The sequence below is a fragment of the Camellia sinensis genome, chromosome 5 (assembly GCF_055761805.1).
Source record: "Camellia sinensis isolate YWXY chromosome 5, ASM5576180v1, whole genome shotgun sequence".
In the NCBI taxonomy this organism is placed as follows: Eukaryota; Viridiplantae; Streptophyta; class Magnoliopsida; order Ericales; family Theaceae; genus Camellia; species Camellia sinensis.
This window is the reverse complement of record NC_138965.1, coordinates 132,640,792-132,712,880: the sequence shown is the minus strand read 5'-3', so window position 1 is coordinate 132,712,880 and position 72,089 is coordinate 132,640,792. Positions and strand designations below refer to the sequence as shown.

Below are 72,089 nucleotides of genomic sequence, written 5' to 3'. Positions count from 1 at the left end.
CAACTTTGTTGAAGAGCTCTTTGCCATTCGGGGCCAGCTGCTATCCCTTCGTGTTTAATTTCTCTTTTAGGTCCATTTTTGCATGATAGATTAGCCCTATTTGTGTTCATTTTTGAGACTTGTTATAAACTGAAAATATGCATGTTTTGGGACTGTCTTGCATCTGTCTTCATACTTCATGATTAAATAATGCATGCTTTGTATAGTTGTAAGTCATTCCATGTGCCTAGTTTCGAATTTTGGGGTTCATTCCATGCATCGGGTGCCATGTTTCCATATTTCGGGGCTGTTTTGTATCATATTTCAGCACTGAAATTCGCTTGTTTGCATACCATATTCCATGCCTTGCCATGCTTTGGTAGAGTGGCACTTGTTGCCTTAGGTTCGATCCTCGGTTTGCGTGCATGCGTGCACGTATTTCGAGAGTCTCATTTTTCATCTCATGGCTACTGATATGAGTGTGGTTGAGGTCCACTCACGTTGGTGTAAGTCCATTGCACATTGTGTATACCATTTCATTTCATAGCATTGCGTATGCTAGGTTGTATGTTAGAGCATTGTGTATGCCTTGTTACATTGTGCATTGTGTATGCCATCTTGTAGCATTGTGCATGCTAGGTTGTATATTAGTTGCATTCATGCATGTCATGCATATTGCATTGTGCTTGGGATAGGAGTTAGCCCAAGTACGGGAAACGAAGGACGTTTCGTACTCCGAGTGACGGAACGTGTCTCAATTCCTGGTCACCGACACTCCGGATTATCCATGATGGAGTTTAGGTCTTGTTGTGTTTATATATGCATTCATTTCATATTGAGTCGTGCAATTCGACTCCTCGGCCATCATGCATCGATATGCGTGATTGGTGGCACGAGGATCGAGGACTACACTCCCTGAAGAGTAGTCATGCATACATATGTGAAAATACTTTGCCATGCCCCTTTGTTGCTCTCTGTTGCAGCAAATCAGAAATCGGCAGCCTTTCAGAGCTTGGCACACATTCCAAGAACAATTGCAAACAGAGGCAAACCGGGGCATCACAAGGGATTTTCCGACAAAGGCAACCAGAGCATGCATCATTCATCATTCGGAACAGAGCCGAGGCAGTCCATGGCTTGCATGCCAATTTATTGCTTTCCTAATTTAATTTGTTAATTAATTAGGGTTTTGTCCATATTTGGACTGTAATTATTCATTTGGGACTGTATATTATTTATTTGGACCCTCTGCGCGAGGGCAGTGTTGTAATAAGTGTGCGTGTGTGTGATGTATGTCTTCCAACCCCACGTCTTTCTCCATTTTATTTACCCGCTTCTGATGGTTAGATTATGGCATGTTTCAATTAGCATACAGTATAATAGCATGTTTGCATTCATTCATCTGTTTTGCATGCACCAGGCTCGGCGCATCATACTAACTACATTGTATCTTCAATTTCAAGTTGAATACATGTTAGCTGTAGCATTTCATATGCCATGTCTAGAATAGCCGAGCCTGCTATAGTTGCACTTTTGCATGTGTTGCATTAGGCATTTCTGTATAATTAGGATCATGCATGGATTTCTAATTAGCTTCTATTTTGGCTTGGAGTACTCGGTAAGTTTTATGCTTTAGCATCCTTGCATGCGTGTGAGTGACTGCCATGATAGCATGCTTACCATGAGGCTAACTGCTTATGTGATATATCTGCCTGAATGCTTGTGGGTGAAGGTTGGGTTATTTGGATTGGAACAATTCATCAAATGTGTGTTTTAAGCCCACTAGATAGTGGCAAAATCATGTTTTCTAAGCCCACCCGAGGGTGGCAAATCCACGTCTTAGCCTATTTGCGGGTAGCACCATCAAACCATTTTCAAACAAACAAACATGAAATGTTTTGTTCCAATTCAGGCGATCCAGTCTATACTTGTATGATGTGCGCATCACATAGTAAATCTAGGCTAATAACCGGAATAAGAACGCATAATGTTTTCAAAAATAGATATCATGGTTAGTAGAGGCCGATCTTTGATCGGACGAGCGGGGGTGCTCACGAAGTGACCTTCCCTAATCGTACCTAAGTTCCCGAGCCGAGGCAACTTTGGTGATGACGGACACGTGGCCTTAGGCAAACGAGTCAGGATTTTCTAAATTTCCCCAAAATAAAACATTTAGGTGGCGACTCTGTATCTGGCAAAGCAGTCCATGTTTGGCACTTCTTTCAAAATCTGTTTTCTCAAAACGATTTGCTGGATTTGGACTCGTTGGTTCAGATTTAGAGCTGTGACAATTTGAGAGTCCTGAACTGTAGTGAGCCCAATACGAACAGAACGGGGGACGGGACCTATCCTCCCGGGGCATTCGGGGACGTCTACAACGTCCTATATGGAGACAGTGACTGCAGTCATAAAATTGGCTCACCGATTGCAGAACAGAACGAGTGAGCTCCACCAGGTCAACGCTCAATTCTCGCTGCTCCAGCGCATGTACAAGGATGCGCGAGCAAAGATTTGCGCACTGAAGGCCGAAAATAAAAAGCTTAAACGGAAGACCACCTCCATGGCTCGATTTGGAGCAACGTCGTTCTTGGTCTTTGATAGTCAGTGGGAAGTCATCGCTCTCGACGAAAGCACGGGGCAGGGCCTTCAAGGGTCTCCCAATGTGATAAAAAGAAGAAGAAAACGATGAAAGATGCGAATAAGTAAGATCGGCGTATGGTCATAAAAAAAATGAAGGGTTTTTTTTTATGTAAATATATTTATTTTGATCAGCGTATGGCCGTAAAAAAAATGAAGGGTGTTTTTTTTTAATGTAAATATTTATATTTTGATTTGTTTTTGTTTTTATGTTTAAGTGCTGAAAAATGAAATTAAAAAGTAGAAAAAAAAAATTAAGCCCAAACAAAAAATAATAATTAAAAAAAATAAAAATAAAAGAAATTAAGCCTAATAGCAAAATAAAAAAAATAAATTAATATAAAATAATACCAGCAAAAATTAAACTTAATGGGACGTTAGTGTTGCTGGAATGGTAATGCAAAAAAAATACTATGAGGATTTTAAAAAAAAATCAATCTATGCAAAGTTAATTTTACCTCAAGATGCAGAACCAAAAAAAAATTACACAGTTGAGAATAACAAATTGTTAAGGAAAATAAATATATGAAGGACTTGAGAACATTCAACTGATATAAATGTTTCCATATCAATGTAGCAATACACATATATTATTTTAACAAATATTCAAGTTTCACAGTCATAGCAGAACTTTTTAAGTAGAAATCGACATTCTGAGCTCGTCACGAATAAAATTGAAGCGATCCTCGCTTAGGGATTTTGTGAAAATATCCGCCAATTACATGTCGGTGTTTACAAATTCAAGTACAATATCCCCTTTTTGAATATGATCTCTTAAAAAATGATGTCGAATTTCAATATGTTTTGTTCGTGAGTGTTGAACTGGATTTTTGCTTAAATTGATGGCACTAGTATTATCACATTTAATAGGGATATGATCATAATACAAATCAAAGTCTTCCAATTGTTGTTTCATCCAAAGTATTTGGGCACAACAACTTTCGGAAGCTATATATTCAGCATCAGCCGTTGATAAAGCAACAAAAATTTAGTTTTTGCTAAACCAAGATACTAATGAGTTACCAAGAAAGTAACAAGTGCCACTGGTGCTTTTTCTATCAAGTTTGCATCCGGCAAAGTCGGCATCCGAGTAACTAATTAAATCAAATGCAACACCTCTAGGATAAAACAGTCCCAAATTTTGAGTGCCAACATGATATCTAAAAATTCTTTTAACAGCACTAAGATGTGATTCCTTAGGATTTGATTGATATCTAGCACACATACAAACACTAAACATAATATTGAGTCTACTTGCGGTTAAATAAAGAAGTGAGCCGATCATACCTCGATATTTTGTTTGATCAATGGACTTACCTTTTTCATTCTTGTCTAGCTTAATGGATGTGCTCATAGAAGTTTCAGCTATTTTTGAGTCAAACATACCAAATTTTTTGAGTAGTTCTTTTGTGTACTTAGCTTGGTTGATAAAAATTCCTTCCTTACATTGTTTGATTTGAAGCCCAAGGAAATAATTTAGCTCCCCCATCATGCTCATCTCAAACTTACCTTGCATACACTTAGCAAATTCCTTACACAAGGTTTCATTAGTAGCACCAAATATAATGCCATCCATATATATTTGCACAATAAGTAAATCATCATTTTTAGTTTTAACAAAAAGTGTTGTGTTAATCATTCCTCTAGAAAAATTATTTTCAATTAAAAATTTACTTAATCATTCATACCATGCATGAAGTGCTTGTTTCAAATCATATAAAGCTTTTGATAGTTTAAAAACATGATTTGGAAAAGCATGATCTTCAAAACTTGGGAGTTGTTTAACATAAACTTTCTCATTTATAAAACCATTAAGAAATGCACTTTTTACATCAATTTGATAAAGTTTGAAATCTCTAAAACATGCAAATACAAGTAACATGCGAATGGCTTCTAATCTAGCAACCGGAGCAAAGGTTTCATCGAAATCAATACCTTCTTCTTGATTGTATCCTTGTGCAACAAGTCTAGCCTTGTTTCTTATAATTGTGCCGAATTCATCAAGCTTGATTCGAAAGATCCATTTAGTACCGATAATGGTATGATCTTTAGGTATTGGCACAAGTTCACACACTTTGTTTTTTTCAAATTGGTTAAGCTCTTCATGCATAGCTATCATCCAATGTTTATCGAATTCGGCTTCTTGAAAGTTTTTAGGCTCAATCTGTGAGAGAAAAGCCAAGTTACTACAAATGTTTATAAGTGAAGAGCGAGTTTCAATACCTTTTGTAGGGTCACCTAGGATTAAATCCTTAGGGTGATTATGAACAAGCTTCCATTCTCTTGGCAAATCATCATTGTTTCCTTATTCTTCTTGACGTGGGAGAATAGGTTGTTCAATCTCTTTGTTCTACTTACATGGTTGGTTCTCTTCTTTGTAGATACTTAATTTTTCACATTTGGTTCCAAATCTATATCATCACTAATAATTTGCTTTTGAGCAGAGATGTTAGTTTCATCAAATGCCACATGTATAGATTCTTTCACAATAAGAGTTCTTTTATAAAAAAACACGATAAGCTTTGCTAGTTAAGGAATAGCCAAGAAAAATTGTTTCATCAGATTTTGAATCAAATTTACCTAAGTTATCCTTACCATTATTATGCACAAAACATTTATAACCAAAAACATGCAAGTAACTAATGTTGGGCTTTCTATCATGTCAAAGTTCATAAGGAGTCTTTTTGAGATTAAGTCTAATTAATGCATGATTTAAAATATAGCATGCGGTGTGAACGGCTTCTGCTCAAAAATATTTAGGAAGATTATTTTCGCAAAGCATTGTTCTACTCATCTCTTCTAAAGTTCTATTCTTCCTTTCTACTACACCATTTTGTTGAGGGGTTCTAGGTGCTGAAAAATTATGTCCAATACCATGCTCATCACAAAACAATTCAAATTTCTCATTTTCAAGTTCTCTACCATGGTCGGTTCAAATATTAGTAATAAAAAAGCCTTTTTCATTTTGAATTCTACGACAGAATTTTGTAAAAGAAGAAAAGGTTTCATCTTTGTGTGCTAAAAACATAACCCACGTAAATCATGAATAATCATCAACAATAACAAGACAATAATGTTTACTACCTAGACTAGATATCCTTGAGGGACCAAATAAATCCATATGCAATAGTTGTAAAGGTCTAGTTGTGGAAATGTGAGATTTTGATTTAAACGATATTTTAGTTTGTTTTCTTTGTTGACAAGCACTACAAAAATTATCTTTTTCAATTTTAATTTTTGGAAGTCCAATGACCAAATCCTTTCTCAAAAGTTTAGTAATTAAATCCATATGAGCATGACCAAGTCTTCTATGCCATAACCAACTATTTTCATTATTAACATATAGACATTTAACATCACTAGCATAGAAATTATTGAGATGAAAAACATAAACATTATTGTGACAATTACCAATGAATAAAGCTTTATGATCATTTGTGCTTTTAATTGTGCAATGTGATTTATAAAAAATAACTCGATTACCTTTATCACATAATTGACTAATATTAAGTAGATTATGCTTAAATCCATCAACAAGTAAAACATTTTCAATAGAAGGGTTAGGAGAAATACCGATACTACCAATACTGATGATTTTTCCTTTCTTGTTGTCTCCAAAAGTAACAAAGCCTCCATCTTTGGATGACAGTGTAGTAAAGAAGGATTTATCTCCGGTCATGTGTCTGGAACATCCACTATCAAGGTATCACTTCCTTTGGACTTAAAGCAAACCTACAAGATGACAATCAAGTGTTGGTTTTTGGTACCCATAGTTTCTTGGGTCTTTCTTGGTTAGTTTTGTTAGATCCCTTAATAATCCAAATCTTTTTAATTCTCATGTTCATATTCTTTTTGAATGGACAATAAGATATATAATGGCCTTTCTTTCTACAATAATGACAAGTAATATGAGGTGTGTCATGGGAGGTGTCTTTTCAAAAATTGTATTGAGATTCTTTTGTTTCTTAATAGGGTCATATCCAATACCCACTTTATCAAAAACACATCTTTGATTTCCAATAAACACGTTGAGATTATCTCTACCTTTTACAAAATTTTCAAGTGTTTTTGTTAAATCATCAACATTATTTTTTTAAGTAGTTTTCTCATTAGAGATAGTATCAAAATCATTTTTTAAAATAATTTTTTCTTTCTTTAATTCTTATACATTAATAGATAAAGATGCAACAGATTTCTTCAACACATTATTTTTGGCACAAACTTTTCTAAATTCATCTTGTAGTTCGTGGAATGTACTTTCAAGTTCTTTATAAAGAGTAGTTACCTCATCTTGAGTAGAGTCTTCATTTTCAAGAGTCATGAGACATAAGTTGGCTACTTCATTTTCAAGTTCATCACTTGAGCTTTCATCTTCATTTTTTCCCCAAGCTGCTACTATGGCCTTTTTATTTCTTTTGTAGTCTTTTCCATGATTCTTCAATTTTGGGCAATCCATCTTCATATGTCCAGGATTTTTGCACTCATAGCAAATAATAGGCTTTTTCTTGTTATCTTTGTTATACTCTTTTTTGAAAGGTCTTCTTCCTCCATAATTGTTTTTCTTGAAGTGCTTTTTGAGATTTCTACTAAACATGGCATAGCTTTTATCCTCACTGGAGTTTTCATATTCTTCTTCATTTGATGAGATTTTGAATGCAATTCTACTTTTCCTTTTGTTTTCAACATCCTCATCTCCTTTCATGGTGATCTCATGAGTCATAAGGGAACCCATAAGCTTATCCAATCCAAGTGTGGAAAGATTTTTGGCTTCTATAATGGCCCTGACCTTTGCTTCCCAATTCTTTGGTAAACACTTAAGAATTTTTCTCACCAACTCACTGCTAGTATAAGTTTTTCCGATAGATTTCAAAGAGTTTACAATTTCAGTAAATCTAGTAAACATCCTTGAAATAGATTCATCAGAGTTCATTTTAAACAATTCATAACTATGAACAAGCATATCAATACGAGATTCTTTCACTTGGTTTGTACCTTCATACGTTACCTCAAATTTGTCCCAAATTTCTTTTGCCGAATCACAACTTGAAATTCTATTATACTCCTTAGAGTCTAATCCACAAACAATGATGAGTTTGGCTTTAGCATTGGCTTGCAATAATTTATGATCCCTCTCATCACATTCATCTTCTGTTTTAGGTACACTAATATTGTCTACTAATTTGGTAGGAATTTTTGGACCTTTGGTGACAATAATCCACATGGCATAATCAGTGGCTTGTAGGTATAGGGTCATCTTATCCTTCCAATGACTATAGTTGTTTCCGTCAAACAATGGTGGCCTATTTGTGGCTTGTCCTTCAGCTAAGGTTGCCATGGATTGAAACTCCTAGATGGTTAAATCTAAAACAAGAGTCTAAGCTCTGATACCAATTGTTACCCAAACGACAACATAAGAGGAGGGGTGAATTAGGTTTTTACAAATAAAAATAATAATACCCTAATAAAAATTATGACTAGCATAATAGATAAATATAGTTAATGAAATAAAAATAATTAAAACAAGCATTCTAACAACTATCTCAGTTAATGATTTTAGCATAGTAAAAATGTGAAATATAGCTATGGCAATTTAAATAAAATAAAGAGATAAGGGATAGAGAGATAAACAAATTTATAGTGATTCGGTTTCAACTTTGCCCACGTCTACTCCTCAAGTTTCACTTGAGATTTCCACTATACTCTAACTTCATAGGGTGCTAGCAACCTTTTCACAGATGGAGCAATCCTCCACAGATTTTATACAAACTTTCTAAGTCAAGAACATTGAGTGTACTACACTCTTACAAGGTTGAAAAGAAATTGTTTTTGCTTTCACAGAAAACTACAAGAATTATCTCTCAAAGATAGATATAAAAATGAAACTCTGATTTTTTTTGTAAACCTCACACGGGAAAGATGGGCTCAAAGCTATACGTCTCAGTGTATAATTTCTGAAAGAGGATGTAAACAAAAATTGAAGAACACTTCTCAGAGAATTTTTCAGAGAATAGATGTGAGTGATTATAGATCAAAGAATATTTTCTAATTTTTTTTTTTGAAACTTGTTTAGAAGCTTTGGTATATATAATGAAACTTATAGCCGTTTATAGTCGTTGTATTCATTTGAATATCTTCCACTCCATTATTACTAATTTGAATATCTTCCACTTAAACCTTTTGGCCTGCTGCTGTACTGAGTTGTTTGAACCTTTGTTTTGGGCTGTTTGAACCTTTGTTTTGGGCTGTTTGAACCTCTGGTTTGGACATTATTTTTGGGTTGAAATGAACTCCTGATTTAAGCGAATATTAAATACATTCAAACAATATTTAGGATAAAAGTTTATGTGAGACATAATGGGACAAAATAAATTTTGATTCTATTTTTCTCTTTCAAATAAATTAAAACATAATTAAATGAATCATCAAAATAAATTTTGGATTCTATTTTTCTCTTTTAAATAAATTAAAATATAATTAAATAAATCATCAAAATAAATAAGTCTAACAATCATTTTTTTTCATCCATATGAATAACGAATTACTGATGAAAACGGAATTATGTGAATTAGAGGTCCAAGAAAGCTCTATATAATTATGTCAAATTTATGATATTTATTATAATTTTTTTCCAGACATTAAATAATATTTAAACAATCGATAATTTTTGGTAGCTTTTCCTAACCTCAAGTTAAATGATTAGTATCCAACCAAGACCCAATCTAATATATAAATGTTTCGCAATATGTTAAGTTAATTACAGGTTTAATTTGGGGAATTTTTTTTAAGATTCCTAATATTATGATCTTAGAGGATAAAGGACACTCAAAATAATTGTAGTAGTTCAGGTCCCAAAAAAAAAAAGGCATATATTGTTTGTAGTTTTTGGACCAAAATACATACGTGTTTATCTTTTCTCTCCACAATCAACAGAGAAAAATGGTTTCCATTTTCTCTAGCAACTGATCTTTTGTACAATTGAGTTCATCTTCTTCGCAATCGAGTTCATCATCTTCACGATTGACAGAGAAAATATCTGTCATTCTCCACGGTCGACAGCGAAAATCTTTATCATTCTTCATCTAGCTTCTTAATTTCTCTAACACATTTTCATTCTTGATTTCAGTTCATCTTCATCTTTATCTTCATCTCAATTTAGAGTTAGAGTTTCATTTTCACCACCTCACTCTGTTAAGTTTTTCAATTCCTAAACTAGTTTTTCTCTGGATTTACAATTGATTGTGTCTTGTATTCAGCCTTGGTGAAATTAGGGTTTTGATTTCATAATAATGGTTGTTTATTACAATGTGATAATTGCGATTGATTATCTCAAAGCCTGGGCCACATTTCTGTGTGATAGTCAGAGAAATTTGTAAAAATGAAATTTCTCTGTCATTTTAGTAAAAATTTGTAAAAGCATCAAAACCTTATTTTAGTTGATTTTCCCTAGCAAAAGCCCTAGGCCAAATTTCTCTGTCTTTACAGACAAATTTGTAGAAGTATCACATCTTGATCAGTTGATTTTGTTTGCCTAAAAACCATGGTCAAATTTCTGTGTGATGGCCAGAGAAATTTGTAAAAGTGAAATTTCTCTGTCATTTTAGAGAAATTTGTGAAAGTATCAAAACCTTATTTTAGTTGATTTTCCCTGGCTAAAATCCTAGGCTAAATTTCTCTATTTTTATAGACAAATTTTTGATAGTATCACCTCTTGATCAGTTGATTTTGTTTGCCTAAAATCCTTTGTCAAATTTCTGTGTGATGGCCAAAGAAATTTGTAAAAATGAAATTTTTTTGCCATTTTAAAGAAATTTTTGAAAACACCCAAATCTTATTTTATTTGATTTTCTCTATCTAAAAGCCTAGGCCAAATATCAATGTCTTTATAGAGAAATTTATAAAAGTATCAACCCTTGATCAGTTGATTTTCTCAGGCTAAAAGCCTTAATTAAATTTTTTTGTGTAATAGCCAAAGAAATTTGTGTATGTGTGATTTTTCGAGTAATGTTGAGATACAAAATTTCTCTGGTTATTACACACTTGCCCCTTGAGATATGAAATTTCTCTGGTTATCACACACTTAGTACATTCTGGTGCATTTAAATTTATTTGAGTGTGTGTTTGTGCATGTGTGTTTGGAATTTCATTGCCCAAAAAGACCGCACGTGCGGAGGGCTTGGTCGCACGCGCGAGACCATTGCCGCACGTGCCCCCCACACCTGCTTTTATTTCAGTGTGTACCACCAATCTACCCTGTTTTTCGCACAAGTGAGGCTCCAAGCTGCACGTGCAGCAATGCTACACAACCAGTCCGAAAACTGCTCTGCTTAGGCAATGCATTCTTTGCAAATTCAAGCTCATTTTCATGCAATTCACCTTCAAAAACTTAACACCTTGGATGAAACATATTTGGTTTGAAACAAAATTCATGACTTCAATTTAAAACTCAAATCCATGTAATAAAGATTAAAATTCTTAAACTTTAATACAAAGTCATTTGTTATGCGAATTGAGCTCCAAGTTGTGAATTCATGGAGCTTCCTTCTTAGTTTTCAAAACTCATGCAAGAAACCAAATGAAACAAGAAGATTGTTATAGAATTATGCCATGCATGGTGATATTAAGAGTGAATTCCTTCTTTTTTTCTATATACCTACTTGCATGTCTTAATTCTTAGTAAGATGAGTAAAACCTTAATTTGGTCATCAATTCTCATCGTTTAACCTTGAATCTTAAATGATAATGCATGTGCAAGTCTCTATATCATGAAAGTATAAAGAAAAGCTTACATTGCTTTGATATTTAGAGAGAATTCAAGACAATTCTCTACCTTCTTCCTAAGTTCTTCACCTCTTCTATCTTTCTTCTCTTCTTACTCTATGTTGAACTCTCAAAACTCTCTCTCTCTCTCTCTCTCTCTCTCTCTCTACGTGTAAGTCTATCGAAAGGCAAGAAAGCCATTACACTACTCCTATATTCAATTGATGAGTATAATGTATTAGACTAAAATTAATTAAACTAAATAAATTAAAATCAATTTGATTCAAATTAAATTAATCTCATCATCTTATAATCTTAATTACACTAAATTAAATTGTACTATGATGAATTAGGCTCTAATTCCTACCCAATTTCTTAATTCTAACTTGTTAATAATTAATGAATCAGATAGGTTTAATATTCACTTTAACCTATCTGTCCACAATAATACAATTCAAATAATATCATGGTATCACAATAACACTTCATGACATATAATTACACAATTAGCAATAAGCACATAATCAATTAACTTGATTTGTTTAATTAAGGAGCCGGTTGTCACAGTGCCAAACACATACCTCATACTTCATTAATTTACCTAGCAAAAGGTCCTGTGATCGACACTTGAGGGGTGCATCAGCAAATGTATTGTACTCTTGTCGCATAATAGCCTCTGATGCCTGTTGCGGCTGGTAGTCGGCACCACCAGTACCCTGATAGGGGTCTCTTCCTTTGGTTTTGGTTAAATTTGATCGGCAACCCATTACCTCGGGGCCAAGACCTGCGAAAGAAATGATGCCTACAAGGAGCTCCTTTTTTTCTTGTTCAAAATAATAATAATAATAATACTCCATTAATTTACAATTAATTTTCATATTCCTTATTTAATTAAAACTTTCCCATTTGTTACAGGTGGTCTGAGGCATTAATATTTGGATAATATTTTATTACATGACATGAGATAAGGAGATCATTATTGGCATGACAACCTTGGCTTTTGCTAGGATAATTCTTTGTAAAATATTAAAATTATTCTTAAATCAAGATTGATTGAACAATCTTAGAGAACAACATTTTTGTCCATTCACCATATTTTATTGCCTACAGTTACTAAAAGGACAAGTCAACAATAAGGGGATATTGGTTGTTGAGAGGGTAATTTTTGGTAAAAATTGGGCCGAGCTATGAGATAGACTTTATGGCCCAAAGTATGAAGGACTGGGTAAAAAGGCCCAAGAGAGATAAAGTTACTCCGGCCCAAGAGAGACAAAGTTACTCCGGCCCAAGAGAGATAAAGTTACTCCGGCCCAGAAAAGATGTTAAGTTACTTCGGTCTGGACAACTTGGAGTTAGTCCGGTCTCAGAATTAGTCCGGTCATGACGTATACTGGATAGATCGGTTAGGACCTTGCTACTCAGAAGCTCGGTCCAAACACACCATGGTTCATACAAGGGAGAACCGAGATAAGGTATAACAAGAGACAGAACCGAACCAATGATAGTACGGCTTATTTTGTGGCTCGGTATAGCCGTGGGTACTTCGGTCAAATGGTAGTTCGGCCATGGCAAAAACCATCCCACTTGGTTTAAGCAGTGGGGGGGGTGTAAAAGGATAAGCATTATCCTTTGGGAGTATGAATCCTAGGGGGACTCTGCATGGAGCAATAAAATTCCTACTAGGATTGTGCCACTCGAAACCTATAAGAAGCTCACAAACATCACCTTGAAGGAGGTAACACAACACACAATTTTGCTTTCTGAACACATTGAGCTTTGCTATTTGTCAAGTTTGCTAACTTAGGCATCGGAGAGGTTTCCGGCACACACCTGCCGGCTAGCTCACGTTTGTGTTTTCAGGTGACAAAGCGGCGTCGTACGGAGGAGCACGGACTTAGTCAACAGGATTATATGAGGAGAATTATTTCTTTCCCGTACAATTGGCGCCGTCTGTGGGAAAAACAGATAGAACAAAACCTCTTGATTAAAGCTTCTCCCCTTTACAATCAATGGCACACATTGAAGAATTGTCGTAGTCCGCCGTCGACGGGCTAACTCTAGATGGGGGCGCAAGGCGTGAAGGATTACCTTCTGTCCCTCCCATGGCGGACTTGGAGCCCCAACGACATAACTCCAGGAGGGATGCTAGGGGAAGGCGAAATAACAGCCCCCATCGCTCTCGTTCACAAAGTCCTGACAGGCAAAGACGAAGGATTGGCCCTCAAGCTCTGGAAAACCGCGTGAAAGAGCAAGATGAATTGATAAGAAAGATGGCGGCGGACATGGAGGCCTTAAAACGCCAGATGAAGAAAAAAGAAGTGGCGACAGGAGAGGGGCGCAAAAACAAAACGCCCCCTCGCCACTCAGAAAATCGTAGTAGGAATACTACACCCTCACAAGGAGAGAGTAGAAGCCTCAGGACAGGCGATACTCAATCATGGTCTTCCAGAACTCGTCACTCCAGGTCTGAGAGGACGAGGTCTGAAAGATCATACACTGAAGGTAGCACATACTGGCCCTCTCATTCGCATCAAACCAGATCTAGACAGACGGAATTACCCAGATCATCCGACTTACGAACTGTGCTCGAAGAGAAAGCACGATGCAAGGAGGATGCCAGGGCACGGGATCCGCACAGAGTTTCTGCCTTACAACGGCTGGCTCCTCAGACGCATGGAAGCGTCGAGGTTGGAATGCCAATACCGCGCCCTGCCTACGAACCAACAAACAAGGCATTAGCAAGGCTGCAGACTTCACCGTTTGTTCCGGCGATTGAAAACGCGCCCCTACCATCAAACTTCCTTCAGCCAAAATTCACTACATATGAAGGGAAGACGGATCCCTACTCACACTTGAGCCACTTTCGCCAAGTCATGGCTGTATACAGGCGAAACGAGGCCTTAATGTGCATACTCTTCCCATCAAGTCTTGGCGACCTAGGCTTGACTTGGTTCGAGAAACTTCCAGAAGGCAGCATAGCCTCTTGGGCACAATTAGCAGAAGCCTTCGTGACAAGGTTCCGAACAAACACTAAAACCCCGGTGGAGATCGATCAGCTACTCTCCATCGACATGGGTGATAAAGAGACCCTAAGATCCTACAACAGTCGCTACTGGGAGACATTCAATCAGATTGGGGATTGCCCCACCAATCTCGCCATTGCACAGTATAAAAGAGGCCTTCCAGTTGGGAACAGATTAAGGGACTCGATCACCATGACGCCACCCCTCACTATGGAAGCCCTGATGGAAAGAGTGCATTAGCACATCAGGGTAGAAGAGGATGGCGCACGTGCCAAAGCAAAATACGTCACGACCACAGTACCAGAAAAGAAAACCTCAGCGAAGGTCAATGCAGTAGATCGTCAGAGCAGAAACGGGCGTGGCAGACAAGATAACGGAGAAGACCCGGATAAAAGATGGTTGAGAATCTGCACTGCCATAACCACGGTGTTCAAGAAACCGATATATCGGATTCTGAGCGAAATAAGAGATGAGCCTTTCGTCAAGTGGCCAGCCAAGCTAGGAGAAGCTCAGAAGGACTATGACGAAAGGTCGCGGTGCACCTTCCACAAAGAAAATGGACACCGCACGGAGAATTGCACACCATTGAGACAACACCTGGAAGAGTTGGTGGCAGCAGGCCACTTGGACAAGTACATTGAAGGAGGGACACAGCCAGCCCCCCAGGACCAAAATAACCACCCTAACGGAATGCCAATTGACGCCCCGCCACAAGGCATTATCAATGTGACACATGGAGTTTTTGAACCTAAGCATGTATGCGAGCTCAGGGGATCAATCAAAAAGGCTGAGCACTTTAGAGAGGTGTTAAGTGCCCAACCTGCCATCAAGAAGGGGAAGACAGAGGCAACAAACGTCATCTCTTTTTCAGATAAGGACTTGGATCGAATATACTGTCCTCACAATGATGCCCTAGTCGTCACTCTTCGAGTCAAGGATTTTGACGTCAAGCGGATTCTGATTGACCAGGGTAGTTCATGTGAAATCATGTACTACGAAACATTCAAACAATTAAAACTACAAGACAAAGACTTGGCACCTGCCGTATCTCCCCTAATTTGATTCAACTCCATGCCAGAATGGCCCGTCGGCAAGATAATTCTTCCTGTCAGAGCAGGAAGCGTAACAAAACAAGTGGAGTTCTGGGTATTAAAGGTCCCTTCCACTTATAACGTCATCTTAGGCAGGACATGGCTGCATGCCATGCGATCGGTGGCGTCATCCTACCACCAAGTAATGCGGTTTCCCAACGACACCGGAGTAATCGAAGAAGTTTATGGAGATCAGATCATGTCAAAACAATGCTTCGCCACAGTAAATGGCAGCCGCGCTGCCAAAGGATACGTTCATTCGGTGGAAGAACTTGAAAGCAATGAACTATTCGCGGACGTCGGCAAAGAGGCTGATCAAAAAGCAGTGGAGGACTTGGTGGAGGTACAAATCGATGAAAAGAACCCGGATAAGTTCTTCTTGATCGGCTCGTCGTTGTCCAGCACTGAGAGATTAGAGGCCTTGGAATTCTTGACCTCTAACATCGAAGTGTTCGCCTGGACACCCTACGACATGCCAGGCATTAATCCAAACTTCATCAGTCACCAACTCAATGTCCACCCATCCGCCAGGCCGGTCATTCAACGCACTCGCCGATCGGCACTTCACCATGCCGAAATAGTGGCAGAAGAAGTAGGTAACCTGCTGGAGGCAAGAGCAATTAGAGAAGTGCACTACCTGTCACGACCCAAACCCGGCCCTATGGGTTTAGCACCGTAACCGGCCAGTAATCCGAGATTACCGAAGGCCTGCAAAACAGTAGTACAGTAAAACAGAGTAGAGGGCCTGGCGGAAGCCAATACAGTAAATGAATAATGTCCATTGAGCTGTGACAGTCTGCATGCCAAAAAGATTTTTCATGCATTCATACATACAATAGTACAGTCTATACAATAATTTACAATCACACAGTACAGGGACCTAATCCCTTGATAACAGTACGGTTAGCAGTTAACAGTCTATACAGTAATCCAAACAGTATGGAGACAGACGGGGAAAACAAGACACCCCAAAGCCATAACATGGCAACTCGAAACTTCTCAGTGAGGCACAAAGGCTGGTTTGACAAAACTGGAGTCTAACCCACGCTCCTAGCTCCGATCTGGTGGCTGAGCACCTACATATATATATAAACAGTGAGCTAAAGCCCAGTGAATAACATAATGCGTAAAGGGGTTACGAATGAAATGTCCTTACAGTAATGAAATCAGTTCATTAAACAATACTTCAGTCTTTCAGTCAGAACAGTTATTCAGTCATATGTGGTACATCCATTAGCATAACAGTAAACAGTAGGTCTTAAAGACCGAACAGTAATGATGGCCATCAATCAGTAAACAGTAGTGGTTCCACGAGGGAACTGACAGAGATCTCTGTAACAGTAACAGTCAGTAACAGTAGTTGCTAAGGATGCCACAATACAGTTCAGAATAGAGGACATACATTCATTCAATTAACAGTAATAGTTCAGAAAGCAGTACAGTTCAATTGTTCAGAAAATAATCATTTTGAACATATCTTTACATAGTTGTTACTCACAGAGTTTGGGCTACAGTATGCTAGAGCGTGTCTCCCCAGTTGCCAGCCCTACACAGTTCACAGGTTGAACACACACTAAGCTACACAGTTGGGAGATAACATAATTTAACCCCTAAGGCCTCGGTGTGTTCTACATCTATCCTCAACAAGATGTCTTAAACTAGGCCTAAGAATGCCTAGAATGGAATGAGGATGCAAGGATGTGATCAGAAGACTGTTTCAAGATTTTCAGAAAAACAGAGTCCCGCTCGAGCGCAGGTTTCCCCGCTCGAGCGGTCATGCGACAAAGCTACACGCTCGAGCGTCAACTTTCCTGCTCGAGCGTACTGTAAAAGTACTGGATGGGTGAAATCTCCGCTCGACGCCCGCTCGAGCTTGAGACATGACTCCGCTCGAGCGCCCAATCCTACGCTCGAGCGGACTGTAAAACAGTGCAGAGATACTGGATGCTCGGATTCCACGCTCGAGCGGCACTTCCCCCGCTCGAGCGGAAGTGCAGAATCTGGGAATTCCAGATTGCACCTCCAAGCTCAAACTCACATTCAAATGCATCAAAACCGATCTTCTTGGGCCCATTTTCTGGAAAACATTTATAAACACATAGAATAACATGTTTCAAAGCTCAATTTTAAGAAATCAAAGCCCAAGGGTGTTTAATTCAAACTCAATTTAAACCATTTTTCAAGCACAAGATGAACATGCAAACATGCATGAATTCAAACCATTTTGAAGCTCCAATTTGATGCTCTAAGGAGCCAATTGATCCAAAAATGAGTTGAAAACATGGACCATTACAGAATTATGAACATGCATGCACCATTTTACCATGAATTCAACTCTAATTTCAACCAAGAACACATGCAAGCATGAATTATGCTCTATATCAACATGTATGAACTAAAACATGACTTAACTCTACAATTTAACATGGACCATGCAAGAATTAGTTCAAACACAAGAATGAGAAGGTAAAATTCATACCTAAGTTCCTTGAATGCAAGTCTAGAGGTTCAATTTAGCAATCCACACATCACTTCCAAACAATTCAACAAAATGAACTCAATTCTCTCCTATCTCCTCTCTTGGTCGGCAAGAACAAGGGAATGGGCTGAGGAAATGGTTGAATCAAGCATATACAAGTTTCTAAGTGTGTGATGTAGTGGCCCACTAAGTGTGGCAAAATGGTAATTACGGCAAACTTCAGCAATTAACTCGTTTTAATCTAATTTAATCATACCTAATCATACCTAATTAAAAATACTATAAAATCACATTAATTATGAGGATCATGAAACACTAATCAGTTTCTAATTCGGCCGCCGATAAGGCCTTCAATGAGCAGTTTAAACACAAGTCATGAACAGATCAAGCATACAGTCAACAGATAAAATGCAATTCAAACAGATGTATTCATCCAATTCAGTTTCAATTTTGGTCAGTCAGTTCAGTACTTTTAATCAGTCCAATCATCAGTCATTAATCGGTAAACAGTATGGGGGTTGTTACACTACCTAAGATGGATCTCCAACATGGTTGTAGTGCCAAAGAAGAATGGCAAATGGCGTGTTTGCGTCGACTACAAAACAATCAACAAAGCATGCCCAAAAGATAGCTTTCCTCTACCACGGATAGATCAACTAGTGGACCTAACGGCGGGGCACAACCGACTTAGCTTTCTGGATGCATACAGAGGCTATCACCAAATCGCCATGCATGAACCAGACCAGGAGGTCACATCTTTTACAACTCCAAGAGGACTATACTGTTACAAGGTCATGCCCTTTGGCCTGAAGAACGCAGGGGCAACATTCCAACGGATGGTCACCAAGATGTTTGAACCATTGTTAGGCAGAACAATGGAAGCTTACATCGACGACATGGTGGTCAAGAGCAAGGATGAGAACGACCATCTCAAGGACCTAGGCGAGATGTTTGAGATCCTGAAGAAGCACAAATTGCGCCTCAATACGTCCAAGTGTGCATTCGGAGTAGGATCTGGCAAATTCCTGGGCTTCCTTGTGACCAACCGGGGTATAGAGGCAGACCCCTCTCAGATCAAGGCAATCCAAGATCTGGAGAGACCAAACTCAGTAAAGGAAGTGCAGCATCTCACCGACATGGCAGCTGCGCTGAACCGATTTATCAGCCGGTCGTCAGATAGACTACGACCATTTTTTCACGCCTTAAAGGCCAAGTTTGAGTGGGATGAAGAATACGACCAAGCTCTGGAAAGCCTAAAGCAGTATATGTCTTCCCCACCACTGCTTGTTACCCCAGTACCTGGTGAAGAACTCTTCTTGTACCTGGCAGTCTCTCAGCACGCAGTTAGCGCAGTGTTGGTTCGTGCAGAAGGAATTCAACACCTGCCCATCTATTATGTCAGCAAGACATTGCTGGGAGCCGAAACAAGATATTTGCCACTGGAAAAACTGGCATTAGCATTGATGATGGCCTCCAGGAAATTAGCACACTACTTTCACGCCCACACCATAATCGTTCTCACAGCTTTTCCACTAAAAGCTTTGTTTGAGAGGGGGAACTTTTCTGGGCAAATTTTGAAGTGGGCAGTAGAGTTGGGACAATTCGACATCAAGTTCTAACCCAGGACCACAATAAAAGCCCAATCTTTGGCAGACTTCGTCGCAGAATTTACTCCTGGAAGTCATCATATCTGCCCAGTCGACCTAACTGACACCACCGAATTAGGGATGGAAGTTGACGCCGGAATAGCACAACCCCTAGTAGAAGGAACTCAGTCAGACTCCAAGGCAGACCAGACTAAAGACAACAAGGAAGAAACAAACCAAGGCTCACTAACAATACAATCAGATGGCGAGGGGCAGACAGCAAGCATGGACCTTGAAGAAAACACCATTCTTGATCCCACGACATCATCTGACCCCTCCACTTGCTGGAAGTTGTTCGTTGGTGAGATGTGGAAGCTCTTTGTGGATGGAGCATCCAACCGGCATGGTGCAGGACTCGGCATAGTCCTCATCTCACCAGACGGCCTGGTTATAGAGCAAGCAATCAACCTTGGCTTCCCAGCATCAAACAACGAAGCGGAGTATGAAGCGCTTCTCGCAGGACTCAAATCAGCATACTACATGCAGGCCACCGAATTAATGGTCTACAGCGACTCACAGCTGGTAGTAAACCAAATTTCTGGCGACTATAAAGCAAAGGATGATAGGATGGCCAAGTACCAAGAGTTGGTCAGAACAGAGATCAAGAAATTTGAAGTAGTAAGGATAGAACAAATCGGCAGGGAGGAAAACAGCAGAGCTGACGAACTAGCAGGCTTCGCCTCAATAGCAGACTCCTCCATACCTCATCCACTACTAATCGACTACCTACCTAGACCAAGCATAGAAGACCCCGAAGCAGAAGAAGTATGTTGCACAGAACTAGGCCCCTCTTAGATGGATCCCATCATCCTGTTCTTAAAAGACGGCATCCTACCAGAAGAGAAAAAGGAAACCAACAGAATAAGAGCGAAATCACAGCGACTTTGGCTCTCCCCATCCTTGGTATTATACAAGAAGTCATTCTCAGGACCCTACCTAAAGCGTGTACATCCCAGCAAAGTAGAAGCATTCTTGTACGAGAAACACGAAAGGGTGTGCGGAAACCATCAAAGAGGAAGATCGCTAGCTTACAGGGCCATTTCACAAGGATACTGGTGGCCATACATGCAGGCAGACTCAGAAAAATATGTGAAGAAGTGTGAGAAATGCCAAAAATTCGCACACCAAATACATCAACCGGCAAGAGAACTCCTACCATTAACTAGCCCATGGCCTTTCGCAATGTGGGGCTTGGACATAGTAGGACCACTTCCAACAGCACCCAGCAACGGGAAGTTCTTTCTCGCGGCAACTGACTACTTCACAAAGTAGGTGGAAGCAGAAGCAGTGGCATCAATCAAAGAAAAAGATGTGAAGAAGTTCGTTTGGCAGAATATCATCACTCAGTTTGGCATACCAAAAGCCCTAATCTCAGACAATGGCACTCAGTTTGACGGCAGAATCTTTAGAGGCTTTTGTGAAGAATACAAGATAGAGTTCTGCAATTCTACACCGGCATATCCTCAAGCAAATGGCCAAGCAGAAGCATCAAATAAAGTTGTCTTGGATGGACTGAAGAAGAGGTTAGAAAAGGTAAAAGGTAAATGGGCAGACGAACTTCCTCATGTTCTATGGGCTTACTGCACCACACCTCGACGATCAACAGGAGAGACACCATTCTCCTTAGCCTACGGAATGGAAGCAGTAATCCCATTGGAAGTTGGCCTCCCCACAATTCGAAGCGAAAATTTTGATCCAGACTTAAATGGAGAAGCCATAACATTGGAACTTGACCTTGCAGAAGAAAGAAGAGAAAGAGCACTGGTTCACATTGCTTCATACCAACGAGAGTTAATTAGAAAATACAACAAAAAGGTACATCCAAGACAATTCAAGATCGGCGATTGGGTACTGCGCAAAGTAATGGGAAACACCTTGGTACCAGGAGATGGCAAGTTAGGGCCAAACTGGGAAGGTCCTTACAAAGTGGTTGGGTTAGCAAGCAAAGGGGCATACCACCTAGAAGACAAGGACGGAAAAGCAATCCCTAGGCTATGGAACACGGCCAATCTCAAGTTGTTTTATTTTTAGCTTTTTCTCTTTCAAACATATGTAATTTTTTTTTTTCCCTCAATAAGACAATCAATTCTTTTTCAGCATGCGTTGTTCTCTGTAAAATTTAGCTTTAGTAAAGATAGGAATATTGCAAACCTTTTATTCTAAGTTAGCTGAAAAAACTAACTTAGAGGTTGGCCGGAATAAACCAACACCCTTCCTAAGCCCAGGATAAGGATCCAGGCCGCAGGACGTTTGGTCGGAATAACCAAACATTATTCTAAGTTAGCTGGAAAAAACTAACTTAGAGGTTGGCTGGAATAAACCAACACCCTTCCTAAGCCTAGGATAAGGATCCAGGCTGCAGGACGTTTGGTTGGAATAACCAAACATTATTCTAAGTTAGCTGGAAAAAACTAACTTAGAGGTTGGCTGGAATAAACCAACACCCTTCCTAAGCCCACGATAAGGATCCAGGCTGCAGGACGTTTGGTCGGAATAACCAAACATTATTCTAAGTTAGCTGGAAAAAACTAACTTAGAGGTTGGCTGGAATAAACCAACACCCTTCCTAAGCCCAGGATAAGGATCCATGCTGCAGGACGTTTGGTCGGAATAACCAAACATTGTTCTAAGTTAGTTGGAAAAACCTAACTTAGAGGTTGGCTGGATTAAACCAACTCTTGGTACTCTTCAGCCAAAGTATGGGTATGGCTGAAGAGTGGTTGGCTGGAATAAACCAACTCCCGTTACTCTTCAGCCGAAGTAAGGGTATGGCTGAAGAGTGGTTGGCTGGATTAAACCAACTCTGTGTATTCCTCAGTCGAAGTAATTATGTCGGCTAAGGAGTGGTTGGCTGGTAAGCATAAGTTAGTTCGAACAAGCAAAAACCGAGATAAATGTTGGACATGAAAATATCAAGTGCAAGCATACAAATCAAAACCGGAATAAAAGTTCAAGCAAAATTTTGATTCATTGAAAAGCAGTTATAGAGGGGCTTAGCCCGGTTACAAAGACAAAAGGTAGCAAAAAAGAGAAAAAGTACAAAATCAAGAGAAAAGGTCTTCAATTTCGGCATCAAAAGCTACATCGGCATCCACACGAAGACCGGTTTCAGATGGGAGCTCGCTCACGGTCGCAAGGGTGGTTTCGGTCGGAACCACGGTTTCACCTAGAAGTTCAATAGTTAGGTCTTCCACCATGGGCTCCAACTGAACTGACTAGTCCGCATTGACAACCGGAGTATCCTCTGAGGCAGAGTCTTCATCAGTGTCTGAGCCTTCAAGAAACTGTTGTTGCATGGCATTAGCATACTCCACAAGGGAGTTTGGTATGAAGTAGGCTGGAGGGTTGAAAACCTCGGTCTGTGGATCGTGACCGAGCTTCTCAACAGCTGCCCTCCAGCCGCACTTGAAGAATAGCTCCTTGGCAGCTTCGCACTGCTTGACATAAGCATCCTCTGCCTTCTTGTAGCCTTGCTTTTCGGCTCCTTTTGCGCTCTCCTTCAGTTGGGATATTTCGGCATCTTTCTTCCTTTCGAGCTTCACTAGCTCCCGCAGATACTTATCCTTTAAAACAATGACAGCCTTTTGCTTTTCTGCTTCGGCCGAGCTAACCAGTCCGGCCAGTCGGCCGTTCTCAGCTTATAGCTCGGCCATTTGCTTTCTGGCCTCCTCTAGCTCGGCCGTCTTCGCTTCGGCCTCTGCCACGGCTTGCCTCGTAGTTTTCCTGAGCTCTAACACTTTTTTGTGAGTGACGTTTTTCTGAATGGCCAGACAAGACAAAGACTTCCCTTTGAGCCGAAGTGAAAGTTAGAGAAAACTAAAAAGAAAAACGGACGAAGCTACTTACCAGGATCATGGATTTTGTCGAAGACCGGATGGCCTTCAGTTCGGTGTTTAGTTGTTTTTGGTGGTGCTCCATGTCTTTGGGAAGGCACACACTCTTGGCCAGGTTGAAGACCAACTGGTGGTCTTTCTCAGCAACAACCGAGTCTGAGTCTTGGATGTCTCGGTTGTTGAAAGTAAGTTTTGGTGCCCAGCTACCGGTAGTTCGGTCAGAAGGCTCCGGTTGGGGGCTCGGTGGCAAGCTCGGTGGAAGAGCAGGTTCTTCTTCATCAACCAAACTTCGTTCGGTTTCGGCAGTCCGAGCGCGCTTGGTTCGGCGGGAAGAGGACGGCTGTTGAGAAGGGAGGGCCACAACAGCAGGCTGCGATTGGCTTGGTGGCATTACTTCGGGCCTGGTTGTCTCGGTTAAAAGCGCCCTGACTCTGTTCTTTTTTGCCATCTCCTCTTCAACTGTTAGTGGGATCAGTCTAATCTCGGGCAAGGATGGGTCCGGTTCTGGGGCCTCTTCAAGAAGAAAGTCGGTCACTCTTGCCTTTCGGCGACCGCTGTATTTGTAGGTCGGCTCAAACTTTAACAGCTTAGCCCAACTACGGTCTGGATACCGTAGTGCGGCGCGCAAAGTAGCTAGGTTTGGGTAGCTATATAAAGAGTGTAGGTGGGCGGAATCTGCGAAAGAAGACAACTATTAGTCCGGTTGAAAGATTAAAAAACCGAAGTATAAAAAAACTGCAAGGAAGAAGACCAAAGTAAATTTACCGGGCTCTCCTTTTTTCCAATTTATAGGTCGGCCAGGGATCTGGGCTTGATAATCCTTAAAATTCCCAGAGACCCAGAAAAAATCGTCGTCGTTTAAGTCTTTGTCCGGTGTATATTTTATTATCTTCTCTCGGCGGCGACGTATTCTAAGATAATAGACCCACCCATCTTCTTTTGAACCAATGGAATATTGGTGGAAGATTTCAGCCAGGCCAAGGTTTAGTCCGGCTTGGCGGTTCAGTTCGGCTATTCCCATAATGATGCGGTAGGAGTTGGTAGATAGTTAGGTTGGGCATAGTCTGGTTTGCCTAAGAAACTCGCAAATCAATGGTTGGACTGGAAACCGTAGTCCGGTTTCTATAATGGATAAAAGGGTGAAGGGGACGAATCCTTCATTACCCCAGGGAATGACGTCTTTTTCGGCCAAAATCAGGTGGACGTCATCGGGTATTTGGTAGTCTTTTCTGAATTCGGCTAGGCCGCCCGGAGTATTTACTAGGTACCTATACTTCCCCATCTATCATATAAGTTATTAATAAATTAGACCGATGCAAACGTTGTGCGCAGTAGCTCGGTTGAGCGCACGGAGGAGTGCCTAGGCAACCTAAGTCTGCAAAGTAGAAAACAAAGGGGTTAAGCACAGATCGTTGGACCGTGCTACAAATTAAAAGCAAGGTAAAAGAGCCCTACTTCGGCTTTATGGACAAGTTCTATCTCGGTTCAGCAAAAGGCTTGGTAGCTCGGTTTGAGCAGGGTTTTTATTAGCCAAGACCTTGGTGAGCATTTCGGCATACTGGCTTTGGAAACAATTTTGCTAGACCAATTCATCGTCCAGGGGCAGCTTTCTGAGTTTGGTCTAAGAAACTTGGAAAGCTGGTTTAGCCCCAAAGGCCTAAATCGGTTGAACTATGAGTTTTGATTACTTCGGTTGAGCCTCTAGGGGCAGCTTTCTGAGTTTGGTTCAGAAACTTGGAAAGCTGGTTTTGCCCCAAAGGCTTAGCTCGGTTGAAGACCGAGGTTCCTAGTTTAATGAGTTCAAACTTCGTTCAATGAGCTTATCTCGGCCAGAGTGATTCAGGAATTGGACAAACAGTATCCTAGTTCGGTTGCTACATGATTTTGGATCCAAGACTTGTTTTCTACAGAATAGTTCATACACGCATGAGTTCTGCTAATGTTTTTCCATGGAAGTTCTGAGGCAAAAACAAAAATGAACAAGCATGTTTCGCAAAAACATAGAAAGTAGAAAGAAGAAAAACAAAACAGGTTTTTTGAAGCTTACCAGAGGAAGATGAAGCTAAAGAGGGGAGCAACAGCACCAGCGAAAGAACACGAGCTCAGGGAACTCAGATGTTGGAGAAGTAGAGGCACGAAGAGAGAAGAAGATGAATAGAAAAGGTGAATGATTCAAAGGTGAAAGGGTTATTTTGTGAAAAAGACGAAAGGCAAAAAAGCGGGAACTGTTCAAATTTTTTGCAGTACAAGGGCGGCGTGACAGCTGCCCATAACCTATCAGAGCCTGCCACGTGTCATTGGAAAGTGAAGCGTTACAGTCACTGTGATTGAAGAGACGTTTTGACCGAACGAGTAGAGCCCGGAGTGAAGTAAGCTCGGCTGGAGAGGCTAAACGGTTTTTTAGTTCGGCTGGAAATGCTTAAAAAACTTCAGCTCGGCTGGTAAACAGGTAATCCCAATCATGCTATGCAGATGGAATTAAGGGGCAATTGAGAGGGTAATTTTTGGTAAAAATTGGGCCGAGCTATGAGATAGACTTTATGGCCTAAAGTATGAAAGACTGGGTAAAAAGGCCCAAGAGAGATAAAGTTACTCCGGCCCAAGAGAGACAAAGTTACTCCGGCCCAAGAGAGATAAAGTTACTCCGGCCCAGAAAAGATGTTAAGTTACTTCGGTCTGGACAACTTGGAGTTAGTCCGGTCTCAGAATTAGTCCGGTCATGACGTATACTGGATAGATCGGTTAGGACCTTGCTACTCGGAAGCTCGGTCCAAACACACCATGGTTCATACAAGGGAGAACCGAGATAAGGTATAACAAGAGACAGAACCGAACCAATGATAGTACGGCTTATTTTGTGGCTCGGTATAGCCGTGGGTACTTCGGTCAAATGGTAGTTCGGCCATGGCAAAAACCATCCCACTTGGTTTAAGCAGTGGGGGGGTGTAAAAGGATAAGCATTATCCTTTTGGAGTATGAATCCTAGGAGGACTCTGCATGGAAGAATAAAAGTCCTACTAGGATTGTGCCACTCGAAACCTATAAGAAGCTCACAAATATCACCTTGAAGGAGGTAACACAACACACAATTTTGCTTTCTGAACACATTGAGCTTTGTCTATTTGTCAAGTTTGCTGACTTAGGCATCGGAGAGGTTTCCGGCACACACCCGTCGGCTAGCTCACGTTTGTGTTTTCAGGTGACAAAGCGGCGTCATACGGAGGAGCACGGACTTAGTCAACAGGATTTATACGAGGAGAATTATTTCTTTCCCGTACAGTTGTCTAAAGAGACAAGCTATGTTTCCATTACATTCGAAAATCACACCAAGCATAAGAAATAAATAATAACTAATTTAATTTTTTTTTTATTAATTTCAAAATGCTTTTAACTTTTTCACTTAATTTCACCAATTTTATTACCTACAGTTACCAAAAGAACAAGTCAACATTAAGGGGAAATTGGTTATCCAAAGAGACAAGCTACGTTTCCATGACATCCAAAAATTACACTAAGCATAAGAAATAAATAATAACTATTTTTTTTTTTATTAATTTAAAAATACTTTTAACTTTTTCACTTATTTCTAAACCAATGTCTACTCGAATCTTGCTAGAAATCAAAGCTTTTAGCATTTGTTAAAGGAATAGGCTTTTCTCAAATTTAAATATGAATTTGAGAAAACTCGTGAGGTTCATCACTAGTCTCGTTTCAATGATCTGAATTGTTCACTTTGTAAAATCATCTGTGTATATCATTCATAAAAAAATTAAGCCGATAAGATAATTGGAATATTTTCATTTTATTGTGTTTGTCTTCAAAAAAATGAATGATCTATTTTAAATAACATACTTGTATTTTTTTAAGAAACAAACGCAATAAAATAAAAATATTATGATTATTAGATCGACATAAATTTTTTTCTATAGATGATATACATTCAAAATGAACGATTAAGAGCGTCAAAATGGATCCCATATTGGTAAGCCCGACGGCAAGCCCCACAAGCCCCTCACGTTTCTCTTACGTTCAACAACCTTTTGCGAAAAAGATATTGTTTGGGTGTGCAACCCCTTTAGTATATTTGTAGTCATTGGATTAAAATAAATTGGTCATCAGCATTCAATTTTTAATAGTTAAGAAAAGGTAACATTTTCAATAGGTTAACTAATATTTTTTTTTTTGTGAGATTACTTATGTGAGTTTGTGAAAATTTATGTGATTTTATGTATTTCAAAACTTTTATAAAGAACTTATTCCAATTAGTGTTAGTTACACATTTTTATGAGATCACTTACGTGAATTCATGAAAACTTAAGTTATTTTGTGTTTTTCAAAAAACTTATGAGATAACTTAAGGAAATTTATGTTAACTTACCTGTTTTTGTGAAACTATTTAAGTGGGTTTGTGCAAATTTACATAATTTTGTATTCTTCAAAACTTTTATGAAAAACTTACTCACATTTGTATTAGCTATGCATTTTTATGAGATCATTTACGTGAGTCCGTAAAAACTTATGTCACTTTGTATTTTTCAAAAATTTGATGAAATAATATACGAAAAATTTGTGTTAACTTACGCGTTTTTCTGAAATCATTTACATGAGTTTGTGAAAACTTGCGTGATTTTATATTTTTCAAAACTTTTATGTGAAACTTTCTTGAATTTGTATTAGTCATGCCTTTTTATGAAGTCACTTACGTGAGTTTAAGAAAATTTATGTAATTTTGTATTTTTTAAAAAAAATTATGAGATAATTTATGGAGAATTTGTATTAACTTACGCATCTTTTGAGATCACTTACGTGAGTTTGTAAAAATTTATGTAATTTTGTATTTTTCAAAACTTTTATGAGATAATTACTCGAATTTATGTTAATTACGTATTTTTGTAAAATCACTTACGTATTGTTTTAATTATAGGGCAAATTACACAAATAGTCTCTATAGTTTGGCACTCGTGTCACTTTGGTCCCTGACTTTTCAATTGTGACATATTTAACCCTGAATTTTGAATCTTGTCTCAAATAAGGACAATTGAAGATACCATTGTTTAATTTCAAGAGCAAAATTGTCAAATTAATAAAATATAAACTAATTTGACAAAAATAAATGTCAAAAAAATATTTTTAATTTTTTAAAAATTATTTTTATCTACCAATGATAAAATTATGTAAAATTGATAAAAATTAATAAAAATTAGATGATTACTTTTTTAAAATTAATTTTACATGGTCATCATCCAAACACATAATAAAAATTAATTTGGCAAAAAAAATAAATAAATAAATGTTTAAAAGATTTATTTATTTTACATAATTTTATTTTTAGTGGGTAGAAATAATTTTTTAAAATTTAAAAATATTTGTTTGATATTTATTTTTGTCAAATTAGTTTATATTTTATTAAATTGACGATTTTATCCTTAAAAATTCTAATAATATCTTCAGTTGTCCTTATTTGGAACAAGATTTAAAATTCATTGTCAAATATATCACAATTGAAAAGTCAAGAACTAAAGTAATACAAGTTTCAAACTATGAAGACTATTAATGTAATTCACCCTTAATTATATTACTTATAAATTAACCTGTTTTACAGCTCATCAATATATAACAATCAACACAAAAATATATAACTAAAATCAAAGCAATATATAAAAAAAGTACACATGCCTTGCACACCATATGCAAGGCACATAAGAATTGTCCAAAAAGGCTACCAATTTCAAAATACTTTCCATTAATTTTAAAATACTTTTTAAGTTTTCCACATATATTCAAATACTATTCACTTTAATCTTGACACAAACCAGTGCCCTTAGCATTTGCCAAAAATGAAACAACATAATCATCTTTCAGATAATACAAGAAAAAGACAAAAAATTATAAAGAACATGACCAATGTCAAAATACTTTTTCACCTTGTCATTTACTTCAAAATATTTTTTACTTTTTCACTTATTTAGAAAACATTCACTCCTATCTTGATATAAACCAACGTCCTTAGCATTTGCCAAAAAATGAAAAAGCATAATCATTATATAATACAACAAAAAAAAGAAAAAGAAAAAGAGAAAGTAAACGACCAAATTAATTTCGGTAGTGCTACATACACTAATTAGTGTACATACTAGTGTACCAAATAGCGTTATAATATTATTATTGACCACATTTATTATACAAGTTACAAATATCCAAAAGCATACAAATAATACAACATCATCTGTTAGTACACTAGTGTGTATATTAATTAGTACATATAGTATTATTCAATTAATTTCAAAACACTTTTTAACCTCTTCACCGATTTCAAAACAGTATTAGCTCTAATCTCTCAATACAAATTAGTGCTCTTAACAGTTGCCGAAAATAAAACACCATAATCATCTTTTAGAAAATGAAAGCAAAAGAGATGTCAACCTCCAAATCAGCTAATTTGTTTGATTGATGATAAATCTCATTCTTAAACAAAATTTAATAATCACTACATACAAGAAAGCATTCGTGCTGTTAAAAAATAAAATAAAATAAAATCATATCATATCATCTTTAGAAGGCAATAATTCACATTTGGAAGCTACCATACACTGCTACACAGTACCACAACAATTAAAAGACAATAGTAATAAAAAAGAATAGAATAGGTGACAACACAAATGGACAATAATTGACCCTTGCAATCTCAATGAACCACCATGTATTAAGAGAAGAATTTTTTTATTTTTTTAACTCCGTCGACGTTAAACCATGTCTTTCATATTTGTAAAGCAATGGATAAGAACTAAGAGACACTGCAATCTCATATGAATAAACCATATTAGGAGAAGAAACTTGATTTTATTAAACTTTGTCTATGTTAAACCATGTCTTTCGAATTGCAATTAAAAGATGCAAAAAAATAGATTTGAATAGATAAGTCACAACACAAATGTACAGTAACTAAGAGATAACACTGCAATCTCATATGGATAGCCCAAGTTAGGAGAAGAAACTTGATTTTGTTAAAACTGCCTACCTTAAACGTGTCTTTAAAGTTGCAATTAAAAGCTGTATAAAAATATATTTTCATAGGTCATAACACAAATAGACAATGATTAAAACACTGCAATTTCATATGAATAATCATATATATATTAAGAGAAGAAATTTGATTTGTTCAACTATGTGTACTGATTGAGGCAGAATTGTATAACACTAAGGCCGATAATTAAGATCTCTTAACTTTACTTGTCAAATTATAGATTTTATACATGTTTAATGCCGATCAGGTTGGATACAGTGGGAGCATAAAATGAGCAAAAATACAGAAGTTTTAGAAAAAAATGCTTCCCGCACATGCGATCCATCCATCATAGCCAAACAGAGCCTAAAGAAATCGTACGTGCAGAGACCCATTCCTGCACATGCGAAACCCTGGCCGCACATGCGGTGGCATTTCCCGCACGTGCGGCCATACCTCGAAAAACGTGCCTGATGTTTTGAATGTGGGGAAAATTGCAAAGATATAAAAAGACAGAAAAAAGCTGGATTAGGGTTCTAAAAAATTCCAAAAGAGATGCGGGCTAGGGTTTGGAAAAGGGGAATTCTCAAGCTTGAGGATCAATTTTCATAGGGGTTTCTGCTTTTTCTATCTCTTCCCACTCCTCCATGAGTGATTAGGCTTCTATTTTTAAGATTTTGATAAAACCCTAGCCAAGTAAATAGAGTTTTCTTTCGGTTTTCTTTTATGTAATAATTTGAATAGTTGTATGGTATTCAAAAAGTTTTCAAATATGTTTTCTATTATTTCTTCAAGTATTCTACTTTTTGTGATTGTTGAATGTTTTGCATGCAATGATTTTCTATTCTTTCATATTTAAGATATGAGACAAGCCATACTACAAGGGACGAGTTGTGTATCCTAGTTTAGAGCGAACGACTCGTACTACTTAAGATAATTCTTGCCTATACATCGAACATATTAATTCTTTTAATCAATGCTTCGAGCTTGTAGTTGTAGAATATTATTTGGTTCGAACCGTAACATAATTGATTTTCAAATTGAAACCTTATTTATGTAATTAGTGGTGAATTCATTAACCTAAGTTTTTCCAACAACCAATAATTCCAATTTCATTTTTAATTAATAGTTTAATCTCTTAGTTTATTTTATTTATTATTAGATTAGTGTATGAATCAATCATCTCTTCGATCAAAATTAATTTAAAAATTTAATAATTAAATTAGTTTAATTTCACATTTGTCTCTGACCATTATTCTAAGAAATTTGATACAGTTTAATATTTATTTTTGGTATATAAAACGACCAATCAAATTCCTGCAAATGGGCAATGATTAAGGCACTGCAATCTCACATGAAAAACCATATAATAAGAGAAGCAACATGATTTCGTTCAACTATGTCTACCTTAAACATGTCTTTCAAGTTGCAATTACAAGACGCCAAAAAAATAGGTCACAATACAAATGGACAATGATTAAGACACTGCAATCTCATATGAATAACCACATATTAAGAGAAGGAAAATAGTATACTCCTAAATTTTCTACCAAACAAATGACCAAATGTCTCACTTTTGATCATTTATTTGATAAAAAATAGTATCTCTAGCATTACCCTTAAGGGAATAAAATTGATTTGGTTCAACTGCGTCTACCTTGAACATGTCTTTCAAGTTGCAACTAAAAGAGGCAAAAAAATAAATAAATAAGAGAAATCCATAGGGTCACAACACAAATGGACAATAACTAAGAGATAACACTGCAATTTCATATGATGAAATCTTGATTTCGTTCAACTACGTCTACCTTAAACATGTCTTTCAAGCTACAATTAAAAGATGCAAAGAAAAAGAAGAAGAAAAAAAATGAACAAGAAAAAGAAGGAAAAAAAAAATTTGACATAGGTCACAACACAAATGGACAATAAGATACTGCAATTTCATATGAAGAACCCATATATTAGGAGGAAAAACTTGATTTGTTCAACTCCTTTTACATAAGTCATGACCTTTGGGTTCCAGTTAAAACACAAAACAGATTTTCATAGTTCACAACACAAATGGACAATAACTAAGAGATGACACTGCAATCTCATAAGAATAACCATATTAGAAGAAGAAACTTGATTATGATCAACACCTTCTACGTTAAACTATTTCTTTCAAATTTGTAACAGGTAATTAGAAGACACAAAATATAGATTTAAATAGGTCAGTCACAACCCAAATGGACAATAAACTAAGAGATGTAATCACCATAGGAGAAGACATTTGATTTTGTTTAAGTTAAAACCATTTCATTCAGATTTGTCACAAATGAATTTGGAACTAAGTGCCGGCCAGGCCATGCTTCATAGCACGAGTTCAAAAAAGCAGTCACCACATATTGGCCAAAAAAAAACACTCATAATGACAATAATAGACCACTATAAAAATCATGCCTCTTCAGGCATGATTGGCCACAAACACAACAAAGATCATCCTTAATATCTCCTCTAGGCCTAGCTTAGAATGGCATTCAAGAAAATAATCCTCCCTTTGGTTATGCTACTATTGGTGATGGGATCTAATGCGGGTGGGATCGCTATATACTGGGGTCAAAATGGAAACGAAGGCACCTTGGCGGAGACTTGTGCCACAGGTAACTATGAATTTGTGATTCTGGCTTTTCTTGCAACGTTCGGCAATGGTCGGACTCCCATGATTAACCTTGCCGGTCACTGCGATCCCTACAGCAAGGGATGCACAGGTGTAAGCTTGGACATTAAATCATGTCAATCAAAGGGAATCAAGGTGATTCTTTCGATTGGAGGAGGGGCAGGAAGTTATTCCCTTGCTTCGTCTGAGGATGCTAGGCAAGTTGCGACTTACCTCTGGAACAACTTCTTAGGGGGACAGTCCTCGACCCGCCCGCTTGGTGCGGCCGTTCTAGACGGAATCGACTTTGATATTGAAGGAGGAACAAGCCAACACTGGGATGAGCTTGCCAGGTACCTTGCTGGATACAGCAAACAAGGTAAGAAGGTTTACTTAACCGCCGCTCCCCAGTGCCCATTCCCGGATGCTTGGGTCGGAGGTGCACTTAAGACCGGGCTTTTTGATTACGTTTGGGTTCAATTCTACAACAACCCTCCTTGCCAATACACCTCCGGGAGTATTGGCAATCTTGAAGATGCATGGAAGCAATGGACCTCGGCAATTCCCGCTACAAAGATTCTATTAGGACTGCCTGCTGCTCCGGATGCAGCTGGAAGTGGCTTCATTCCCGTCACTGATCTCACTTCTAAAGTCCTTCCGGCTATTAAGGGTTCTGCTAAGTATGGGGGTGTGATGCTGTGGTCCAAGTACTATGATGATCAGACCGGTTACAGTTCTTCCATTAAAAGCCATGTCTAAAGATGTTCTGTACCACTATGTGAATGGTCTTTATAGCTTTCATATGTATCCTCCTTATATACATTACATGTTGCAGCCAATATAAAGTGATTATTGATACTTTTGTCTTCCTCTTCTTTTTCCTTTATACCTCCTTTATATTACTAAAACACACACACACACACACACACACACACACACACACATATATATATATATAGAGAGAGAGAGAGAGCTTTTTAAATATACAAGTAAAGAGTATTTCGAAAGTTGGTGTGACAAGAAATTTTAATGAAGAAACCTCTGTGCTCTGGAAAATCAAAACTAATACATGGCAATACCCGTCAAAGGGTAATGACACTTAGGAGTTTGCTATTCTGTGATCATAACATAACATGCTAGTGGTTGTGGTTCTTATCTGAAAAACATTTCTCGAATCTAAACTGGGGTTGCTGATAGACACAATCACATTCGAATATGCACTCTATCCTATATATAGTTCCAAACTCCATATGTTGTTTAACTTCAAGTAGCAACTGATTCATACACAGATATGAGAATTCATTTACAAATACAAACAGATCCTCCTTTTTTTAGTAATCTAGGTAACCAGACAAGCTGGATCGTTGACAGATGGAAATTGATCATATTTTCATTAATTTGGTGAAAAAACAGGCTCTGCTTCGAGGCAGAACAGCTTAAGCTACTACAAGGCAGAAGGGAAAAATACTATTCCTTTCCACAAATAAACAAACAACTCCAAAATTGAACTAAGAAACAAGAATTGATACACAAAGATATATTTATGTAATAATATAAAATTTAATATATTAACTCCTAGTTAATCCCTTAATTGAAGGGCAACTGGATGTAGAATATACCCCGATCATAAAACCAATCAGAGGCAGAGTTTATGAAACCTAGCAATGAATTGAATCCAAATAGCCGCCAAACAGAAGAAAAAAAAAAAAAATTTTTAAGAATTCCCCAACCAAAGAAAACAAAATAAAATTACCCTCATAAAAACTGCAGGAGGATTATTTATAAATCTTGACAAGCGTCATCATCCTCAACCATGAGTGTTAAAAGCTTCCCAGAGCAAATCTTGAGCCTGGAGAGCCGCGGCCCTGAGCGTCTTGATTGTCTGCACATTAGCCTCAAAGAAGGACAAACTCCGATAAGGCAAGTTGTGCTTCTTGCAAAGCTCTCTCACCACAGGCGAAACCTTCCTCAAGTGGCACCGAGGCAACCGGGGAAACAAATGATGCTCGAGCTGAAATTGCAATCCACCATGGAACCAATCCATCCAAGACGAGCACGAAATGTCAATCGTCCCACTCGTTTGTTTCTCAAACCAATCATTGCCCTTAGGCGATCCCACATAAACATTAGCCGAAAAATGGTTCAAACAGAACTGAATATGTTGAATTGAGGTAACCGAAAAGCTAGCAAGCACGAATAAAACCCGTTCCGTCCAATTGGGTAAGCACGAAACCAATAAGGGAAACCAAGTCCAGAACACAAGAATTCCCAATATGTTTAGAGCTCTATCGGGTACTCTTCTCTTGGACAACAACAACAAGAATGTCTGCAAAAACAGGTTAACCCTCGCAACGCACATCACGGGATAAAATGTGAAGTGTTGATAGCAAACTAGGAACCTAGAGACGGGATCAAATGTGAGTTCTCTACCATAAAATCGCGAAGTAATGGAATGGAATAGCTTGGAAGAGACGGCGAAGAAGGGTAAATGTTGAAGATCAGGATCATAATCAAGACTATTACAAGCAATGTGGTGGGCATTATGGGTCCATTTCCACCAAGCAATGCTGATCCCAGTGAGACAATTCCCAGATAAAATTTGTGCTAATTTGTTGAACCCTTTAGTTGTCATCATATTATAATGCCCAGAATCATGACCTAGATATGAAATTTGAACCCAAGCAAATCCCAACAATGCACCAGAACCCATATGAACCCAGAAAGAATTGGAACACAAAACACCACAAATACACGAAACAAACAACATCGCAACAAAACAAAGAGAGTAAATCACAACATGCTCTTTCTTATCGAACATACCGGCTTTCGAAAACTCCGAAGCGAGTCTCCGATAATCTTTAGACACCTCAGAGACCTCGAAATCTCTGAGATAGTACCCAGTGAAGAATTTATCAAGGTATTGCCAAGCGGAGCCGGGATGGAAAGCGATGAACGCATCGGTGGCGTCTTGGCCGGAGAGATTGAGGAGAGGGATATCGCCACCAGGGTGTTGTTTAGCCCAATCCGTCACATTGTAGACCTTGCCTTGGATTGAGATCCACAAGTCAGTAGGCTTGTTGTGTTTCTTCAAATCTTCTTCAGAAATGTACTTCTTTTCATCAGCCATTTTTTTTCTTTTTTTGGTTTTTGGTGGTTGTATAGGAGAGAATTGGAAAAAATCAAATCACAGCAATGGAGGAATCAACAACAACCCCTGGAGAAGGGGGTGTTTTTGCTATGATTTGATTTTTGGTCTTTGGGTTTTTGTTGTTTTTGATTTTGGAATTCTGGGTTTGAATTTGCAGATCTAGAAAGAAAAAGAGTGTATATATATATATATATATAGAGAGAGAGAGAGAGAGAGAGAGAGAGAGAGAGAGAGAGAGAGAGAGAGAGATTTGTGTGTTGAAGCGGGTTGGGCGGAGGGGTGCCCACTACAATACAAGGCATGAGAGGTGGTTTTCTCGTGATAGCCTGGAACACGTTGGGTAATGATTATTGTCACAAGCGGCTGACAAGTTTCTTTACGATATTTGAATTTTTTTGAAAAACAATTTCGTTTTACAATCCCGCTACGAACCTCAGTAGAAGGTGACCCTAGCTCTGGTTTGTTTTCATAGGTGGGATAGAAAAAATTAATAGTGAGAGGATTAATAATAAAAGGATTAAGTAAACTTATATTTATTTTGATGATAGTTGTTAATGTAGGAATTGTTAAATTATTTTTATATAAAATAATAAAATAAATAAAAAAATATAAAAAATTAAACATTAATATTTATAAAAAAATTTCCAATATATAACAAATAAAAAAAATAAAATAATTTCTAATCCCCTCACTATTTTTCTGATACCATCTCCCCAACCTCCATCTATATCACTTCTATCATCCTAATCGCTTCCCTAACTCTACAAACAAACACAACATTAAATAACACACCCACCATCCTAATTTCCTCCCATCTACTTAACCCAAAACAAACGAGCCCCTAGACCCCTAATGACGTGGCAGATGAAGTGACAGTTGATGTAGAGTATGGATGTATATTAAGGGTAGGTAACAGTTTATTCGAACCGCTCAAACCGCCCAACCCGTATATAAATGGATGGTTTCGCAAACATAATGCGGGCGGATGCAGTTTGAAATATGACAAATTTGCGGGTTGCGGACGGGTCGCGGGTTAAACCCGAAACTCACAAAAATCGCCCGCACTTTTATTATTATTATTATTATTATTATTATTTATATACCAACTTTATAACTGTAATAGGAGCACCATTATGTTCTCTGTGATACTAGGATCCTTATTTTTAACTATTTCTCAGCTTTCTTAATACTGTAGAATTATCAAGTCCTAAACTTGGTTTCTTATATGATTTTCATTGGTAACTCATTCACTTTTTCCTAATAAAATTTTCCTTCTAGTGGTCGATGGAGCTTCTAGTTTGATTATTGATTACTGAACTAGCAATTCTAATTGAGTACAACCTTTAATGCATTGATATACATTTTTTAATACATTGATATACATTTTTTCATGGCAAAAATGCTAGTGTAGGGTCTCTTTGTTTTAGATATTTTCATTTAATGCATTGATATTCAATTTTTATTTGTAAACTCGTCAGAAAATTATTGTCAAATGATCACAAATATATGAAATGAATCTGATGTCTAAATTCGATGGGAAAAAAAAACTCAAAAATTAATTTTTAAAGAAAAAAGTGTAAATTGCAAACCATCCGCAATCGCCCGCACATCTACAAACCCTATCTGCACAAACCGCAAACCGCACTATGGGCGGTTGCGGGTTGACTTTGCCCCAAACCGCATAGATGCGGGTGGGTCAAAACCGAACCGCAAACCGCACAAAATCGATCCGCGAGCACTCCTAGTGTATACGTAGCTATGAGATAAAAAACAAAAAAACAAAACAAAAAAACAAAACAAAAGATATAGTGGGAACCTCCAAAACCTGTCTCCACCATCTTCCCTCGTCTGTTCTCACCTGTTGTCGCCATCCTCCTCCTCCACCATAGCTCTCCGCCGTTGACGACGGCTATAGCTCACCAAGAACTCTGGTTGTCCTCTGTCTGTCTTTTTGTATCTTCAGTTGTATCTCTGTCCGTCGCTCTTATCAATCTTCGGCTGCGTGTCTGTGTCTCCCTCGTCTGTCCGCAGCTCCTCTGTCGCTCTCTATCTTCAGCTATGTCTCTGTCTCGCACGTAATCTGGATCGGTGGTTTATGAGGTAAAAAATCAATTTCATTAACTTCCTATAAAAAATTAGTTCCATATTAAGTGAAAAAACAAATCTGAAATTTGAATAGGGCCTTCACATATGATTAATTTGAAATTTGAATATATGGAGTTCACATATGGCCTTCACATATGCTAATTCTATATACGGAGTTTGTATATATTCTGATATGGAGTTTAATATGAGTTTGTATATATATATGTGGGAGCCGAATATTAGGGGATGCAAAGAGGCTGAATATAATACACTTAGATAATCAGGATATATATTATATTCGACCTCGTCTTGTACGATCTAGAAGTCGAACATCCTAATCAGCTATAGAACCAGTTCAGGGAGGAGCCGAGTGGGAATTGGTTTATGACAAAAGGAGCCGAATGAACAACTACACAGTGGATTAAAAGTGGGCTCGACCTTGAGGCCCAAAAGCGAATATAAATAAAGGAACATCAGCCAAACAAAGGTATGTGAGAGATAACCCCAAGAAACTTGAGACATAAGCAAACGTGAGACGTATACTAACTTGTCCGTTAGAGTGCTAATTCCGGCAGCCCCGACCGGAGTGTTAATCCTTTTTCAGGTGACAATCAGAGGAACAGAAACGTCCTTCAGGATCCAAGAGTATTTCCAAACCACTCTTCCACAATTGGCGTCGTCTATGGGAATACTCAAATACATCCATGGCGGGTGTAATGGAAGATCCTCCATAGTCGTTGATGAAACTACACCAAGAGACGACCTCACACCAAGCAACATGCTAGGACTGGAGATTATCGCCACGCGACGTGCCTTGAACTTTGACTTAGTAGCTCAGACATCACCCTCAACTTCAATGCATGAGACAATACAGACGATTATGGATCAGGCAAAGTAAAATGAACAGCGGCTGGAGAACGTGCTAGCTGAGAATGAGCGCCTGCGCTAGGATTTGGCCTTAGAGGTGGTGAAGTCTCAACAAGCCGCATGCCAAGACCGGGGTTGACCTTCGGGAAAGAATGATGGTCGCCGACGTTGACTTCAGAAACGTAATAGTGATAGTGATTCAGACTCACCATCCCCGGAGCCCAGAAAGAAAGGGCGTGTTGATGTATCCAACTCGTCTAAGGGAAATCTATATGCACGACATAGACGAAGGAAAAGAAATGATTCGGATGAGGAAGATAAACACGACCCATTCGTGCGACGAATTACCAGGGCTGTGCTACCCAAGAAGTTCAAGGCACCGTCGTTCACCCTCTACGACGAAAAATCAAACCCCACTGATCACATTCGTCATTACAAGCAAGCAATGACGCTCCATGCTGACGACGAAGCCCTTATGTGTCGGATATTTCCAAGCAGTCTGGGACCACTAGCCGTGAGGTGGTACTATAAATTGGAGTCAGCATCAGTTAAGAGCTTCCACCAACTCCAAAAGTCATTCAGGGCAAGATTCATCATCAATGAGGTCCAGCCGAAGCAAACCGACTCTCTCTGAGCTATGTAAATTAAACCGGAAGAAACTCTTCGTGAATACTTGGCCTGCTATTAGGAATGCTTTAATCTGGTTGATGATGCTTGCAATGATTCCATGGCCATCACCGCCTTTAAGATGGGATTGCATCCTAATAGCCCCATCCGCAGTTCATTGACCAGGCGTCCCCCCAAAACCGTCTGGGCATTAATGAAGAAGGTTGAAGAATACTGTAAAGTGGAAGATGATGCCCTTCGAGTCAAGGCCGAACGTAAAGCCGTTGAGACAGCCACGACGGTAGTTGTTCAGCCGATTAGCTTCGTGCCTTTAAGAAGCCCTCAATGACGGAATCGACCTAAACGAGACAAAAGGCATGATTCACGCCGATCAATCGACCAATGTTCACAACGGGCTAATGAACAATACCAAGTGGATAATAGGCGCACAAGGCGTCTGGGCAAGAAATACACGGAGCTGACAGAGCTAATCAATAAGATTCTGTCGAAAATACAACACCTTCCGTTCTTCAAGTGGCCGCCCAAGATGACGGAACCCCCCGATGCGAGAAGACAAGATAAACGATGTGAGTATCATAAAGACCATAGTCACAACACCGATAGTTGTTTTTCTTTAAGAGATCACCTGGAAGCATTGGTGCAAGACGACCGTCTTACGCAATACGTCCGAAAGAACAATTCAACAAATACAGTAGCTCTACGGCCGGAGTCACCCTATCTTGGTGTAATCCATATGATATACAGTTTGTCGACACCACTAAAGGTGCACACAATCCAGTTGCCATCTAGCACACATAGCTCGATGACGCCAGCGAAACAGCCACACGACACTAGAATGATTAGTTTTGATGACAGTGATTTAGTTAGAGTGACCTACCCCTACACTAATCCCCTCGTCATCGAGCTACGTGTAAACAGATTCACCATCGAGCGTGTCCTCATTGGCTAGGGCAGCACTTTCAGAGATAATGTATTACAAAACTTTTGTCAAACTTGGTTTTACCGATTCGGACCTATCTCCGGCTGATTATCTGTTATTCGGCTTTAATGCTAACCCGAAGTACTCTTTGGGCAAGATCACACTACCCATATGGGCTGGAACCAGATCAGTAGACGTAGATTTTCTGGTTGTTAAGCTCCCTTCACCGTATAATATGATCATGGGCAGAACTTGGTTACATACGATGCAAGTCATGCCAAGCACCTACCACCTACTGCTCCGTTTTCCGACTGAATATGGTATTGAACAGATTCGCGGCTCTAAGCAGTCGGCGCAGGCATGTTATCTTCTAGCTACAAAAAGACCGAGGGAACTGGAAGTGCATTCAATTGAGGTACCAGATTGAGAGAGTCTCAAAGACATTGGGAGGATCCCAAGTGACAAAGTAACCGAAGCCCTGCATCGGGTCGAAATTGACGAAAATCCTGACAAGTTCTTCGTGATTGGCGTTTCCTTGGATAACGTCGAAAGGCAGGAATTGATAGCTTTCTTACTCGGCAATAGTGATGTGTTTGCATGGACTCCATACGAAATGCCAGGAGTAGATCCATCAGTGGCCCAACACCGCTTGAACGTTGATCCGAAATGTAAGCCAATTGTTCAAAGAAGCCGGCGGTCAGCCGCGGAGCATACTTCGGCCGTCGTTGAAGAAGTAGATAGGTTACTTGAAGCCGGGGCTGTCCGCGAAATAACTTATCCTACATAGCTGTCTAATACTGTGGTTGTGAAGAAGAAGAATGGCTCTTGGCGCGTCTGTGTGGATTTTACGGACTTAAACAAAGCTTGTTCCAATGACTGTTTTCCTCTGCCCAGAATAGACCAACTCGTAAATGCAACGGCACATCATTAACGCATGAGCTTCTTGGATGCCTACAGAGGCTATTATCAAATTGCCATGCATCTGGAGGATCAAGAAAAAACCGCATTCCTCACTTCAAGAGGAACCTTTTGCTACAAGGTCATGCCTTTTGGGCTGAAGAATGCAGGAGTAACTTATCAAAGACTAGTGACTTCCATGTTCAAGGAACAGCTCGGCCGTACCATGGAAGTACACATCGACAATATGGTGGTCAAAGGAAAAGCACTCCTATGCCGCCGATTTGTCAGAAACATTTGGCATTCTTGGAAAGTACAAGATGAAATTGAACGTTTCTAAGTGTGCATTCAGCATCGGCTCCGGCAAATTCCTTGGCTACATCGTTAACCACCGCGGAATCAAAGCCAATCCAAGGCATATCACGGTAATTCTAGAGCTTAGATCCCCTCGGTCAGTCAAAGAGGTTCAGAAGCTAATGGAGATGGTCGCCGCGCTCAACAGATTTATCAGTCGTTCCATAAATCGCTGCCGACAATTCTTCCACACACTTCGGCAAGGTAGAGCATTTGATTGGACTCCTGAGTGCCAGGCCGCTTTGGACGGCCTGAAATCTTACCTCCGATCAGTTCCACTCTTGGTAACACCTGCAGCTGGCGATCCACTCATTTTGTATCTGGCAGTATCCGACTGGGCCGTCAGCGCCGTATTGTTAAAGGACGAACTAGGGGAGCAGTGACCAGTTTACTATGTGAGCAAAGCTATGGCCAATGCTGAGACACGTTACCTTCTACTAGAAAAGCTTATCCTTGCTCTCGTCATGACTGCAAGAAAACTGATGTACTACTTTCAGCGGCATACCGTTGGGGTGTCAACGGAATATCCCCTCCGGTCAGTGCTCCGCAGCGCGGAGGCGTCTGGCCGCCTCTCGAAATGGGCTCTTGAACTCGGCCAGTATGATATCCAGTTCCTACCCAGAACTTTCATCAAAGGGCAAGTACTCGCCGACTTTGTTGTCGAGTTCACAGGATCCCTGGCCGACTTTAAGTCTAGTTCACAGGATCCCTGGCTGACTTTAAGTCTAATCAAGTGCAAACTATTCCCGACTGGAGAATGTATGTTGGCAACGTTTGGCAGATGCATTGTGATGGATCATCCAACTAATATAGCAGTGGGGCTGGCATAGTAATCATGACCCCTGAAGAGGCAATAATCGAACAGGCCGTCAAATTGGGATTCGACGCATCAAATAATGAGGCCGAATATGAAGCATTGTTAACCAACTTGCGAAATTCTCTTCACCTTGGTACACGACGTCTGCTTGTTTTCTGTGACTCAAAACTAGTAATCAACCAGTTGAAAGGGGAATATGCAGCCAAAAATGAACGTATGGCAGCTTATATGAAAACGGCGAATTCTTTGCTCGCAAAATTTGATCACCACGAACTGAATCAAATAACCCGGGATCAGAACACGTATACAGATGCCTTGGTTTGTCTATCCTCTGCTATTAACTCAGAAATTAAGCAGATAATTGAAGTAGGGTTTGTCCCCGAGACGAGCATTGCCTCTTCAGAACCAGTTCAGGTCAACGTTATCGAACTTAGTCCGAGTTGGATGGACCCTATCGCCGCATTCCTATCTTCAGAATGGCTCCCGATGGATAAGAAAGAAGCACACAAACTCCAAAACAAAGCCCTCCGATACTATTTGGATCCGCAGGGGAAGCTCTAAAAAAAATCTCTCTCCGGGCCGTACTTAGAGTGTGTTCACCTGGATAAAGTCGAGGAACTTTTATTTGAAATACATGAAAGCAGTTGTGGAGCCCATTCGGGGGGACGTTCTCTGGCTCACCGCGCCGTATCGCAGGGGTATTATTAGCCGACCATGCGAACTGACGCCGAGTGTTATGTCAAGAAATGTGGTCAATGCCAGAAGTTCTCCCTTTTAACTCACCTGCCGGCCGAGGAGTTAAATTCAATCACTAGCCCTTGGCTGTTTGCTCAATAGGGCCTTGATATCGTTGGACTGTTGCCCCAGGCCCCGGGCAACAAGCGATTCCTAATTGTTGCGACGAATTATTTCACAAAATGGGTCGAAGCGGAGGCACTAACACATATTCGAGATTTTGACGTTAAGCGTTTTGTATGGAAAAACATCATAACAAGATTCGGCATACCACGAGCACTTGTTTCTGACAACGGTGCCCAGCTTGATTGTGGCGTGTATCGAGAATTGTGCGACACTTATGGTATTCGGCCCTACTTTTCCTCGCCAGCTTTCCTCCAGAGTAATGGTCAAGCGGAGGCCACAAACAAGGTTATTTTGGACGACATCAAGAAAAGACTGGAGAAAGTTAAAGGCAGATGGGTAGAAGAGTTGCCCAGTGTGTTGTGGGCTCATTGCACTACTCCGAGGTGATCCATTGAGGAAACGCCGTTTACTCTGTGCTTCGAAACCCAGGCAATCATCCCCCTTGAGATCGCCCTCCCAACCTTGAAATCTAAAGTTTTTGATATGGGCTGAAATGACATGATGTTGGCCTTAGACTTGACTCTGATTGAAGAATGCCGAGACTGCGCCCTTGTATTCATGGCAGGGTACCAACAATAGCTCACTAAGTCGTATAATCAACGTGTTCAACTGCGCTATTTTACACCAGGAGAATTGGTTCTCAAGAAAGTGCTTCCCACTGTTAGGAATTCGGCTAAAGGAAAATTGGGTCCTAACTGGGACGGCCCCTATCAGATTGATTCAATTGCAGGGATAGGGGCGTATCGGCTCAAAGACATGGATGGAAAAAGCCTGCCTCGCCTGTGGAACTCCACACACTTGCGCAAATTCTATTATTAACTTGTACGGCACAACAACTTGTTTTGATTTTATGCCATGTGCATCTTCTTTTTTTTCAATATAATGTCCTCTTGTTCATTGAGTTCTGGTTGTGTGAATAAGCCTCCACATTCGGAGCGCCCTTTAGCGAATGACGTTTGGGCCAACACAAATAAGCCTCTGAATTCAGAGCGCCCTTCGTGGAAATCATGATTGGCCACAAAAAGCCTCCGAATTCGAAGCGCCCAGCGTGAATGATGTTCGGGCCGAATAAGCCTCTGAATTCGGAGCGCCCATCGTGAATGACGTTTGGGTCGAATAAGTCTCCGAATTCGGAGTGCCCTTTTGCGAATGACGTTTGGGCCAACACAAATAAGCCTCCGAATTCGGAGCGCCCAGTGTGAATGACGTTTAGGCTGAATAAGTCTCCGAATTTAGAGCGCTCTTTCACGAATGATGTTTGGGCCAACACAAATAAGCCTCCGAATTCGGAGCGTCCAGCGTGAATGACGTTTAGGCCAAATAAGTCTCCGAATTTGGAGTGTCCTTTCGCGAATGACGTTTGGGCCAACACAAATAAGCCTCCGAATTCGGAGTGCCCTTCGTGAAAATCACGATTGGCCACAAAAAGCCTCCAAATTCGGAGCGTCGATCGTAAAAAACACGGTTAGGTCGAATAAGTCTCTGAATTCAGAGTGCCCAGTGTTAATGGTGTTTGGGCCAACGCAAAAAAGCCTTCGAATTCGGAGCGCCTTTCGTGGAAATCACGATTGGCCACAAAAAGCCTCTGAATTCGAAGCGCCGATCGTGAAAAACACGGTTGGGTCGAATAAGTCTCTGAATTCGAAGTGCCCAGCGTTAATGGCGTTTGGGCCAACGCAAAAAAGCCTCCAAATTCGGAGCACCGATCGTGAAAAACACGGTTGGGCCGAATAAGTCTTCGAATTCGGAGCGCCCAGTGTTAATGGCATTTGGGCCAACATAGATAAGCCTCAGAATTCGAAGCACCCATTCGCGAATATCCTCACAAAGAAGCCTCCGAATTCGGAGCGGCCTTCGTGATTGACACGTTTGAGCCGAATAAGCCTCCGAATCCGGAGCTCCTTTTGTGGATATTGTAAAGTAGTAGACAACTTAATCTGCAAGCATTGATCGAAATGATATATTGACATCCAGAATGATAAGTTTTATTCAATAGATCATAAGTACATGCTTTACAATATAAAAAAAAATTATATATATATATATATCAAAATTATTCGGTGCCTCCCTCATTGTCAATCTTCTCGGCTTCGTAAGTCTCGAACGGAAAAGTATAGCTCTGATATAAGGGTGATACCGGATCAACGCACGTGGCTTAGAGGGCCTTGGTCCATCCATGCTTAAATCTGCGATTCTCGCATCGACAGACCTCTTCGGCTAGTTTTTTCGTAGTTTTATCTATTCTGATTTTTCGGCCGTCATGAAAGCCTTTTTCGTAGGACCTGGCCTTCGCCGATTTAATTGCGAACATGCTGGCCGTTTCTCGGTCGGCGATCGCGTGATCCAAAATTCGGAGGCGCTAGTTCTCTTCAGCTCATTTTTAGCCTTCTCCGTGTGGGCTAGCAAGCTCTGAATGCGAGCATCCTTTTGCTTTATCTCTCTTCGTGCCGCACGCAGACGCATGCCGATTTCGTAGGAGGTGTACTGAGCCTTTACCACTCCATAAATGCCCTCCCGAAAAACTTCGTAATCAGCCCGGCCGACCATGGACTGCTGAACTTCTGGTGGAAAAATCTATCGCGCAAACTCGACTGCTACATTTGGGTCGCGGATGATGGAATCCGCCTCCGTCATCGGTTTGTTCCCAACAAACACCGAAAAGCTCAACGGGCGCGATGTCGCACTGGGTTCACCTCTCGAATGAAGGGAGTTACCTCGTTGCTGCTTTTTCTTTCGGGGTGACCTACTTCAGTGATATAGGGATTGGCGTTTCTCACGCTCCTTTGACGTCCTACTCACTGTGCGCGTAGGCTCGCCACCCCGGTTCATCTCTGCGTCCAACTCTACGAGTGTCCTACTTTCCCCCTGCTGTTGAAGAATAGTTTTCTTGCCATCCACGGTCGTCCACACTTCTTTTTGGAATAGAATACTACAATGGCACCTTTACGCACGTAGCCCCTGCCCCATTTATTGATTACGGGGGCCGCGCTCCCGAGGCGATCTCATCAATGCTCGCATTCCATGAGCCATCGATATTTGGCGTTCCAATTCATTCCTCAACTGGGGCAGGGGCAGATTCGTTAATCCTAGTGGCTAAGGATTCGCCAATATAATTGGCCAAATCTTAGGGCGATTGGATCATGTGCCCTAGTTATTCCATGAGCCACCGATATTCGGCGTTCTATTCCATTCCATTAACTGGGGCAGGAGCAGATTCGGTAATCTTAGCGGCTAAGGATTCGCTAACCTAATCGACCAAATGTCAGGGCCTTGCGCCGATTGGATGATTTGCCCTAGCCATTCCATGAGCGACCGATATTCGGTGTTCCAGTTCATTCCTTAACTGAGGTAGGGGCAGATTCGTTAATCTTAGCGGCTAAGGATTCGCTAACCTAATCGGCCAAATCTCAGGGCCTTGCGCCGATTGGATCATGTGCCCCAGCCATTCCATGAGCCATCGATATTCACCGTTCCAATTCATTCCTTAACTGGGGCAGGGGCAGATTCGTTAATCTTAGCGGCTAAGGATTCGCTAACCTAATCGGCCAAATCTTAGGGCCTTACGCCAAGTGGATCATGTGCCCCAGCCAGTCCATGAGCCACCATTAACTGGGGCAACGACATGTTCATGAATTCAGTCGGCTAAATTGCTAAGTTGCCAAGTTATGCAATTAACTAATCGACAGCTATTTGGTGAGGTGTTTAATTCACTCATCTCATGATCCTACATCCTATTGGATCGATAGCTAGCATGCACAATAGACAATAGTCATTTTACCCAAAGTAATGAACAACAAAAATCTTCATTAAATAACAAAGATTGAGTACAGATAACAGTAACAAGTAAAGGAAATTTTCATTAATAAATTGAGTACAGATAGTGATCATTTTATAGATGAAAATTACCTTAAACTAATAGGAATATACTAACAAAAATTTACAAGAACCATGCATGGGAGATGCCTAACAAAAATAAAGATGTTACCCTAGTCAATCTTCGGGGTCAGACTCCAGCAGCTTAACGTCCACCTGCTTGTATGGAATCGGCTGGGCCAATGTCACATTAGCAGCAGTGAGGGCTTTGAGCCAGCCGTGTTTGAAGCCCCGATTCTCGAATTTGGGGACTTCCTCCACATAGTTCTCTAAGGCGGTGTCCTTCCCAGCTTGGAACGCTTTGGAAATCTCGAAGTCGGCTACTTCTTTCACCTTCTTCGATTCTTCCAAGTCGGCTTCCATCTTGGCAATCACCTCCTTGGCCAACTTGAACGCGTCTTTGCTCGCGTTTGCCCTCTCCTCAGTGGCCAATCTGAGCTGGTCAGAACTCTTTGCCTTTTTTGCCTTGGTGTCAGCTCTTGCGCTCTCATCCACTGCTCTTGCCGCCTCGGACTCGGCTCTTTGAGAGGCCTCCTTGGCCTTGCCCTTCTCATTTTTAATTTTGACTTTCAAAAAGCCGATCTGCTCAATAGCATCATGTTGGCAGCGGCCAATCTCGGCCATCCTGCCCACCGTCTACAAAACACGGAGTTAGAATTTAAAAGTAAAAGTAATAAATAATATACGTTTATATGCACATAGGCAGAAAGTTGAAAATAAGGTTACGTCATGTACCAATAGGGCCAATTGAGCGGCTAATGCTATTGACAGCAGATTTGGCTCCACATGAAAGGTCTCCCTGTCAACCAGCAGGGAAATTGAGGAAGCCATACTCAAGGCCACTGCCGGATCTTTTAGAGCCAACGCGTCGGACGCAATCGGCATGTTCTTAATCCTTGGTTAGACGATGAACGACATGACTAAGTCCGACTCCTCCAAACGCGACCGATTGTCGGTGAGTGATTCTTCAAGGTTAGCTTCGCTCTCGGCGGGACGCTTCTCCCCCCTCTGATCAGCCTCCTGACTCAACCCTTTAACTGTCTGCTCCGTCTCTGCCGTCTCAATTTGAGTCGTTTCTTCCACGATAACAAGAGGAGAAGACTTAGTCACCATAGCAGGTTCAGAACGGATGGTCTCGGCCCTCCTCCGGGCGGCCATCCGTTTGGCATTTTTCCTCCTTGCCAGCTGCGTAAGCGACTCCCCTGCCATGATCTTAGGATACGAGCCGGGGAGATCTCCAAAATCAGTAAAAATGTCTTCAAATGAGACGTCCCCTCGACCTGACATGGATGGAGGGTTGGATGGACTAAGGTCGGCTTCTTTAAAAGCCGAATTTAGAGCTTCGTCAACTTCTTCGGCTTCCAAAGTGGACTGACTCAACTGCTTGGCGGCTTCCTCGACTAATAGTTCTTCGGCCTGCTCTAAATCAGAAGCCTCCAAACCAATCTGTTGAAGGCTTTTGAAGTAGGGGAAGATAAGGGCTGTGAACTGCTATTCGCCCTGTGGAATCGGAATGTTTTCCGCGACCGAAAAAGTTGTGTAAGTTGGCTCGTACCGCAGAAGTATATGGGCCGCCCTCCGTTGTTTTTGGAGGTTTGGACGGCCAAAGAACTGGAGTGCGGTTTTAATTTTCGCAAGCACAGCGTCGTCATCCGAAACCAGAACTTTCGTACCGCAGAAGTATATGGGTCGCCCTCCGTTGCTTCTGGAGGTTTGGACGGCCAAAGAACTGGAGTGCAGTTTTAATTTTCGCAAGCACAGCGTCGTCATCCGAAACCAGAACTTTCTTCAAAACGTTGCCTGCACAAATAAAACGATAAGTACGTGGAAATAAAGCCGAGTAAATATAAAGTAGATAAACGTAAAGGAACTATACGGCAACTTGGTTCGCCTCTCCGTCTAGGTACAGGATCTAGGCGATCTTCGCCTTTGCCGAATTTCCAGTTACCTCGGATAACGACCATGACATCATCAACTCGCTTGCCAGAGTTGGCAAACATAATCACCAAGTGATGGTCGGTGTCCTTGGCCCTGAGAAAATAGGGCCTCTGCCGGCCAGAAGATTTGGCCAAGGCATAACAATGTCGAATAGCAGGTATGCCAAGATTGATCCTAAGTCATCAGTTCAACTCTATAATCCCCATTATGATTCAGAAAAAATTTACATTAGGTTGAGAGGGGATTAGACCCCAATGGCGAAGAACGACCTTAAGAAATAGGTGGAGGGGGAAACGGACTCCGCCCTCAGCAATTGATAGGAGAGGAAAAATGATTGTACTTTCATCCGTCCTCTCCATATCAAGGGTGTTGTCTGTCATGAGTGACAAATGGACATCATCAAGGATGGAAAAATGGCGTCGAAAATTAGAAATTCGATTCGCAGAAAGGTCTTTCAAATGTTTTGCCATCTTAGCCAGTCTAAGGAGTATGATAAACTAAAAACAAACAAGGAAATGGGATTTGAAATGAAAGAGAACAGAACTTACAAGGAGCAGAAGAGGCAATGAGAAACGAAAGGAGGTTGCAGAGGTCGCGAAATGGAAGAGATATACCGAAAGGCAAACTAGGAGCTTTGATTATTCAAAAAACATGCATTCGAAGGGACAACAAAGTTTAAAATCACAATAAATGAAGGAAGCGTACGAAGGGGCGGGAAATTGTAATGATGACCAGAAAGCTTGTGTGTTCTGACATTCACGTTGGAATGAGGTTAACCGCCAAATTTCTATTTTGACTTTTCAACTTCGAAACCAAACACGCTAACTAACTGGTATTAGTGGGGTGTTTGGGGGGCAATTGTGGGAACCGAATATTAGGGGATGCAAAGAGGCCGAATATAATATACACTTAGATAATCAGGATATATATTATATTTAGCCCCGTCTTGTACGATCCAGAAGCCAAACATCCTAATCGGCTATAGAACCAGTTCAGGGAAGAGCCGAGTGGGAATTGGTTTACGACAGAAGGAGCCAAATGAACAACCACACGGTGGATTAAAAGTGGGCCCGACCCTAAGGCCTAAAAGCGAATATAAATAGAGGAACATTAGCCAAACAAAGGTATGTGAGAGATAACCCCAAGAAACTTGAGACATAAGCAAACGTGAGACATATACTAACTTGTCTGTTGGAGTGCTAATTCTGACACCCCCGACTAGATTGTTAATCCCTTTTTAGGTAACAATCAGAGGAACAGGAACGTCCTTCAGGATCCAAGAGTATTTCCAAACCACTCTTCCACAACATATATTCTCACTTTAATTCTCAAATATTCTAAAATCACTTTAAAATGAGTTTTTATATAAATTCTGAAATCACTTTAATTCTCATATATGGAGTTCTCATAGATGCCAAAATCAATTTCAGATTATATGTATGGAACTAATTTCTCAAAATTAGTTCCATTTGTGAAGTTTATTTTTAACTCATTAACTTCCCTAATCTGAAATTTGTCATTTTGGACATTCCCTAAAAATCAGTTCTACATATATATATGAGTAATCTGAAATATGAAATTTGTCATTTTGGAGGAGGATGTTTAATCTGAAATATGAAATTTGTCATTTTAGGATAGTCACATAATCTGAAATCTGAATGAAGGTTTTTTAATTGTTATTTTATCAAATCAGTATTTTGTTTGGGCATTGTTAGGAAACTGATATTTGTTTAATTGTTATTTGATTATGCAAAGTGGAAGAATGAAGGTTGATTCAAATGTTGGTGACAATCCTTTAATAAATGAGGGTGAAGAAGTTGAAGAACCTAAGAAGGGTATGCATTTTAGCTCAAGAGAAGAGGTGTACACATTTTATGGCAAATATGCTAAGCATGTTGGATTTTCTATAGCTCATAGAGCACAACATTTTGGAGACGATGGGCAATTAAAAAACTTTGCAATTGAATGTTCTTGTGCAGGGGAGAGAAAAAAAAAATCAGAAGTCAACCCTTTGAAGCCATCTTTGTCCACAAAAATTGGTTACAAAGCAAGGGTATGAGGTAGTATACAAAAGGATGAGAGATATAAACTAACCACAATTAACCTTGAGCATGATCATGATTTGATTCCCACCGACTCACGTCATCTTGCAATGAATAAGAAAATTCTTACTCCTGTGAAGAGAAGATTAGAAATTAATGATTAGGTAGGGATTGGGGTGTCCAAGAACTTTCATTCAATGGTTGTTGAAGCGGGGGGACACGAGTCATTGACATTTGATAAGCGAGATGCAAGAAATTACATTGAGAGAGCTGGAAGATTGAGGCTTGGGAAAGGTGATACCGAATCACTTCAAAGTTATTTTATGAGGATGTAAGCAATAATGAGAGATTCTTTTATATGATTGATGTTGATGAGGAGTTTCGCATTAAAAACTTGGTTTGGGTTGATGCAAGGATTCGGGCAACTTATGAAGCATTTGGAGATGTCGTTTCATTTGACACAACTTATCTAACGAACAAATATGACATGCCATTTGCTCCATTTTTCGGAGTTAATCACCATGGACAGTCCATTTTGCTTGGTTGTGGATTGTTATCTAGTGAAGACACTAACATATTTGTTTGGCTATTCAAGTCGTGGTTAAGTTGCGTGTCAAATCATCTACCAAAAGCTATCATAACTGTTCAGTGCAGAGCTATGCAAAATGCTATAGAAATTGTCTTTCCATAAGCTCGACATCGATGGTGCTTATGGCATATCATGAAAAAAATTCTAGAGAAGTTGAAAAGATATGCTCAGTATGAAGCCATAAAGTTGGCAATGCAAAATGCAATTTATGACTGCTTGACAAGAGCTGAATTTGAGAGTAAATGGAAAGTGATGCTTGCAACATTCAATCTTTATGATAATGAGTGGTTGGAGGTACTATATGATGAGCAGCATCGATGGGTACCTGTCTATGTTAAAGACATTTTTTGGGCTGGCATGTCAACTACACAACGAAGTGAAAGTATGAATGCATTTTTTGATGGATATGTAAACCCAAAGACTACATTGAAGCAATTTGTTGAATAATATGACAATGCCTTGAGAAGTAAGGTAGCGAAAGAGAAGAAAGCAGGCTTCAAGTCTCAACACAAATTGTTTGATTGCCTAACTATATATGGTTTTGAGAAACAATTTCAACAAGCCTACACGAATGCAAAATTCAAAGAAGTTCAAGGAGAGTTGAAGAGATTAGTTTACTGTCAGCCGTTGTTTGTGAAAGATGAGGGATCAATTTCTACATATAATGTCCAAGAAACGATGGTAGTTTGTTAGAAGATGAAGCATGTGGACTTTGTTGTGTATTTTAATTCAACTGAATGTGAAGTTCAATGCATGTGTCAGTTGTTTGAGTTTAGAGACATTATGTGTGCTCACTCACTCGCTGTGCTTGTAAGAAGGTGCATAAATGAAGTGCCAAGTAAATACATTCTGCCATGGTGGAGAAAAGATTTGGATAGAGAGTATGCATGCATCAAAACCACATACACTAGCTTTAGGAATGATTTCAATACAAGTAGCTATGAGAGGATGAACAAAAAATTGATTGTCATTGTACAACTTGCTAGTAACTCTGAAGGCAAAACTAAAATCATAGACCTTAGGTTGGATGAAATCAAGAAGAGAGTCATGAAAGAAGAATCCAGTGATGGGAGTAATTTACCATGTTCCAGAAAAAGTCCAATTCACACCGGTTCTACATAAGGAGCTACTAGTAGGAAGGTGATTAGTCCTTTGGTTGCTCGGCGAAGAGGTCGTCTAGTTACAAAATGAAAGGTTGTCAAAGTAGATCAAATTGTGAATCGGTTCAAGGCAACAGCAAAAAAACAAACAAAAGCAAAGGTAAATTGTGTATTCATTTTTTTTTTTTTTTACAAACTATATTCAAGTATGTAAAAGCAATTCATAAATTTCAATCTTTAATTATTCTTCAAATAATACAGGCTGTAAAGTTGCTTCGATTTGAAGCTGAAGCTAAAGCTACTACATATACACCGTATTATCCTTATATGGTTGGCACGCAAAATAGTATGTATGTACCGGTACGTGTTCGAAAGAGAACTTCACATCAATTGCTTGTTTTCACAAATTTTGTTCTTCTAGCATGTACTTTTAATTGAATTGTCACAGGTGGCCAATGGTATTGGAGGCACATGTCTTACTTCATCGGGCTTTATAAGTGGCACACCGGGAAGTTTTATAAGTGCTCCAACTCAGATTTATGGTTTTGCATCTCTAACCCCATCGGCTTCTAATGCATGCACACTGGGAAGCTTGTATATTACGGACATGTTTGACTAGTTTTTATGTATTCGAACATTTTGTTTTTGAGATTGCAACTTATGTTGGCTATTAATCTGAGTTTGTAACTTTGTTTTTGAGATTGCAACTTATGTTATCTATTAATTTGAGTTTGAAACTTTGTTTTTGAAATTGTAACTTATGTTGCAACTTTGTTATTGAGATTCAGCATATGGATTTGTAAAACATGTTGTGCACTAATTATTAATGAAGTTATGTTATTATTATTATTTGTTATGTAATGAAAATGTTTATTTAACAGTTTCTCGGTATTGAACAATATTTGTTGAACAGTTTTCCTATATTCAACAATGTGTATTCAATAGTTTCCTTATATTCAACAATGTATATTCAATAGTTTCCCTGTATTCAACAATGTATATTCAATAGTTTCGCTGTATTGAACAATGTATATTCAATAGTTTCGCTGTATTGAACAATGTATATTCAATAGTTACCCTATATTCAACAAAAGTGTACAGGTTTGAACAAGTCATTTTCCATTCCACTCACTACAAAAGAGGTACATGTACAGTAATTAGGTTTCAATACACAACAAAACATAACTTCCTCTAAAACATCACAGCATCATACAAAAATGTTCACTCTACTTGAACTTGTACATTTACATCTAGTTCTACTTCTAACTTACATAAATGCATATCTATGTTATTACATCTTCATAAGTGTTAAGGCATAAATTACAAGCAACACAGACAATATATATATATATATATATATATATATCAACTTTTGCATCTTTGCGCTCTGAATTCGAAGTTGTTCCATCATCTCTCTTTGTTGTTCGGTCATAACTTATTCGTTGACAGTTGGCACTTCTTCTCTTGGAATTTGATGACCTCCATATTCTAAATTTGTAGGCAAACACCATTCAACAAAACAACCACAATCATTACAAGCATAGAATAACTTATTCTTGTTTCGATCGGTCTTAGAAATTCGAATAGTGGCCTTTTTATTACATCTACGACAATTTTTGTTGATATATGTCAATCGATCTGAGCAACTGCCATTGACACTTGAACTTGACATCTGCAAAAACGAAGAAATAACAAGTTATGAAGGTTAATAAACTATTGTAGTAAGTTAAGTAAACTGTTGCAAGTTATTCATTTGACTGGTTAAGTAAGTTAAGTAAACTACAAGGCAAGCTTAAGTTGTTCACAGTGCAAGCCTATGTTAACAGCAATTTCAGTGCAATTTCACAGTACAAGGCAATTTCACAGTGCAATTTCAGTGCCTAAGTCATTCACAGTGCAATTTCAGCAAGCCTTGGAGGCTTGCAAGGGGAACTGATAAAAGGAACATGTTGATTTTGGGAACTGATAAAAGGAACGATGATAAAAGGAATGATGGTAAGAACTGATAAAAGAACCTGCTATAATAATGCTACTACTATGTATCTTTGAGGGAGTGTTTTCCAAGACTGTTTGTGCTATTTACTTGAAAATAGATAAAAGTGGCTAGAGGTGTTTATTGGTACTAATGATGCTATTTCCAAGTGGAACCTTTGCTTTAGAACTGAGTGTTTTTTGTATGGTAAGTGAGAGTTCATTACCAAAATCAGATTAGTATATATCATAGTAGACCAATCATAGTATAGATCATAGTATAGACAAAAGTGGCTAGAGTTCATTACCAAAATAAAATCAGATTAAAAATTCTTTAGTTTATTTCCTGCCATATGTAGTATACATCATAGTACACTAATCATAGTATAGATCACAATAGACAATTGTGTCCATTAATAATAGGTGTGGAATATTGCATTAGTTTTGAAAACTAATCTCTTCAATTTGGATTGGATTGGTTTTCAGCTTATTGGCATGAGATAACAGTTTAGCTTCTTGGCATGAGATAACAGATTAATCTCTTCTGAATAAATGACCTCTTAAATTACAACTTAATACCAAAATGACAATGCCAAAAATGAAAAACTAATCTCTACACTAATAACAGATTTGGATCGGTTTTTCACAACCTATCAAAAAATTTAAAACTGTAATCCAAATCAAAAGGCCATTTTGTTTGAGGAATTTCATCGAGCAGGTGGTAGGCAAGGTCAAACTCCAAATCAAAGGCCAATCTGATAAGCAAATCAAAAGCCCAAACTAAATTCCCAAATCAACATCCCTAAGTCCAAACATTTAACCAAAATTCTTACTCAACATACGCAGATACATTTATACATAGAGATATATACACAGAGCCCTAAATACATAGACATAGAGATATACACGCAGATAGTTATATATAAGTAGCTATATGTCTTAATCGTACTTCGTAGAGGAAAAGAGAGAGTCTGAGTCGGGAGTCGGGAGTCAGGAGGTTTATCTTTTAATCGTACTTGGTTGGATGAGAGGGAAACAGAGATAGAGAGGGTCGGGAATTACAGAGTCTGTCGCTCGAAGTGAATGGAATGAGTTGTGTTGCCCTCTCGATCGTCGGAGTCAAGGTTACAGAGGAAGAGAGATCTGTCTGTGTTTGGGGAAGAAATTTGAATTCTCAACTGTGGGATAATTGACACACGTGCATATCACGTGACTTTTACACATTAGCTGGGGGTGCTGGGGGTCGCTCTAAATTGGGGGTCCGGGGCATTTTCCTTCGTTTTATTTAATTTTAGAGGGGTAAATTACATAGACACTCCTGATGTTTTTGTTTAATACATATATTTTCTTACGTTTGAAAAATAACATTGACCTTCTTATCAAATTAAAATGACATATTTGTCCCTTAGCATTTTTACATATAAAATAATAAAATAATAATGTTATTTTATTCATATCATTTCAAAAAAATTAACAACCATCTTTTTTGGTTTAACTCACACAAAAAATTAAATTTCAATATTTTTTTTTATTTTTACTGATTTTTTTAATATTTGAAGTATTTTTTTTAAATTTTTTAGATACATCTAATCTAAATATACTTAAGAAATATAATATTTTGTGATTTTTTTTAAATTCACCAACTACAAAAAAAATATATATATATATAAATACAAAAATTCAATAATATTGAAATAAATGTGAATGAAGGTGTTTGATAATACTGTAATATATGTGAGTGAATAAACGAGAAAGAAAAATGATAGTAGAAATAAAAATAAAAAATTCTATTAATATATAAAAATTTATACAAAAATATCATAAAAATATTGTGATAGTAATGTTGTTATAAATATAAATCATGTTTGATGGGTGTTTTTTTTTAATAAAAGGTCATCATTAAACTATATCATTGTATTTGAAAATTTTATATAAATTTTATGTTTATATATTATCACTCAATAAGAAAATGTTCATGTAGAATTTAATAATAGAAAGTTGTAGAATGTAGTCATATGATAGGGAGAAGAAATGGTAGGAAAAAGACAAAATGATCATTTAAAAAATTTAAAGGCATGACATCAGGGTGCTTCTATTTACACACCACTAATTTACTCATCCCGCGCCATTTCTTTAATTACTATTCTGTTACTTTATCTCTTTTCTCTCTCCTTTGAAACCCTAACTAGTAGCTTTTCTCCCACCGCCGCCGGTGACTTCTCTATCTCTTGCCGCTGTCAACCTCTCTCCCACATCCTCCCGCAGTTGCCAACGCCTCTCTTACCTTCTCCCTCCATTGCAAGCACTCCCCCACAACTTATATTTTGCGATCTTCCCTTCTGGTAAATTGCACATCTTTCTCTCTCTCTCATGCTTTTGTGGAAAGGGGTTTTGGTGGCGATGGGGAAGGGGTGGAAGATATATGGTGCCATTGCAAACCCTAGCTGGCACCCCACTAGCTTTATGACATCCTGTTCACCCTTCTACGCCACCCTTGCAGCACCTCTCCCGTTAGCTTCTCTCTCCAACCCCCTCATTCCGATACCCTTCCCCCATTATTTTTTCCCTTCTTCTTCCCTTCGCCTTTGAAACCCTAAATATTTACCCTCTAAAACCTTAGATATGAAATGGGAAAGGCTGAAGGGCAGATCACAATAATGGCTTGAAGAAGAGAGGGTAGGGGAGAAGAGCTACACCGGCGCCGATGACGGAGCTAGGTTGCAGGTAGTGGTGGTGACGATGGTGGGGTGTGTGATTAAGGGTAAAAATGGAACATTGTAATGTGGATTGAACAAATTTATTATTTATTAAATTATTAAAGGTGTGAATTAAGTACCAGTGTGTCTTAAGATGAAATGTGGTGCGTAAATAGAGGCACCTATGACATAAGCTATCCAGAGGGCAATTTGTAATGTAATTGCAAACTTTAGGGAGGGGATGTAATTTTTCAAAGGTGAGAGGGAAATCTGTGTTAAACAGAAACTTCAGAGAGTGTTAATGTAATTTATCTATTTTAGAATCATGATTTGAGTGTGAAATTATAAATTATGGAGTTATGAGTTAAGTTTTGAAAAGTGAAAATTTATTTGGTTATAAGTTTTGAAAGAGTTTTAAAAAAAGTTTGAGTTTTTAAATTTTAAATTTTGAAAAGAATTTTGAGTTGTATTTTAAGTTTTGAATTATATTTTGAAATTTTTTAGATTCATTTTTTCTAATATTTAAAAATGTTTAAGAATTTTTTTATTTATTTTAAACATATATATATTTTTTATTTTAAATATTTTGTTTTTTTTTTTTAATATTTTAAACTCAAAACATAACTTCACACTCACAAATTATAACCAAATACATACCTCAAATCTCAATTCAAAAACTCTTTTCAAACTCATAATCAAACTTTTTTCAAAACTCTTTTCAAAATTATATTAAAAAAATTCAAAAAAATATTTTTTATTTTATTCTTTACAATTATTTTTTATTGTAAAAATTAGTGAAATATCCCTCTCCAACTTTGTAAAGTAGAACAGGTCCAAGATGTTTTCTTTTATTAGTTAAGATCTCTCGATGAAATTTCTCTGTAATCATACTAGAGAAATTTTAAAATTTCTCTGTGTCGGGCTGAAATTTCTCTGTGTTGGATAAATTTCTCTGAGTCAGGCAAAATTTCACTGTGAAATCAGAGAAATTTCTCTGTCAAAATAAAAATTTCTCTATGTCAGGGCCGAAGGGGCCAAAATTTCTTTGAATCGAATTTTCTCTATGAAAATGTTGAAGGACCTTAACTACTGTGCAAATATTGTATGTCTTTTATATTATAAAATCTTAATATATCATAGACCTTAAAAAAATTTCATTTTTTTATTTTATATATACATATTTGAAATATTTTCTTTTATTTTTTTTGAATTTTTTTGGTTATTTTTTTAAGTATTGACCAAATAATTTGTTATGATTTAGATATATATGGAGATCCAAATTTTTAAAAAAAATTTATATAAAAAAATAATATTTAAAAAAAAGTATAAAAAATTTTAAAATTTTAAAATATTAAAAATTAAAATATTTAAAATAAAAAAAAAATTCAATTTTAAATATTTAATAAAAATACAACTCAAATATTTTAAAAAAAATACAGCGCACAATTTTATGAAATACAATGCACATTAAAAAAATACAACGCAAAACTTTTTTCAAAACTCATAACCAAACAAATTTTCTCTTTTCAAAATTTAACTGAAAATTCATAACTCAAAACTCAATTTCACACTCAAATCATGATTCTAAATCATGATTTTAAAAATAATTTTAACAAACAAAATAAAAAATTGATTTTTTTTTAAATAGAGTTTTGAATTGAATTTTGAATTGTGTATTTGTTAATGAGTTTTGAAAATAATTTTTAAATTGAGTTTTCAATTATATGTTTGTTATGAGTTTTGAAAAGAGTTTTAAATTTTTTTAATTAGAGTTACAATTTGAAAAGTGAACCAAAGGGGAGGAATCTCCTTGTTTGAACTCAAATTTTTTAAAAGTTGAATTTTTTTTTTAGTAATTTTTTAAAAATATTTGAAGTAATTTTTTTTTTTTTTTTTGATGCACCTACCTTAGATATACTTAAAAAATAAAATATTTATAAGAAAAAAATGTTTGAAAGAATTAATAAATACACAAGAATACTAAAATGTACTAAACTTTTGTATTTTTTTCTGTTTTTTATATTTAATAAATTTTTAAAAAATTTTTTTTCATAAATATTATATTTTTTTAAGTATATTTACGTTAGGTTTATTTAAAAATTAAAAAAATTGTTTAAAATATTAAAAAAATAGTGAAAACAAAAAATAAAAAAAAATAAAAAAAAAAACTCCATTTTCTGAAATGTTGATTCAAAGTTTTGAAATCAAACAAGGTGAATACTTTGGAGTTTTCAAAAACAATTTTCTCAATTTTTAATTTGTATTTTTAAAAATATTTTAATTGTTTTATTTATTTTTTAGATTCATTTAATCTTGATATACTTAAAGACTATAAAATTTGAACAAAAAATTCTAAAAAATTTATTAAATACAAAAAAAAAAAAGAAAAAAGAAAATATATTGAATTCTCATTTTTAATATTTGGTGAATTCTTTTAATTTTTTTCAATAAATATTATACTTTTTAAGCATATTTAGATTAAGTAGATCTAAAAAATAAAAAATACATAAAATATTTAAAAAATTCACCAAAAGAAAATACAAAAGACAAAAATTTTCTAAATAGTAAACTCAATTTTCTACCAAACATTTGTAAAAGTTGGTTCTCTGATTTCCCAATTACAAATATACAAACAGTAATGATACGTAGCTCGAAAATTTTCAAGCTTGAATTTACCCCGAATCCAAAATGACGTCGTTTTAAATGGTAGTTTCTTTTTACGAGGAAGTTATTTAATGAAAATTATCTTACCGGTAAGAGAATCCAAAATAACGTCATTTTGGGCAATCGAGAGATTCGAGAAAGAAAGATATGGGGAACAAAACATTATTGATATACAAAATTATTGCCACAAGTATTAAACATTTAAAATAGGAAACCAAGAGTTATAACAAAAAGAACACCAAAAAAGTACGGTGCTTTCTTCCTACAAGATTTTTCCCCAAAAGTAGGTCTCATTTTTTTCATTGGTGAGGTAGATGATGAAATGCACTCTCTCTCCTACGTTATCTCTTCATATCTTTTTATTTTTTTTATATATTTTAATTCAGATCCATATTAATTGTTTGAACCGCCTATCTTATAAGTTTCACAATAAAGTTTATCTATGTAAAAAATTAAATTCATTAGACAACTATGAACATGAAAATAAATTACATTTTGTTTTATAAAATGAATGGTTTAAGTTTAATTATATTTATAGTTCATTTTATAAAATAAAATACGATTTATTATCATATTTATAAGGAAAAATTAGTCAAGGGTCCCTCTCCCACTTTTCGTAATGGAAGAGATCCACAAAATTATTTTTTGATGTCTAAGATCCCTGAACATATCACAGAGAAATTTGACCTTACCAAATCAAAACTCATGTCTCTCTCTCTCTAAACTTCTCCATTCTCAGACCCGTCCAGATCAACTCTTGTTCCTCACCCTTGACTTCATTCTCCAGCCGATTGAGCTCTATGATCTATATATATATATATATTTTGTGGGTGTGATCTGATGTGGGCGGCTCTACGATCTCGTGCTCTTTTTCTCTCCTCTTCATCGTATTCCATCTATTCTGTAACTCATCAATAGAAGTTAGGGTTTAACACCGGCGAAGATGGAGTCGAAGGAGGTGCGAGGTGGGAGTATGATCAGAGCATTCTCATTCTGATTCGGATTGTCCTTTTGTTACTCCAATCCTAGAGCCGCAGCCGTAGTAGCAGCAGAGAGCCCCCAAGAAGAGGGGGAGAAGCATCGTCTCTGATCGGAATTGTGGCGTAGTGAAGCTGATAGATGGAGATTAATCAAATCAGATTCCATTTCACACACCAAATAAAAGTCAGCCTCTCTGCAGATTAGAAGATTCAACAGAGCTCCAATGAGGTTGTAAATATATATATATATAGAGAGAGAGAGATGGTTTGGGGTCGTGGTGAAAAAAACATGGCACTCCCATCGCAGATTCAAAACGGTGACACAACACTCGATTCAGGCCATGCTCGCCTTGACCAGCTCGGCTACAAACAAGAACTCAAACGTGATCCTCAGTAAGTCAGAGAAATTCTGATACTATGAATTCACTCAATAAGATGGAGAATTCTATTAGAGTATCTCTTAAGAATCTTGGAGTGTCATACTTGGATCTCTATTTGATGCATTGGCCTAAGAGCTCGGCATTTGGAGATGCGACTGATCCTCCTACTAAGTCAGGGAGTGCGTATAGGCAGTTTCTGAATCGGTTCAAGACTACATGGAAAGCAATGGAAGGTCTAGTGGAGTTGGGTCTAGTTCGAGCCATTGGCGTTAGCCATTTTAATATAGAGCAGATCAAAGAATTGCTTAAGTTTGCAAAAATGGTTCCAGCAGTCAATCAGGTTAACTCCTTATTCTTGGATTTTTGAATTGTGATTTTAGTTGATTTTGATTTACAACTTTTATTTTTAATTAATGTATTATGAACTCCAATCAGTAGTGGTGACTCTAGGAATTTTGTTTGCGGTGGCATTCAAATTATTTTTTGGGTATTGTTTTCATTTTCATGTTTTGTGAACAAAATGATGAAAAGTTTGATAACAGTCATTGTAATGAAGATTTGGGTCTACTAGAGAAATTCTCTGGTTTTTAAACTAAATTTTCTCTGGGTTGAAACCAGAGAATCAGAGAAATTCTCTGGTTTTTAAACTGAATTTTCGCTTCTGTAACTTGTCTCCTTATCTTGGCTTTTCTCCAAACTTACTACACTATCGTCTCCTTAACCAAACCATAAATAAAGTAAGACCATTTGTTTTCCTGAGTGCTATTTGCTTTCATGTCTCCAGGTTAGTTGGGTCTCTTCTATTTGTTCTCTAGGTATCAACATTTGTTTAACCCCTCTCTCTCTTTCTCTATTTAATGTGTTTGTGTGTGCATTGTTTTTCTCTGGTTTGGAGTCCAGAGAAATTCTAGAAATTTCTCTGGGAGAAAACTAAAGAAATTTGCAAATCAGAGAAATTTGAAGAGAATTGGACTGGGCTTAACAAATGCATTAGAGAAATGCTGAGAAATTGTAGGAAAAATTGGGCCAGAGAAATTCTGAGAAATTCAGAATTGCTGTAGACTTTCCAGAGAAATTTGGTCCAGAGAAATTGGGCCAGAATTTCTCTGGACCAATTTTCTCTGGACTGAAATTTCTTTGGATTGAAATTTCTCTAGATCAAGGTTGAGGGACCTTAGACATTATGAAAATATTGTTGAGGGACCTTAGACATTATGAAAATATTTGGTGTCCTTTATGCTATAAAATCATAATACCAGGGACTTTAAAAAAAAATCCTATTTATAATTGTCTGATGAAGTTGATTTTTTAAATAAATTATTGTGAAGCTTATAAGATAAACAGTTTAGATCATCAATGCGGGTTTGAATTGAAACCTATAAAAAGTGTATGAAAAAATATAGAGAAATGAAGTATGAAGGAAAACTTATTCCGTGATTTAAGGCAAATGATTCATTGATAAGATATTTTTATATTTCTTTTTGATTTCATCCAATATGTGGCAAATATGACTCATTTATATCTATTTATAAATATTTTCTCCCAAATACGAAACCAACCACATGCATACAATAGTGATAAAAGTCGATAAAATTAAAAAGTTTAGGATTATAGGCAAAAAAAAATAGTTAAATTATCTAAATTATTTATATTTTATTTGTTATAACTAATTAATAATTAGAATTGATAAAATTTTAAAAGTTTAGAGTTTAAATTAATACAATTAATTAAAATGTTAGGGTTGGATTTATTACTATGACCAACTCTGAGATTTTTCCTGGATCTTGTTTTCAGATTACATCTTTGAGCAGATCGATTGTTTTCCCCGTATCATTGCTATTTTTTTGGCGAATTTATTTTTTTGTTGTTGGTTTTTTGTTTTGTTGTTTGGTTGGAATGGCCCTTTGAGATCTTGTTTATGTACTATTATTGTTTTATTAATATAATGTTTCTCATGTTCTAAAAAAAATTAAGATTTCATTCTATTGTTTTTTTTATTAGCAAAAAGAAAATTTTTATTGATGAGAATAATGAGGGTGTTTGGTAAGAAAAATTTACCCTGGTTTAGGCTAAAATTCATAAAAAAACAAAATAGATTAAAATAGTTAATAAGACAAAATGTCACACCAAACATATTCATTTCACTTTTTTTCTCACAAACATTACATCCAACTACAAAAAAATCTAATCATCTTTCCAAATACAAAAATTCTAACCTATTAAAATTGCTAAAAATTAAAATAACCTACTAAAATAGCAATTTTCCAAACACCCACCATATATCAAAAGGTACATACGAGCATTAATAAAAGACGGAAATGTGTTTTCATTCACAGATCAGCATGAGTGGTTAAGCAATTTTTTTTGATACAATGGAAATAAAACATATTACATAGAACTAAGCCCTCTCTCTAACCATCCCCAGCATGTCAGCCACAAGCAGCTCACGAATCTCAACTGGGGGGTCATTAACAACTAGGATATCTTCAGGTTGGGTAGCTCCCAATTTGACTAGAGCATTCGTGCATAAGTTCCCTTCATGGTAGACATGTTGGGCAGTGCATTGGCAGCCATTGAAGATGATCCTCGCATCTTCCACCAGACCTCTGTAAGGGTGTTTGTCTCCAGGGCCTTCCTCTAGCAACTTGACAACTTCCTGAGCATTGGTTTCCACAATCACGTTGTTGAAGCCTTTTTGGAGAATGATGGTCAACCCTTTGTATACCCCCCACAATTTAGTTTTCAAGGCTGGTATAGCTGTCCATCCTCCCATAATATCCACAAATCCAAGCTCCCCTTTCATCACGAATAAGACCCCTAAAGCCATTTGGTCCACTGCTCCATTTGCTGCCATTAGTGTTCAGTTTCAAGGTACCTACAAGAGGGGGATGCCAAGAAATTAAACGAAATGGAGGTCGAGGATTAAGAATAAAAGTACTGAAAGCAGAATCAATTTCAGTTGAATAATCAAAAATAAATTTCAAGCTTTCAAACTGATTAGACAATTTGTTTTCAAATGCATACAAGTTCCTGTTTTTCCAAATTTTCCGTAGGGTGACCAAGAAGACAGTGCTCCAAGAAGACTGGGTTCCAAATTTATTATTTGATTTAGAGTTAGATAACAACCAGTGCATCCAGTTCACATCAGACATTTGCAAATACCAATGTGGGTTTCGGAGAGCAGTCCAAATTTCCTTAGCTTTGAAGCAAGCTCGAAACAGATGATTAAGATCTTCAGGTTCACTGCAAAAGGGGCGGGAAGAGTTATCTGACAAACCTTTTTTCATTCTCATACTGTTAGTGAGGAGTTTCCCATGTAAGAGAGTCCACAGAAAGCCTTTAAGCTTCTATGGGACTTTCTTTTTCCACATCCAGTGCCAATCCACCCTTTTACCATCATAGTTCGAAGCCACCTCATAAGCACTAAAGGTGGAGAATGAAGCATCAGGAGCCTCTTCCCAAACCAGTAGATTCAAGTTAGGATTATATTTGGGGGCTTTCTCTTTGAACACAAAGGCAGCCACAGTGGGGGGGGGGGGGAATTTGATTAATAATGTTCACATCCCAATCACCATTCGCATCAATAACATCTCTAACCTTGGATATGGCAGTATCACCTGGTGTGAGAGACATTGAGGTCATGACCTCCTTAATGGGTCTCTCTCCACATCACCAATCTGTCCAAAGGTTAACATTAGTGCCATCACCAATGGAACATTTTGCACCTTTTCTCAAAATGCCTCTAGAGTTCAACATGCCTCTCCACACGGGAGATGCTTTGCTAGTCTTCTTCCCATTCAGGAAGTGAAGGCTTTTCAGGTACTTAGCTTTCAGTACCTCAATCCACAGCCCACCCTCGCTGTAAATGAGTTTTCAGCCCAATTTTGATAGTAAGGCAACGTTATGATCTCTAGCCTTCTTAATGTCAAGGCCTTCATGAGTCTTCTGTTTACAAACCTCATTCCAATTGACAAGATGGATTTTCTTCTTGTCTAGGGTATCACCCCAAAGAAAATTTCTATTCATCTTATCAATATCATTGCACACTCTTATAGGTAATTCCAAAGTTTGCATAGTGTAAGTAGGCAGAGCAGTAGTAACAGATTGTACAAGGGTAGCTCTACTAGCCAAAGATAGAACATTCCTTTTCCATCCAGCCAGCTTAGTTTGAAGGTTTTCAAGAATGTAATTAAAGTGACTCCGGCACACCCTTTCGTTGAATAATATCAAAGCTTCAAAGCTCCTAAGAGAGATGGGTTTCAAGCTATTTTCTTTCATAAATATTAGGATATTGTTGGCCCTACTGTTTGTTCCTTCATTAAAAATTGTTTCAGAACCAATTCGATCCCTGAGGAAATCAATAGGACCCCTATTGCTCTTATCTCTAAGGTAGAGAATCCTGAGAGGATCAAACAATTTTGTCCTATTAGCCTTTGTAATGTTACTTATAAAATTCTTACCGAACTTGTGATGGATAGAATTCGACCTCTTCTTGATAAACTTGTGCAACCCAACCAACATAGTTTATCCCTGGTAGAAATACCAGTGATAACATCATCATTGCTCAAGAAGCCATCCATTCTGTGAGATTACGCAAAGGTAAGATGGGTAATATGATTTTGAAAATTGATCTGGAGAAGGCCTATGATAATATTTCTTGGCATTTTCTGAAAGAAACTCTTATTGAATTTAATTTTAATGAGAACTGGGTGGAGTTAATTATGTGCTGTGTGACCTCAGTGCAAACCTCTATTTTATGGAATGGTGAAGCACTCGAGGAGTTTAGGCCCTTGAAAGGCCTAAGGCAGGGTGATCCTTTATCCCCATACCTGTTTGTTTTGTGAATGGAACTGCTAACCATCATGATAAGCCGTAAGGTGGAGGGAAAGAAGTGGAAATGTATCTCTTTTGCTAGAGGAGGACCTTGTCTTACTCACTTATTCTTTGCTGATGACCTTCTGTTATTTGTTACTGCGGACTCTAAACATTGTGCTACTATTACTGAAGTTATGAATGAGTTCAGTTTCATATCTGGACTTATGATTAACCTTCAGAAGTCCAAAATGTTTGTGTCCCCTAACATTGATCTAAGGTAGGCCAGAGATCTTAGTACTAGATGCAGCATCCCTTTAACTTCTGACCTGGTTAAGCAATTATTTCCAAATAATATGGGAATAAAAGCGAAATTCGACTTAAATAAAATCATTGTTCCTTTTTCACTTTGTAAATGAAAACTTTTCTGAAAAACCAAAGGGAGAAAGGCAGATATTTTTGAAAAAGAGAACTAGTTTTGTTTTTTGAAAAAAAACATAAAAAAAAAAGAATTTTAAAAACAAAATCAAACGCCAACACAAGAACAAGCACATATGATTTCCATGGCTAACATGAGGAAAATTACTATCTATATTTGATTTAACTTTGTAAAGACAATTTAAACACCATTTTTTGTTAGGAATTTTACTTCGAAAATAGAGAAAAACAAATGAATAAGAATTGGAAATAGCCAATTGCACAACTTATTGTTTCTGTAAACTTTTTTTTTTTTTGGCAACCTGAAAACCTACAAAAACTTAACCATCCTTGCATGAATCTTCTTCACTCATCAAACACCAAAATTAGAGAACAGCAAATCAAGAATTGAAAATCACAAGCGCACACACAAGACTACAAGATTTATGTAATTCATCTTAAAATTAAGGTTACATCCATAGTCGTTGTGATAATAATTGTTTCACTATGATCCAAAATGTTACATACGATGCGAGATACATAGATAGTTGTTTGGTTTATGTGAACCGAGATTGTGTTACAAATATGATAGTCTTTTTGTGAATCTTTTCCTTCTCCTTCACCCATCATCAACTTTTTATAGTCAACCGCTATGTTCGAACTGAGAAAACTCTCATGAAACAGACCATCCAATCTACTCACTCCAGTGTTGATTATCCCCTAATATTCACCGCCCGAATTGTGTCTCATTTCAAGTACATATTATTTTGAAAAAATTACCAAAAAAAAAAGGAATTTTTAATTTTGTCAATCAATTTTACTTTAGATTATTTAGATTCAAAACAAATAAAAAATTTAAATTTAAATTAATAAAATTAAAACTCAATTTTATTTTGTTATAAGGATTACACTTTAGATTTTTTATTTTATTTTATAATTTCTTCTGATATTTTTCATTCATGAGTTGATTTGGTTTGGTTTGGTTTGGTTTTAGGGTTGCGTTCACCACAAAAAAATCTGGGGTCCAGAAACCCAAAATTGTGCACTTGCAGTTGTTTTGTGGGTGAAGCCCAACACTTTATACCCAAAATTGGGCCCATTCTATTTCAACTCAAAAATTATTTCAATACGTCCTATTCAAATGTTAAAATTTTAATTCTTATTTTATTTTAATATAAATTTACTAAAAAAGGCAATACGTATTAAATATTAAAATAATTTTTTTTTTCTTATGATACACACTATAATCAATTATACATTATCTTCCTATTCACATATCTTCACCTTCTTTCTCCAATTTCAATTATTTTCTCTTCTTTTTCCTCACTCCAAAACTCCAATCCATCCTATTAAAACTCGCCATTATCATCAACATCATTGTCTCTTTTATTATATTGTTACTTGCAAATAGAAGAAAATTTGAACAAAATCAAAGAATGGATGAGAGTAATAATCAAAATAATTTTTTGAAATAACTCATTAAAGAGAAGGTAAGTATTTACATAAATATCAAAGTACAATTATTGATTTCTATTAAAAAAAATTACATAAAAGCAAATATTACATATGTTTTTCATCATTATTGTTCAGATTTTCAAAACTGAACAAATTCACTTTGTTCGGCAACCAAACAAAGTGAATTTGTTCACTTATGGACGTCTAAATAAATTCACTTTATTTGGTTCTGAATGTCTGAATACGAAGTTCATACTCTCCTTCTCCTTCTCTTTCTCTTTTGCTATCATCCTTTGTCGTTCGCCTTCGTTGGTGCTGTCTTCGCCGATGCCAGATTCTCTGGTTGTGTTTCCTGTATGTACATGAACAAAGGAAAGATTTTTCAAAAGTAATTTGAATTTTTGAATTTGATATATTTGGATATACCTCAAAAAGGTAATTTGAAAAAAGAATAGGATGTATTGAAAATAAATTATAATTCTAAATAGTTTAATATGATGTATTGAAAATTAAGCTCACTTAAACATTTTTTTTTTTGTGTAAATAGAATTTCCCCCAAAATTGTGCAGTTTCAGTTGTTTTGTGGGTTAAGCCTAATACTTATACATGTCTAAAAGTGTTGGGCTTCATATATATTAAAATTAGGCATTTTTACAGGCCAGCCCTATTTTACCCAACAGGTTCTTAATATAGACTTTTTTTACTTATAAGTCCTGAATATTTTTCTTTATTCCATTTTTACCCACATGTTTTTATACTCAGATTCAGATTTGGAGATGGAAAAGAAGAAGGAGAAGCTCTCTCTGCACATCTCTCTCGGCCACACCATGAATGGTCCGATCGAAGAAGAAGATTTGCCACCATCGCCGCCGCATTCAAGGAGAATGTTCACTACAAAGTCTAGATCTCCAACCATTGTAGTCCACCATCGCTGAACTACACATGAATGATTTCCGGAAACTTGCCGACAAGACCCTCAAGGTCGTCGATCGCTCTGGCAAGCGAACCATTTCCTAATCCATTTCCTTTTCCTTTCTTTTCATCTCTCTCTCTCTCTAAATTGATCTATCTCTATATATTCATATATATATGTGTGTGTGTGTTATATCTGTGTAAAATATCCGATTTTGTGTTATACGACACTGATGAATCTCTATGTTTTGGGCATTTTGAAATCGTTTCGGCGTTTGATTTGAAAACTTTAAGTGAAAAGATAAATGTTTAAAGAATTGGTGATTGTGTTTTTAAATCGTTGTTTGTTTGTTGCTAATGGAGATTGTTAATTTTGATTATCAGAGTGTTTTTCAGTGATAAATTTGTTTAAATTAGTGATAAATCAGTGATAAATTTACTTAAATTAGTGATAAGCTGGTGATAAATTTATTTAAATCAGTGATAAATTAGTGATAAATTTTTTTAAATTAATAATAAATCAGTGATAAATTTATTTAAAATTTACAATGTTGAGTTTAGAGGTAAAAATAAAAAACACTGTTTGATTTTTTGGGTAAGACCTGCTGGGAACTCCCCCTAAAAATTATTAAAATTAAGGTTGGTTTGGGATGTTTTAAAAAAATGTATTTTTTGATTTATTAGTTTATATGGGTTGGGTTTGGGTTGGGTTTGATGTGATGTGTTAGAGAAGTAATGTGATTTAAATAAGATGATGTGATTTAAATAGGATAGTGATTTTTTGATTTTTTATATTATTTAGTAGATGTCAAACTTGACCTTAATCTTTACCCAGAAAAGATTAAAATTTACTATTTTAAGTTTTGGATAAAGTACAATACATTCCTGCATTTTGTTTAAATTACGAATTATCTTGTAATTTTAAAAATTATAAATATTTTTTATCAAACAAAATTTATTTAACAAAATTAGCCAAAAAATAAAACTCACAACTACTATTCTATATAGTAATAAAATTATCAAAATTATTAATTGAAAAATATTTTTTACATCAACAAAAATTATTAATTGATTTTATAATTTATTAACAAAAGAGGTCATTTTTTATGCGAGAAATTTGAAAGGATATGATGTAATTTGCAGAACCACAAAGACTTTTTAAGTAAATATCAAGAAATGTATTTATTTTTAATTTTTAATTTTTTAGTTTTTTGTCATCAAATTAACTTTTATTTATTTATTTATTTATTTAATGAAAATAGACTCAGTACTGATTCATTTTGGTGTCGTTTGTTTGGACTAGTTTATTGCAAGGTGGGACATTATGATATAGAAAAATGCTTAGGAGCACTAATTAGTGCTCCCACTAATTATGTGGCAGTGGGTCCCGTTATTAATGATGTGATGTTTTGGTTTTGGAGTTGTATTTTTTTTTTTTTTTTTTTACTTTTTTAATGCATTAGTGCTATTAGTGGTGATGTTTTTAATAGGATGAATCATTATTGTATAATATAATACAGCCGACCTATTAAATTTCAATTAATTATCATGCAAAATGTCTTTTGTTTTTTCTAATTTGTTTTGTGTGTTAACATTACATCCTACTACGATGGTACTATTGCAACATCATAAGTTAGCATTTTATGTTAGCTCACTTATCACTTAAATCATTTTGTACTCATGCTAAAAAAAATCAGAGAAGAGTTGCATTTAAATAAGAATAATTCAAAATAATTATATTTTTATAGAAGTATAAGTCGGAGTAACTGAGAACTGTGTTCCATACCACAACTCTTCACTTGTGCTAGACACAGATTTACTTTCATAAAAAATGCAATTATTTTGTGATGATAGTGGCCAAACATTGGGATTATTTGGTGCAGCTTGAATGAGCTCCTTACGGCTTATTTTAATTTACGAACTATTTGGTATAACTTTTGTTTATACCTAATTATTTGGAAGTCACTGGGAAAGTGATTTTAGTTTTTACTTTGTGATTATCAATTTGGGAATATATTATTTTAGTAATTTTTAGATTTTTTATAAAAAGATATACATAAAAATAGAGAGAGTGATGTGACAATTTATAGTAATTTTTTGACTTTTTAGCTAAAATTTCAAGTTGCCAAATGAGAAGTGGTCTAAATGTTAAGCCACCTCTGAAGTGTCACTCCTATTTAGCCTAAGTGCGATTTTGTTATACTTAATAACTTATAGTGACTTTTTTGGCTAAAATGAATTATGCATTAATTTTTCTGTACGTTTTTTTAATTTATTTTTAATTTATTTTATTTTTTTTTGTAAAGGCATGATATTGATAATTTTTTTTCATTTTTTATATAATATGTAGGAGGACCATGGTTGTCAAACTGGTTTTTCAATATAATACTAGAATTGCATATAAGACAATAGCTTAGACATGGAATATCTCCTTTAGGATCATCCTCTACATCATTCAATTCTTTTTTATAAACCTATAATAACTATATTAATTTATTATATGTTTCTAGAACACCATTTTAGATTATATTTTTAGCTGGTTTTTGACAGTGTCATCTTGACTTTTAATGGCCACAGCTTTTGGTTTTTTTTTTTTTTA

The 72,089-nt window shown here is 37.4% G+C and overlaps 4 protein-coding genes across 4 annotated transcripts; 2 read left to right on the top strand and 2 right to left on the bottom strand.

Moving 5' to 3' along the window:
- The first annotated feature begins 32,915 nt into the window (after positions 1–32,915).
- LOC114268564 (hevamine-A-like) lies at positions 32,916–36,299 on the top strand. The gene has a single exon (XM_082869818.1). The coding sequence runs from the start codon at positions 32,961–32,963 to the stop codon at positions 33,843–33,845; it is 885 nt and encodes a 294-aa protein (XP_082725944.1). The 5' UTR covers positions 32,916–32,960; the 3' UTR covers positions 33,846–36,299.
- Positions 34,609–36,213, bottom strand: LOC114268563 (delta(8)-fatty-acid desaturase). Its single transcript, XM_028209743.2, has one exon. The coding sequence runs from the start codon at positions 36,211–36,213 to the stop codon at positions 34,894–34,896; it is 1,320 nt and encodes a 439-aa protein (XP_028065544.2). The 3' UTR covers positions 34,609–34,893.
- A 6,519-nt stretch (positions 36,300–42,818) lies between the features above and the next one.
- LOC145791687 (uncharacterized) lies at positions 42,819–43,361 on the top strand. Its single transcript, XM_082872104.1, has one exon. The coding sequence runs from the start codon at positions 42,819–42,821 to the stop codon at positions 43,359–43,361; it is 543 nt and encodes a 180-aa protein (XP_082728230.1).
- A 20,931-nt stretch (positions 43,362–64,292) lies between these two features.
- LOC145791686 (uncharacterized) lies at positions 64,293–64,748 on the bottom strand. The gene has a single exon (XM_082872103.1). The coding sequence runs from the start codon at positions 64,746–64,748 to the stop codon at positions 64,293–64,295; it is 456 nt and encodes a 151-aa protein (XP_082728229.1).
- Between the last annotated feature and the right edge of the window lie 7,341 nt (positions 64,749–72,089).

Excerpts from the sequence above, each read along its gene's own strand:
- LOC114268564 (XM_082869818.1), top strand. The coding sequence starts at position 32,961 with ATGGCATTCAAGAAAATAATCCTCCCTTTGGTTATGCTACTATTGGTG.
- LOC114268563 (XM_028209743.2), bottom strand. The coding sequence starts at position 36,213 with ATGGCTGATGAAAAGAAGTACATTTCTGAAGAAGATTTGAAGAAACAC.
- LOC145791687 (XM_082872104.1), top strand. The coding sequence starts at position 42,819 with ATGACCCCTGAAGAGGCAATAATCGAACAGGCCGTCAAATTGGGATTC.
- LOC145791686 (XM_082872103.1), bottom strand. The coding sequence starts at position 64,748 with ATGGCAGCAAATGGAGCAGTGGACCAAATGGCTTTAGGGGTCTTATTC.